This window comes from Emiliania huxleyi (assembly GCF_000372725.1).
Source record: "Emiliania huxleyi CCMP1516 unplaced genomic scaffold EMIHUscaffold_57, whole genome shotgun sequence".
Taxonomy (NCBI): Eukaryota; Haptophyta; order Isochrysidales; family Noelaerhabdaceae; genus Emiliania; species Emiliania huxleyi.
The window spans coordinates 211,964-276,631 of NW_005197722.1; the positions used below are offsets into that span (position 1 = coordinate 211,964).

Here is a 64,668-nt window from a genome sequence, read left to right on the forward strand (position 1 = left end):
CGCAGGCGTCGTACCGAGCGCGTCGAGACCGTGTCCTGATGTGATCTGCACGGGTGAGTCACGTCGGCGTCAAAGGAGCGACGTGCGACCTGTCAGAGCTTGATCTCCAATCTCAGCTGCCTCTGTGCGTCCTGGGGAGGGACAAAATTGTCGCCGCCGGAGACGACTCGACGCCGCTGAGATTGGAGATCAAGCTCTGACAGGTCGCACGTCGCTCCTTTGACGCCGACGTGACTCACCCGTGCAGATCACATCAGGACACGGTCTCGACGCGCTCGGTACGACGCCTGCGACCCGTCTCGGGTCAGGTGGCACGACGCTCATCGCGCCTACCAGCGCTGCCGTACAGGTTGCCACGACGAGGTCGAGCACGCTTCTATACGCTCGCCGAGCCTTCCTTTCCATCCCATTAGGCAGCCTGGGAACGGTGGCGGTCAGAGGCAAAGCCTACGAGGGGTGGTGGAACCACATGTCACGGCTACTGCCGGCTCGACCCCACGATAGCCTCCGAAGGCTGACTTTGCGGCACCATCATCGGACGATGTCGACGAGTTGGGTCGCTCTCGCGGTAGCCAGATGACCTCTCTTTCTAGGAGCATCGGCCATGGCCGCAGGGAGCGCGGGGGAGGGCGCTGGAAGCAACACGGAGCTCCGTTGGAGACGTTTTCAAGATTATCGTGTCAGAGTGAAATGGCACTAGCCGAGCCAGCTGAAGCTCGAGACTCCTCGGTATCACGAATTGTGGGGGTCACGGAGATAAGCGGCGGACGACGGGGGAGCCATATATCTTTACGCAGTGCACTGCGGTGAGGCTGCGCAGCGGGGGCTCACCCCCTGCACCGCGCTCAGCGGCGCAGGGGAGGGCGGTCGGTGGCGGCGGCGGCGAGGCGCGAGGCGGTGGCGGCGGTGGTGCGGGCGGCGGGATGACAGGGGAGGCGGCGGGATTGACAGGGGACGCGGCGGCCACGAGCGGAGCGGCGCGAGAAGGGGGGGGGGCGGCGGCGAGGCGCCGGTGAGCGAGGCGCCCGCGCCATCAGAGGGACGCGCCGCTGCGAGATGGAGGGCGGCGGTGACGGAGGCGAGGCGCGAGGCGGCGGCGGCGGCGGCGGCGGCGGCGGCGGCGGCGGCGGCGGCGGCGGCGGCGGCGGCGGCGGCGGCGGCGAACGGCGGCACCGAGTCTCGGTGAGCGTCGGCGGGAGGAGGAGCAGCGGCGGCGCTCGCTCGCTGTTGACGGGAGCGCTTTTGAGCCTGGGAGCCCAAGCATGCCACTGCGACCGGCGTGCCCGGGAACGGAGATCGCGCGCGCGCCGCCACTCACGACGCGCGCGCGATCTTCGCCAGTCGGGTCCCAGAGGGAAGCGGTCTTCTCGGCCGACGTCCAGCGGCGCGCAAGGAAGCAGGCGCAGCGGAGGCGGCCTAGCACCGGCTCGGCGCCGGGCGGTTGCGCTGCCCGCGAGCCGCGTCCTGAGCCTCGGCAGCGCGCTGCGCGCGGCGCGGCGCTCGCGCTGCTGCGGTGCCGAGAGCGGCATGATGGTTCGCCAGCTGCCAAGCTCGAGACTCCTCGGAATCGGACAAGCCGGCTTACAGCTGGCGCACCGCGTCCGCCCCGGGCCGCCCCGGGCCCCCTGCGGCGCGCGGGATGGCGGCAATCGGCGCGCTGATCGCCTCGCACCGTCGCTGCACCTCGCGAGCCTGGGGATGTGCCGCGCGCCGCGACCTCGGGATGCGCCGCAGCGTCCCGCCTGCCCGGCGGCAGCAGCTCCCTGGAGGAGACAGACGCGTGGGCGTTTGCAAACAGCAAACGCGTCAGAACGATGCTGCGTGGGCTTGACCTGGCTGGACCGTCGGTATGCGGAGTCGCAATGCGTTGAGGATGACGAGGAGGAGGAAGGCGACGAGGAGGAGGAGGAAAAGGACGAGGAGGAAGAGGACGAGGAGGAAGAAGACGAGGAGGAGGGAGAAGACGAGGAGGAGGAAGAAGACGAGGAGGAGGAGGGCGAGGACCAATGCGAGGTGGAGGACAGCGAGGAGGAGGACGGACACTGTGCCGACGCTGCCTTTGCAATGAGTTGCACTCCCAGCCACCGCACAACTCGCTCCCTGTGCGTATGCAGCTAATCGGCCGCTTCCCCCACGCGCAGGTCAATGGACCTACATTGGGGCGCGCTCGAGACATCAGCAGAGCAGTTCAAATGGACTTGCTCGCCCATCGGCGGAAAAACACAGCAAGAGCTACGATGGCCCACAGAAAGAGTTCTTCAAGTGGAGCAAAGCCAAGGCAGGCGAAGTCGTCAACGGCGTGATGCCGGATTCAAAGAGGTCGTATCTCACCACGGTGGCAGTCAACCTAGACGGCTCAGAGGCCTCTCAGACAGACATTGAGAACCCGTCAATAGACACGCGGAGCGTGGAGGTTGCCTTTGTGACGCCGGAGGCATTTGACGAATATCAAACACAGTACCTATTCCATCGACCTCAACTGACCACAGGGAAGGGTCGAAAACAAGGACCCCTTGCGACGGCTGAGTACAAGGCTCCCAGACCTAAAGAGGGGACGAACGTGAACCACGGTACGGCTGTACAACATCGCAAGGCGATGGCCGACTTGTACAAACAGCAGTCAAGAGTTGTATCCGCGTCACATGGATGGAGTTCAGGCCCCAAACACCAGCCCGAATTGGGCAGCGATCCTTGCAACCTTTCAGAAGCAAACGGCGGGGAGGCGACGCGAGAAATATTCTGCGCGTGGGTTGCAGCTTCTGGGAGAAAAAAAATTGCTTTAGCTAAAAGAACGGGCACGAGGTTTTCTTCAAGTCTCGCTCCGCGAGGCGGAGAACTCCTCCCTGCCTTCGGGCCCCTTCTCAATGTCGCGCAGCGAGCCGGCGGTGCTACACACACTATGCCTGGATTCGTTTTCTCTCCAAAGGAGTGTTTTCTTTTGAACTTTTCTTTTATGCATTATGGCAGACGACAGTAAAAAGTGCGGCAGGGGTTTCGGTGTGGAGCCTTTCCGGTATATTTTGTATCTGGACAACACTCAGCAGGAATGTTTGTCTCCCCATCATGTTTTTCTTTTTGGGCAGTAAGCGAGCACACACACACAGGGGCGCAACAGCGTACACTTACCAACAGTCGAATACGGGGCTGCGTGCAGCAGGCGCGGGCTCGGTCGTTCTTCGACTCACATCGCTGCGGTGTGTGCCCGGGGAGGCGCGGCGGCGGGGTGGATTGAGAAGGTCTCAGAGAGACTGCAGGCGTGCAGAGGCGCGCGCTGCAGTGTCTCTGACTGGGCTGCTGGCGGAGTGTGCGCGAGACGGCGTGGTGAGGCGAGGGGCAGGCTGTTGTTGCGGGGTGCGGGCTGCATCGTTGAGCGCAGTGCGTGCACATGGTGCTGTATGCTGTGTGTGCAGGCAGGCTGTCAGGCTGTGCAGCAGACTGAGCAGATGAGCGCGCGCGGGTGCGGGCGTGCGTGCGTGCCTTGCGTGGTGCAGAATCTGCGTCGTACGCGGCGCGTCCTGGTACAGCCGCTTGTGAGATGCCAGAAGCAGTGTGCAGAGCCTGCACAGGGCGCAAAAAGGCGAGGTAGTGCTGGTGAGGTGTGCTGCGGCGCGCGCGTCGCGGCGTGAGTGGATATGCGGCTGGCTCTGGTGGTGCGAGGGGCGCGTGGCTGGTGCGGGCGGCGCGGGACGGCCATGGGGCGCCAGCACAGGGCTTGCGCACATGACACAGGCTTCTGGGCGCTGCTCGTGTGTTTGCGTGCGCGCGGGGACGTACGCGCAGTTTTTGCGCAGCGGCGCCGCCAAGCGCCCGCCCCGGCGGTGAGCGACGCGTAGCGAGCGAATCGCCGGGGCGGGCGCCTGGCGGCTCCGCGGAGCTCCTTTGGCTCGGCGCGGGCGGGGGCGAGTAAAAAGAAATTTACCCCCTGGCGGGTCGCGATTTCTTTTTACTCGGCGCGGGCGGGGGCGAGTAAAAGCTGTGGCCGCGATTTCAGCCGGTCTCGTGACCGCCCCGCCTCAGCAGGTACGCGTTTGAGCGAGGCCATCCCGCAGCGCACACCGAGACGGGGCCGGTCGCGGGCAGCGCCACGCTGCAGGCGTCTGCCGGAGGCCCGCCGGAGGCCGTACGCGGCGGCCACTTCCCGTCAGTCTTTCGCCGCGCTCCGGCCGCTCCTTTGCTCCTGGCCGTCACTTCCCAGCGGCTTTGCATTCCCCCAGCGCGCTGTCGAGGCTGGCAAAGGGGAGGACGCGCGCAGCGCTGCGCCGCAGGCGCTCCGCCGGTCAGCGCCCGGCCGCAGCGCGCAGCGCAAGGCTGGGCGCTGGCCGGCGGATACCCCGTAGGGCCGCCGGAGGCTCTTTGGGCCGACACAGTCATGCCGCCTTTTGCCCGCAGGGCTCTCCGGCCTGCGGACAACAGCGCGCTCTCGCCGGCGCGCTCTCGGCCATACGCGAGCAGGCCCCCTCGCTCTCGCTCCCCCCTCGCCATCGCACGCAGGTGAAGCTCGGACGGCGGCATGGGAGGGGCGAGGCAGTGCCGTTCCACTCTGACGGCAGACGGGCTGCGCGAGAGCGACTACCGGGAGCGCGCTTCGGCTCCTCCCCGCCCCCGCCCCCTCCGCCCCCCTGCCCTCCCCCCCGCAGCTCTGCTAAGTCGTCGTGCTCCCGCTCCGGAGTGGCTATGATGACGGTGTTTGTTTGTTGTGCAGCTTCAGTCTGTGTGCGCGTAGCGTGTGCGGGAGCCCGCGTGACCGCCTTAATCTTGTGGCACGACCGCGGTAGTGATACGAAGTGACAGCCTGTGCGTGTTAAACTTAAAACGCCAAGCTAGGGCTGGGTCGAGGACAGACACGTCCACACCTGTCGTTCACGGCATTCACGGCGAATTTCTTTGGGCGTCATGGTCGGACGGAGCCTGAGCGAGGACGAGCGCTCGGCGGAGCTGCTGGCTGTTGTGCGCGGGCTACAAGCGTTCTTCTCGTCGCACGGCCGCGAGGCGGTCTTCCCCGACCTCTCCGATAAGGTCGGGTACGGCGATTACAACGTCGCGGGCGCGCGCGGACACCAGCTGCTCGAGACAGTCACCGCGGAGATCAACGCGTGCGCGCACATCAAGTCGGGCTCCTGGCCGTGCAAACAGGTCGAGTCGGTCCGCAGGCACTACGTCGGCAAGATCAGGGCCGATGTCGGGCGCGAGGACGAGGCCGCGTTCGAGGCATACGCCCGGGCGCTCGAGCAGACGCGGCCCGAGGCGGCGAGCGGCTCCGCCCCGCTCATGCAGCGCCCGGCGGAGGAGGCAGCGGATATGGTGGTCGACGCCAGCCCTGCTCCGCTCGGGGAGCGCCCTGCGACCGTGCACAACGCGGGCGCGAGCGCGGCGAGCGCTGAGGCGGGCTGCACTTCGGCCGGCTGCGAGGAGGAAGCGGCGGCTGCAGAGGCGGACGCGGCGCAATCGGGCGAGAGAGGGTACGAGGGCGAGAGTTCAACACGCTGCGCCCCCCCGGTGAGTACGAGGGGCGCGGCGTCGAGCGGTTCGCCAGCGGCGACGTCTACGAGGGTGAGTACAAGGCGGGTAAGAAGGAGGGGCGCGGCGTCTACCGGTGGGCCAACGGCAACCTCTACGAGGGCGAGTTCAAGGCGGGCAAGAAGGAGGGGCGCGGCGTCTTCCGGTGGGCCGATGGACGCGTCTACGAGGGCGAGTGGAAGGCGTACAACGTCTACAACGGCGAGTGGAAGGCGGACAAGCAGGAGGGGCGCGGCGTCATGCGGTACGCCAACGGCAACGTCTACGACGGCGAGTGGAAGGCGGGTCAGAGGGAGGGGCGCGGCGTCTGGCGGTGCACCAACGGCGACGTCTACGAGGGCGAGTACAAGGCGGGTCTGGCGGAGGGGCGCGGCGTCCTCCGGCTCGCCAACGGCGACGTCTACGAAAGCGAGTACAAGGCGGGTAAGTTCGAGGGGCGCGGCATCTACCGGTACGCCAGCGGCGAGGTGGAGTCGGGCTTCTACAAGCAGGATGCCCCCGTCGGCGAGGGCGTCATGTGGCTGGCGGACGGGCGGCGGGCGAAGCGGCTGCGTGACGGGGAGTGGGAGGAGGAGATCTCGCCGGAGGAGGCGCGGCAGACCGCCGAGCGGCTCGGGCTCCCAATCCCGTCCCCGCTGCCCGGCGCGTCCGAGGGAGAAGAGAGATACTAGTGGCGACTGCACGTGCAGACAGTATTTCTCTTCACAATGTTGCAAAAACAAACTTTGGCGAGCCAACGCAGCTTTTACACATCGCGGCAGTCGAGGCTCGAGCTCGTAGTCTTCCGTAGCCCGCAGCGCGACCCGGGTGAACTCGGAGCCTAGCGCAGCGCGAACTCACCGTCTGAGCCTAGCGCAGCGCGAACTCGCCGTCTGAGCCTAGCGCAGCGCGAACTCGCTCCTGTTCATAGCTGCGCAACCCTAGCCTAGCTCCATTTTCACGCGGTGTGCGTGGAGAAGGGCATGAGGGGCGCCGGCTGCGCGTGTATTGGCGCGTGAGAGTGTGGTGCCCGAAGGCGAGAAGGCGCCCGAAGGCAGGAGGACTGGTCGTCCAGCATCTCCGCAATCTGGGCAAAGACTACCGGGAGAGGGATATGCTGGCCGAGGCCTCACTCATCCTCGAGTTCTCGTCTGGACTGGGCGACAAGCAGTTCTTCACCTACATCGAGCGATTTTTCCGCAAGTACCCGGGGCGCGGCCTGCCGGAGCTGCCGCTCGACCGGATCCTTCGCGACGACGTCTACCGCGAGCATGAGAGGTCAGTCGAGTCGTTCAAGAAGGAGCTGGCCGAGCTCGCCAAGCGCGTCACCAAGGCGGAGGCGGCTGCGGCGGAGGCCCAGCGGGCGGCCGAGGAGGCGAAGCGGTCGGGCAAGTCGGGCGCCAAGACCTGCTTCTGGTGCGGCGAGGAGGGGCACGTCAAGCCTGACTGCCCCGTCTTCAAAGCCGATTTGCCGAAGGTCAAGAAGGGCAACTGACGCCCGCGGGACCTAGCCCCACCGCCTTGCCCCGCTCGCTCCGCGTGACCCTCACGCGCCGCGGGCAGGGCTCGGGACGGTGAGGCGCCCCACCGCGCCGTTGCAGCCCGGGCTCATGAAGGGAGAGCCGACGCCCTTAACAGGGTGGCTCCTTCTCTGATCCCCGCCCGGGCAGCCCGGCGTTTTTCTGTGTTTCCACCTCACAGAGGTGGTGGCGCCTCTCCTCCCCCACACCAGGGCGAGGCAGGCGTCTCCTCCCCTGGTGGTGGTCGTGTGTTTGGTGCGTCGTATGTGGTAGTCGTTCGTCCCAGTGACAGAGTTTTGGAGTCAGCGCTGAGTTCAGTTGTCTCAACTCGTACTGTGGGCGATGGTCCGGCCCCGGCGGAAACCGAGGGCGAGGAGGAGAATCGGCGGGCGAATATCGACTGGGCGGGCTGCCCAGCCATCGCCGACTCGGCCCCGCCGGAACGGCCAGCCCTCTCTCGGCTCGTTTTGGGATGCAGCCAGCTCCACGCACCTCGAGGCGTCGCGAGCCGGCCACCGGCCACGCCGCCCCCCAGCGGTGTGGCGGGCATCTCAGCCACGAGTGTCGAGCGGGCAGACGACGACCGACGCGCCGCTCGGACGATGCTCGACGAGCTGGGCACCACAGCAGCGCCGCCACCGACGAGAAGAGCACGCACGCGTCGAGCGGCGAGGCGGCGCTCGCTCGCTGCAGGCCCCAGCCGCCGACCGCCTTGGGAGCGTACACGCGCCGGAAGGCCTGCGCCGTCTGGGAGCGGAGCAGGCCGTCTGCTAGCACGCCCGCCGCGTGCCACGCGCCAGCGAGCCGCTCGCCATCATCGCCGCCAGCAGACGCCCATGCAACCAAGCGCCGCACGTCCGCCTCCTCGGCCGCATCGCAAGCCGCAGCCCGCACCGCGCAGCCAGCCAGCGAGGCGAGGCGAGCGCTCTCTGCCGGCGCCACCCGCCCGCCCCGAGAGGCGAGGACCAAGCCCGCCGCCCCTCGACCGCCGAGCCACTTGGCGACGAGCAGGCCGACGCCGCCCGTGCCGCCCGTCAGCAGCTGGAGGCCGCCCACGCCGCTCGAGCCCTCTGGCGGCGCGTCGAGGCGGCTCAGCCGCGGCACCCTCGCCCCGCCGTAGCTGGCCACGGCCTCCGGCTCGGTCGGTGGCAGCGCCGAGGCCACCGCCACCAGCTCCGCCGCCGAGAGTCCGGCGCCGTCGACGTGCGAGAGGCTGCTGCCCGGCGCCTCGGCTCTCGCCGTGCGGGCGAGGCCGAGCAGGCCGGCGTGCGAGGGGCACACACGTGCGGCGGCGCTACAAGGCTGCGATCCGCCACTGCTGAGCAGCCACGTAGGGAGAGGCTGCGAGGCAGGCTGCGAGAGCACGAAGCGGAGGCCCGCCTCGACCGCCGGCAGCGCCGAGGCCTTGGAGGCGGTGGCGAGCGCGACGGCGCTGGCGGCGGCCTCGAGCGGGAGAGGCGCGGTTGGGAGTGAGATGACCGGCCTGGCGCGGGCGCCGAGGACGAGCGTGGGCAGTGCAGCAGCCGGAGCAGCGACGGGCGGGACGAACTCGATGACGTAGCTGTGAGAGCTAGCAGCAGCCTCTACACTCGCAGCAGCCGCCTCGGCGCTTGGAGCAGCCTCGCGCCACGCGAAGCGGCGTCGCTTGTAGCGAAGGGGCGTCGTCGCGGCACCGCTGGTGCTACTGAGAGAAGGCGGCGCCGCCTCGAGCACGGCGTGGGCGATGGTGCCGCTGTACCCAAACGAGCTCACGCCGCCCCTCCCGCCCGCCGCGGCATCCCGCCCCCGGGCCAGCTGCGTCGGCAGCGCGCACGCAGCGCCCTCCACCGCAGAGCCGACGTGCGGGTTGATGCGGCGCAGCTGCGCGTTCGGCGGCGCCTGCGCCTCGAGCAGCCCCGCCGCCAGCCGAAGCAGCCCCGCCAGCCCCGCCGCAGGCTCGGCGTGGCCGCAGTTCGCCTTGAGGCTGCCCACGCAGAGCGGCGGCGACGGCGCGCGCGCAGCCAGCACCGCCGCCGCAAGCGAGCGCACCTCGATCGGGTCGCCGAGCGGCGTGCCGGTGCCGTGCGCCTCGTAGGCCGAGAGGGCGGCGGGCTCGACGCCTCCGTCGGCGAGGGCGGCCCGCAGCAGCGCCTGCTGCGCCTGCCCGTTGGGCGCGGTGAGGCTCGCGCTCTTGCCGTCTTGCCGCACGCAGCTGCCGAGGAGGGAGAGCCCCGCCGGCCTGATGCCATCTCCGCTTGGCTGCAGCACTGCGGCGTGGCAGCCCTCGCCGCGGCCGTAGCCGTCGGCGCGGCTGTCAAACGAGTGCGAGCGGCCGCGGGAAGAGGTCATGCCGGCCATGGCGGTGGCGACTGCAGCTGCCTGACTGAAAATCATGTTGACGCCGAGGGCGAGGGCAGCGGGGCACTCGTGCTTCTGCAGCGCACGCATGCCACCGTGCGACGCGACGAGGCCGCTCGAGCAAGCCGTGTCGATCGAGGAGCAAGGCCCCTGCATGCCGAGCACGAACGAGAGGCGCCCCGCCGCCACCGAGCAGGTGGCCGCAGTCGCCGAGTAGGCGCTCGACGCGAGAGAGGGCGAGCGAGCCACCACCTCGCCAAACTCGGGGTTCCAGATGCCGAGGAAGACGCCCGTCACGCTGCCCAGCAGCTCCGCCTTGCGCATGCCCGCGCCGTGCAGCGCCTCGTAGCCGCACTCGAGCAGCCTCCGCTGCTGCGGGTCCATCGAAGCCGCCTCGGCCGGCGAGACGCCAAAGAAGCCGTTGTCAAAGAGCTCCGCGTCGGCAAGGAAGGAGGCGCAGCGCTGTCGAGCGGCGACGGGCTCAGATACAGCCGCGAAGCGAGAGAGGTCGGCTGTGTCCCAGCGGCTCGCTGGCACCTCGCTGGCCGCATCGTGGCCTGCCGCAGCCATTCGCCACAGGCCGCGGATACCGTCGCCCTGCGCGCCGTCGGGAGCAACGGCACACATCGAAACAAGCTCCACCCGGCGTTCATCTGCGGTGTGGATTGTGGCCGCTGCTGCGCCGGCCGGAGCGGCGCCGCCGAGCGAGCCGAGGTGGGTGGCGAGCTGTCGCACTGTCGGGTGCTCAAAGACGAGCGTGCTCGGCAGGCTCGCTCCCGACGCCCTCTGCAGCTGATTGCGCAGCTCGACGGCGCCGAGCGAGTCGAGGCCCGCCTCCATCAGCGGCGCGTCGGCGTCCACCTCTGCCCCCGCCGTCTGCTTCACCATCTCCAGCACATCCTCGACGCCGACGGCAGAGGCTCTCGCGCGAGAGGCAACGGCCTCGGTCGATGCCGACGCCACGGCGGGCGCCACGGCCGTGAAGAAGGCAGGCGCGTCCCTTGCGCCGCTGAGGAAGCGGCGCCAGTCCACGATGATGGCCGCCACGACCGGCGAGCCCACAAGAAGCAGCGACGCGCCGAGCGCCATGAGCCCCTGCGCGGGCGAGAGGAGCCCGATGCCGCCCGCCTGCAGCCGCGCGTTCACCCCCTGCCCCGCCGCCATGCCGACGTCTGCCCACGGCCCCCACTGCACGCTCGTCGCCGCAGAGCCGCGAACGTGCCGCGAGGCGGCGAGCGCGTCGAGGCAGCAGTTGGCGGCGGAGTAGTTCGCCTGGCCGCCCCCGCCCAGCAGCGCCGCCACCGACGAGAAGAGCGCGCACACATCGAGCGGCGAGGCGGCGCATGCTCGGTGCAGGCCCCGAGCACCGTGCGCCTTGGGAGCGTACACGCGCTGCAGCGCCGCCGCCGTCTGGGAGGCGAGCACGGCGTCCGCCAGCACGCCCGCCGCGTGCCACGCGCCACTCAGCGGCGCCGCATCGCCATCTCCGCTCGCCGCGCAGCACAGAAGCCGCGCAACGCTTGACGGCTGGGCGGCGTCGCACGCGGCGGCGAGGACGGTGCAGCGTGGCGGCAGCCGGCCAGACGCTCCGCTCGGGGCCGCGGCGCCGCTGCGAGACGCGAGGATGAGCCGACCAGCGCCGCTCTCTGCGAGCCACCTGGCTGTGACGAGGCCCAGCCCGCCCAGCCCGCCGGTGAGGAGGTGCGAGCCGAGGGTGGGCACGTCGGTCTCGGTGGAGGGCGGCTGGGTGCAGGGCTGCAGGCGAGGCGCGAGAAGCAGCCACTTGCGAAGGAGGAGATCGGGCTCGTCGAGCGGTAGAGCGCTGGCAACGGCGAGATCGTGCGCTGCACTCGCCGTCGACAGGTCGAGCTGGTGCACGTCTTTGACGCCCTCTGCTCGCGCCGCGCGGGCGAGGCCGAGCGAGCCGGCGTGGTGAGAGCCGGTCGCGGCGCTGGCTCCGTGAGCGTGCGCGCCAGCGGTGAGCAGGACGAGGCGGGGAGGGGCCGTTGAAGCCAGCCGCACGCGCAGCAGCGACAGGGCTGCTTCGAGAGCAGTCAGTGGCGCCGAGGCTGCCCGGCCCACCGCAGCCGGTGCTGCGAAGGAGAGGCCGCCCAGGCGCTCGGTGTCGCCTGCTGGGCTCGGTGATGCCTCATCGAAGCCTCTCTCTCCTCGCCTCGAGCCCAGGACGAGGAGCGAAGCCGTGGCAGTGACAGGCGTCTCGCTCCTCTCCCACTCGGTGACGTATAGATGCCGCACGCGCTGCGCGGACGCGTCGAGCGACGCCTTGAGCGCACGCGACTCGAAGCCGGCGAGGCGCACCCCCGCCGAGGCGGCGCCGCTGGCGACGACCACCCCGACCGCCCCGCCGCCCTCCCGCTCCGCCACCGGCCACGCCGTGCCGCTCGCATCCGCCAGCGCCGCCTCGCCCACAGAGAAGGGCAGCCGCGTCTCGCCCTCCCCTGCCGTCAAGGCGAGCAGCGAGGACAGGTGCAGCGAGCCGTCGAGGTCGGCCGGGTGGACGCGAGTGCCCTCCTTGCGCGAGCGGCGGCACAGCCGGCTGACGGCGGTACCAGTAGCGCTCGAGACGGCCGCCACCTCGAGCGTGCGGTACCGAGGGCCGTACTCGAGGCCGACCAAGCGGAGCAGCGAGTAGAGCGAGGCGGCGTTGACCGCCTCGCCGCACGAGGCGCGAGCCGCGGCGAGCGAGAGGCCAGGGAGCGGGCCCGACGCGGCCGACGCGTCGCCGGCGCAGTGAGCCGTCGACGCCTCGCCGCCTCCCTCGGAGGTCACCTCGAACCGGCCCTCGACCACGCCCACCCTCACCCGCGCCTCGCTCAGGTCGCCGTCCAGCACGAGCGGCTGCAGGAAGTAGACGCGCCGCAGCGACGCGCCTCCGCCGCCGCCAGAGAGGGCGACACACGCCGCGCGAGCCATCTCGAGGTAGGCGGCGGCGGGGAAGACGACGCGGCCCCGCACGACGTGGTCGGCGACGATGGCGAGGAGGGGCCCGCCGGCCGGCGAGGAGAAGGCGTCGGCCTGCCGCCGATCGGCGTCCGCCTCTCGCCGCTGGAGGAGCGGGTGGGGCGCCTCGCGCCACGCGTAGTGGCGGCGGGCAAAAACGAGCGGCGGCGGGCTGCACGTGGAGAGCGAGGGCGGCGCCGCCTCGAGCACGGCGTGGGCGATGGTGCCGCTGTACCCAAACGAGCTCACCCCGACCACGCCCTCCCCTCCCCCCGCCCGCCGTGCGAGCCCCTGCGTCGGCAGCGCCGTCGGCCGCGCCGCCGCGCCGAGCCGCTCGCCCACGAGCGGGTTGAGCGACCGCAGCTGCGCGTTGCCCAGCCACGTCGAGCAGCCCACCGCCGCCGCCGCCTTGGCCAGCCCAAGCAGCCCCGACACCGGCTCGGCGTGGCCCGCATTCGCCTTGTGCGTCCCGAGGCAGAGAGCCCCGCCGCCCGCGCCTCCCAGCGCCGCGGCGAGGGAGCCCGCCTCGGTGGGGTCGCCGAGCGGCGTGCCGGTGCCGTGCGCCTCGACGCCACCCACCGCCGCCGCCTCGCTCGCCGCCTTGCCGAGCGCCGCGAGGAGCAGGGCGCGCTGCGCCGACCCGTTGGGCGCCGTCAGGCTCGCGCTGCGCCCGTCCTGCCGCACCGCGCTCCCGCGCATCGCGAGCCCGGCCTGGCTCGCCGCCGCGCCTCGCAGCACGAGCGCGGCGGCCGCCTCGGAGCGGACGTACCCGTTGGCTCGCGCGTCGAACGTCTTGCACCGCCCGTCGACAGAGAGCATCCCCGCGGCGGCGGTGCCAAAGAAGGGCAGCGGGGACAGCTTGAGGCTGACCGCGCCGGCGAGCGACAGGCCGCACTCGCCGCCAGCCGCCGCCAGCGCCGCACTGTGCAGCGCCACGAGGCCCGACGCGCAGGCCGCATCGACGCTCATGCAAGGCCCCTGCAGCCCGAGCGCAAAGGAGACGCGGCCGCAGGCGATGGAGATGGTGTCTCCGGTGACGGCATAGGCGGAGGTTGAGGCGCCCGCCGGCCTGAGGGAGGCGAGCAGCGCCCAGTCGGGCCGCTCGATGCCGAGGAAGACGCCCGCGTCGCCGCCGAGCAGGCTCGCGCGCCGCTCGCCCGCGCCGTGCAGCGCCGCGTAGCCCACCTCGAGGAAGAGCCGCTGCTGCGGGTCCATCGCCGCAGCCTCGGCGGGCGAGACGCCAAAGGAGCGGTTGTCAAAGTGCTTGACGCGGCAGAGGAAGCCGCCGTGCGAGGCGGCCGCGCGCTGCGTCTCGCTCACGCCCTCGTGCTCCTCGACCGACCAGCGAGACGCGGGCGGTGCGCCGATGGCGTCGGCCAACGCGCTCAGCCCTGCCCACAGGGCGCCGCGCCCACCGCTCGACGCGGGCCAGCGAGCCACGAGGCCTTGCACGGTGAGAGCCAGCTGGGCCGACGCCGCAGTCGAGGGGGCGGCCGCGGCTACCTCAGTCCCAGAGAGCCGCCCCACCACGTGCGCCGCGATGGCGCGCGCCGACGGCTCATCAAAGATGAGCGTCGGTGCGAGGGCGGCGCCCGTGGCCTCTCGGAGGCGGCTCACGGCCTCTGTAGCTCCGAGCGAGTCGATGCCCGCCTCCATGAGCGGCGTGTCGGCGGTGAGGCCGCCTGCGCCGGTGAGGTCCTCCAGCACCGACAGCACGACCGCCTCGACGTGCGGCTGGCGCGCCGCGGGAGGCAGCCGCGAGAGCGCCCTGCCCATCTCGCTCTCCACTACTGGCACGGCGGCGGCGGCGTCGGCTGCGTGCGACGGCGCAAAGGCGGAGAGCGCCTTTGGCACGACCGGGAGCACGCCGAGGAAGCGGGGCCAGTCGACGAGGAGCAGCATCTGCACCGCGGGGCCAGCGGCGCCGAGGGACGCCGCCAGGGCGGGGGCAGCCTCGGCCATGGTGATCAGTCCAAAGCCGGACGCCTGTATCCGCGCATTGATTGACCCCTCCGCCGCCATGCCGACCTCGCCCCACGGGCCCCACTGCACCGACGAGGAGGCGAGGCCGACGGCACGCCGCAGCGCGCTCGTGGCGTCGAGGCAGCAGTTGGCAGCCGCGTAGTTGGCCTGGCCAGCGCTGCCGAGCAGGGCCGCCACCGACGAGAAGAGCACGCACACGTCGAGTGGCGAGGCGGCGCTCGCTCGCTGCAGGCCCCAGCCGCCGACCGCCTTGGGAGCATACACGCGCCGGAAGGCATGCGCCGTCTGGGAGCGGAGCAGGCCGTCTGCTAGCACGCCCGCCGCGTGCCACACGCCAGCGAGCCGCGCGCCACCATCGCCGCCAGCAGACGCCCGAGCAGCCAGGCGCCGCACGTCCGCCTCCTCGGCCGCGTCGCACGCCGCAGCCCGCACCGCGCAGCCAGCCAGCGAGGCGAGGCGAGCGCCCTCTGTTGGCACCACCCGCCCGCCCCGAGAGGCGAGGACCAAGCCCGCCGCCCCTCGATCGCCGAGCCACTTGGCGACGAGCAGGCCGACGCCGCCTGTGCCGCCCGTCAGCAGCTGGAGGCCACCCACGCCGCTCGAGCCCTCTGGCGGCGCGTCGAGGCGGCTCAGCCGCGGCACCCTCGCCCCGCCATTGCCAGCCACGGCCTCCGGCTCGGTCGGCGGCAGCGCCGAGGCCGCCGCCACCAGCTTTGCCGCCGAGAGTCCGGCGCCGTCGACGTGCGAGAGGCTGCTGCCCGGCGCCTCGGCTCTCGCCGTGCGGGCGAGGCCGAGGAGGCCGGCGTGCGAGGGGCGCACGCGTGCGGCGGGGCTGCAGGGCTGCGATCCGCCACTGCTGAGCAGCCACGCAGGGAGAGGCTGCGAGGCGGGCTGCGAGAGCACGAAGCGGAGGCCCGCCTCGACCGCCGGCAGCGCCGAGGCCTTGGAGGCGGTGGCGAGCGCGACGGCGGCGGCGGCGGCCTCGAGCGGCAGAGGCGCGGTTGGGAATGAGATGACCGGCCTGGCGCGGGCGCCGAGGACGAGCGTGGGCAGTGTAGCAGCCGGGGCAGCGATGAGCGGGACGAACTTGATGACGTAGCTGTGAGAGCTAGCAGCAGCCTCTACACTCGCAGCAGCCGCCTCGGCGCTTGGAGCAGCCTCGCGCCACGCGAAGCGGCGTCGCTTGTAGCAGAGTGGCGCCGGCGCGGCACCGCTCGCGCTTCTGATGGGGGGCCGCCCCTCGAGCACGGCGTGGGCGATGGTGCCGCTGTACCCAAACGAGCTCACCCCGACCACGCCCTCCCCTCCCCCCGCCCGCCGTGCCAGCCCCTGCGTCGGCAGCGCCGTCGGCCGCGCCGCCGCGCCGAGCCGCTCGCCCACGAGCGGGTTGAGCGACCGCAGCTGCGCGTTGCCCAGCCACGTCGAGCAGCCCACCGCCGCCGCCGCCTTGGCCAGCCCAAGCAGCCCCGACACCGGCTCGGCGTGGCCCGCATTCGCCTTGTGCGTCCCGAGGCAGAGAGCCGCGCCGCCCGCGCCTCCCAGCGCCGCGGCGAGGGAGCCCGCCTCGGTGGGGTCGCCGAGCGGCGTGCCGGTGCCGTGCGCCTCGACGCCAGACACCGCCGCCGCCTCGCTCGCCGCCTTGCCCAGCGCCGCGAGGAGCAGGGCGCGCTGCGCCGACCCGTTGGGCGCCGTCAGGCTCGCGCTGCGCCCGTCCTGCCGCACCGCGCTCCCGCTCATCGCGAGCCCGGCCTGGCTCGCCGCCGCGCCTCGCAGCACGAGCGCGGCGGCCGCCTCGGAGCGGACGTACCCGTTGGCTCGCGCGTCGAACGTCTTGCACCGCCCGTCGACAGAGAGCATCCCCGCGGCGGCGGCGCCAAAGAAGGGCAGCGGGGACAGATTGAGGCGGACCGCGCCGGCGAGCGACAGGCCGCACTCGCCGCCACCCGCCGCCAGCGCCGCACTGTGCAGCGCCACGAGGCCTGATGCGCAGGCCGCATCGACGCTCATGCAAGGCCCCTGCAGCCCGAGCGCAAAGGAGACGCGGCCGCAGGCGATGGAGATGGTGTCTCCGGTGACGGCATAGGCAGAGGTAGCGGCGCCAGCTGGCCTGAGGGAGGCGAGCAGCGCCCAGTCGGGCCGATCGATGCCGAGAAAGACGCCTGCGTCACCGCCGAGCAGGCTCGCGCGCCGCTCGCCCGCGCCGTGCAGCGCCGCGTAGCCCACCTCGAGGAAGAGCCGCTGCTGCGGGTCCATCGCCGCCGCCTCGACGGGTGAGACGCCAAAGGAGCGGTTGTCAAAGTGCTCGACGCGGCAGAGGAAGCCGCCGTGCGAGGCGGCCGCGCGCTGCGTCTCGCTCACGCCCTCGTGCTCCTCGACCGACCAGCGAGACGCGGGCGGCGCGCCGATGGCGTCGGCCAACGCGCTCAGCCCTGCCCATAGGGCGCCGCGCCCGCCGCTCGACGCGGGCCAGCGAGCCACGAGGCCTTGCACGGTGAGAGCCAGCTGGGCCGAAGCCACGGTCGAGGGAGCGGCAGCGGCTGCCTCAGTCCCAAAGAGCCGCCACACCACGTGCGCCGCGATGGCGCGCGCCGACGGCTCGTCAAAGATGAGCGTCGGCGCGAGGGCGGCGCCCGTGGCCTCTCGGAGGCGGCTCACGGCCTCTGTGGCTCCGAGCGAGTCGATGCCCGCCTCCATGAGCGGCGTGTCGGCGGTGAGGCCGCCTGCGCCGGTGAGGTCCTCCAGCACCGACAGCACGGCCGCCTCGACGTGCGGCTGGCGCGCCGCGGGAGGCAGCCGCGAGAGCGCCCTGCCCATCTCGCTCTCCACCGCTGGCACGGCGGCGGCGGCGGCGGCTACGTGCGCCGGCGCAAAGGCGGAGAGCGCCTTTGGCACGACCGGGAGCAGGCCGAGGAAGCGGCTCCAGTCGACGAGGAGCAGCATCTGCACCGCGGGGCCAGCGGCGCCGAGGGAAGCCGCCAGAGCGGGGGCAGCCTCAGCCATGGTGATCAGTCCAAAGCCGGACGCCTGTATCCGCGCTTTGAGCGACTCCTCCGCCGACATGCCAACCTCGCCCCACGGGCCCCACTGCACCGACGAGGAGGCGAGGCCAACGGCACGCCGAAGCGAACTCGTGGCGTCGAGGCAGCAGTTGGCAGCCGCGTAGTTGGCCTGGCCAGGTGCGCCAAGGAGAGCGACATTCGAAGAGAAGAGCACGCACGCGTCGAGCGGCGAGGCGGCGCTCGCTCGCTGCAGGCCCCAGCCGCCGACCGCCTTGGGAGCATACACGCGCCGGAAGGCCTGCGCCGTCTGGGAGTTCAGACGGCCGGCGCTCTCCACCCTCGCCGCATGCCACATGCCAGCGAGCCGCGCGCCACCATCGCCGCAAGCAGACGCCCAAGCAACCAGGCACCGCACCTCCGCCTCCTCGGCCGCATCGCACGCCGCAGCCCGCACCGCGTAGCCAGCCAGCGAGGCGAGGCGAGCGCTCTCTGTCGGCGCCACCCGCCCGCCCCGAGAGGCGAGGACCAAGCCCACCGCCCCTCGATCGCCGAGCCACTCGGCGACGAGCAGGCCGACGCCGCCCGTGCCGCCCGTCAGCAGCTGGAGGCCGCCCACGCCGCTCGAGCCCTCTGGCGGCGCGTCGAGGCGGCTCAGCCGCGGCACCTTCGCCCCGCCATTGCCAGCCACGGCCTCCGGCTCGGTCGGCGGCAGCGCCGAGGCCACCGCCACCAGCTCCGCCGTCGAGAGTCCGGCGCCGTCGACATGCGAGAGGCTGCTGCCCGGCGCCTCGGCTCTCGCCGTGCGGGCGAGGCCGAGGAGGCCGGCGTGCGAGGGGCACACGCGTGCGGCGGGGCTGCAGGGCTGCGATCCGCCGCTGCTGAGCAGCCACGCAGGGAGAGGCTGCGAGGCGGGCTGCGAGAGCACGAAGCGGAGGCCCGCCTCGACCGCCGGCAGCGCTGAGGCCTTGGAGGCGGTGGCGAGCGCGACGGCGGCGGCGGCGGCCTCGAGCGGCAGAGGCGCGGTTGGAAGCGAGATGACCGGCCTGGCGTGGGCGCCGAGGACGAGCGTGGGCAGTGTAGCAGCCGGGGCAGCGATGAGCGGGACGAACTCGGTGACGTAGCTGTGAGAGCTAGCAGCAGCCTCTACACTCGCAGCAGCCGCCCCGGCGCTTGGAGCAGCCTCGCGCCACGCGAAGCGGCGTCGCTTGTAGCGGAGGAGCGCCGTCTCGGCACCGCTATGGCTGCTGAGAGGGGCCCGCCCCTCGAGCACGGCGTGGGCGATGGTGCCGCTGTACCCAAACGAGCTCACGCCGCCCCTCCCGCCCGCCGCGGCATCCAGCCCTCGAGCCAGCTGCGTCGGCAGCGCGCAGGCCGCGCCCTCCACCGCAGAGCCGACGTGCGGGTTGATGCGGCGCAGCTGCGCGTTCGGCGGCGCCTGCGCCTCGAGCAGCCCCGCCGCCAGCCGAAGCAGCCCCGCCAGCCCTGCCGCAGACTCGGCGTGGCCGCAGTTCGCCTTGAGGCTGCCCACGCAGAGCGGCGGCGACGGCGCGCGCGCAGCCAGCACCGCCGCCGCCAGCGAACGCACCTCGATCGGGTCGCCGAGCGGCGTGCCGGTGCCGTGCGCCTCGTAGGCCGAGAGGGCGGCGGGCTCGACGCCTCCGTCGGCGAGGGCGGCCCGCAGCAGCGCCTGCTGCGCCTGCCCGTTGGGCGCGGTGAGGCTGGCGCTCTTGCCGTCCTGCCGCACGCAGCTGCCACGCAAGACGAGTCCAGCGCCCCGATGTGGTACAGAAGCTGGCCCGCGCTCGCTAGGTGAAACCAAGACCGCAACCGCGCACCCCTCGCTTCGCGCAAAGCCGTCGGCGCGGCTGTCAAAGGTGTGGGAGCGGCCGGTGGCCGAGCTCATTCCGGCAGCGGCAATCGAGAGTGTGGTGGCCTGCAAAAGCATCGCGTTGACTCCCGCTGCGAGGTGCTGCTCGCACTCTCCATGCTGGAGCGCGCGCAGTGCAGAGTGGCAGCCGACTAGGGAGGCGGAGCAAGCCGTCTCAAAAGCCGCACACGGCCCTTGCAGGCCGAGCACGAAGGACAGGCGGCCACTCGCGATAGAGAGAGTCGAGCTGGTGGCCGTGTAGACGCTGCGCTGGAGCGGGCCAGCTGCCAGCACCTGGCTAAATTCGGTTTGTGTAATGCCCACCGCAACTCCGACCCCGATTCCCATCAACGAAGCCCTCTCGAAGCCGGTGGCGTGCAGTGCGGCATAGCCGTGCTCGAGCAGCAGCCGCTGCTGCGGGTCCATTGCTGCCGCCTCCGCCGGAGAGACGTTGAATCGAGCGTTGTCAAAGAGCTCGGCGCCCTGCATAAAGCCGCCGTGGCGAGCTCGCCGAAGCACCTCAGCACCGTATCCGGGAGGAGAGTGATCGACGTCCCAGCGTGTGGCTGGCACCTCATTGACCAGATCGCAACCAGTCGCGGACGTGGCCACCAGCCCCTCATAGGAAGCGATGCCGCCCGCAAGAGCACAGCTTGTCCATGTGACAGTGATTTGCTGGAATGACAGCTGATTCTGATATGAGTGAGATGCGCTAGAGGCCTGTCCCATCAACTGAGCGAGCAGGGCTGCGCCATTAGGGTGTTGAGTAGCAGCAGTCGGCGTCACTCTCGCCGACAGGTGCGCCTCGAGCTGCCGCAGCGTCGGGAAGTCGAAGACCAGCGTCTCGGGCAGGGAGGCGTCGCCAAGCTTCGACGCCAGCCGCGTGCGCAGCTCGACGGCGCCGAGCGAGTCGAGGCCCGCCTCCATCAGCGGCGCGTCGGCGTCCACCTCGCCGCCCGCCACCTCGCTCGCCACCGATACCACCACAGCCGCCACGTTGACCGAGGGGGCGGCGGTGGCGGCGGGGGCCTGCGTGTCGCCGCCGGCGAGGGAGGCGAGCAGCTGCTGAAGCGCGGCGGAGCCGTCTCCAAGCTGCGGCCCTGCAGCCGCCGGGGCCACCCTCACCGACAGGTGCGCCTCGAGCTGCCGCAGCGTCGGGAAGTCGAAGACCAGCGTCTCGGGCAGGGAGGCGTCGCCGAGCTTCGACGCCAGCCGCGTGCGGAGCTCGACGGCGCCGAGCGAGTCGAGGCCCGCCTCCATCAGCGGCGCGTCGGCGTCCACCTCGCCGCCCGCCACCTCGCTCGCCACCGACGCCACCACAGCCGCCACGTCGACCACGGGGGCGGCGGTGGCGGCAGGGCCCTGCGTGCCGCCGGCGAGGGAGGCGAGGAGCTGCAGCAGCGCAGGTGATGAGGCCGATGCAGCTTGCATGACGCTCTCTGTCGCTTGAGTAGCAGCCACGTCAGGCGCCCTCAGCTGCACCTCGTCAAACAGCACGTACTCGTACTCCCGCCGCCCCAGCACGCCCACCGCCTTGATGCGGTAGCTGCGCGCCGGCGACACGCCCCGCACGCGAGGCGTCCAGTCGAAGCGGCCGTACGTCGCCGAGAAGCGGTCGCACACCGCCACAAAGTCGGACGGAGGCAGTTGCTCCCGCGCGTCGAGCATGCCTACCAGCGCCGCCGCGTCGACGCGCGCCTCGCCGCGCACGCGCAGGGCGTACATCGTCGACGCGGCGCCCGAGCCGTACGAGAAGACGCCGATGCGAGAGCCGACCGGCGGCGACGCGTGCAGCAGGAGCGAGGCGAGGTTGACGTAGGTGGCGGCAGTGTGCATCGGCCCGATGCGCGAGGCGAGGCGGAGCGACGGAGCCACCAGCCGCTCGAACATCGCCTCCACCTCCTCCTCGCCGACAGAGCCCTCGCCGTGCGCCGCGGCGACGGCGCTCTCAAAAGCGTGCCGCACAAACTTGGGCCCGCCGCCGAGGTGGAAGACGAGGAAGTCGTGCGCGTCCACAAAGGTGCCGCCGCCCCGCGCCTCGGCCTCGCGCTGGCAGGCGGCGAGGCACGAGAAGTACACCTCCAACGAGCCGGGGCCGTCGATGATCGGGCCCATCGTCGGCCAGCCCACCGGCTTGTAGAAGTCCCACTCGTGCACGATGTGGCTCACGCGGCCGGCCTCGAGCGCGAGGGGCGCGTCCGGCCCGACCAGCATCGCCACGCACGCCGCGCCGTTCATGAAGGGGTACTGCTTGGGCGCGTCGCTCACGTCGGTGCACACGGCGATCGCCCACCGCCCGTCCCACGCCGAGCTCTCCACCCAGTTGGTGCACGCGAGCAGCGCCGCCGTGCCGCCGTAGCAGGCGTGGTAGCAGTCGACGCCCTCGACATTGGCGCAGCCGTGCGGCGCAAAGAGCGCCATCAGGTGGCTCTTCACGCTCTTGGACCGGTCGAGCAGCGACTCGGTCCCCACCTGCAGCATGCCCACGTCCTCGTACCGCAGGCCCTGCGCCTCGACCAGCCGCCGCACCGCCGTGAGCGCCATCGAGACGACGTCCTCGTCCTCGTCGCACGCGGCCCACTCGGCCATCCGCAGCCCGACCGTGTACTTGCCCGGCACGCCATGCGCGGTCTCGAGCTCGGCCGCAGAGACGGCGTGGCGAGGCACGTACACCTCGAGCGCGTGCAGGCCGGCGTGGCGGGAGGCGGTCTCAGAGGGAGGGTGCGGGCTCGGTAGGAGGGCGGGTGCTGGGGCTGGCGGCGGAGAGGATAGCTTCCGGCGGGCGGCTGCCGCGGTCAGCAGGCGCTCGCTTGGCGGCTGCAGGGCTCGGAGACGGAGCCCCTCCCGCTTGGCGGTGGGTAAAGCCTGGGGCCGACTGCTCAGCCCTTCAAGAAGCAGCGCCTCGTTGCTGCGCCTGGCCTCTTGCGCCGCCTCGTCAGCTGCCGGGCGACAGGTGAGCCGCAGCATGTGCCGCACGCCGACCGCCGAGTGCTGCACGAGCCAATGCGCAAACTGCAGCGCTCGCTCACCAGCGCCCTCGACCCGCTCGCTCGCAAGGCCCAGCTCTAGAGCTCGAGCCGAGCTCACGGCCCCTTCCTGCAGAAGGCATTCCGCGTCGTCGGCTTGGAGCAAGTGGAAGGCCACCGCTCGAGTGCACTCACTCTCGCCGTCGAAGGAAAACGCTGCCCCTGCCTGCACGATGCGGTAGTGCGCTCCGAGGCATGCATGCAGCAGCAGGCCCGCAGCCTGCCCTCGCACACAGCAAACGACGACGACGCCCGCCTCGCTGAGCCTGCTCATCGCGGCGTCGAGGCGGTGGCACGCCTCGAGAGATAGGCTGGCCGACGGCCCACCCTGCCCCTCCACGCAGAGGACGAGCACTCGCAGGGACGGCGAGAGCTGGTCCAGAACCAGCATCGCATCGCGCCACAGGCCTCCAACCGACGCGGCAGTCACCTCGAGTCGCGCCACCCGCGAGTCCGCGTCCGCCTCAATCGTCACCTCGGAGGCTGGCAAGGGCGATGGCGCGCGCAGCCTCGGCGCTGACGAGAGGAAGTGGCGCTCCAGCCGCGCCACCTTGGCATCGAGCTCCTCCCAGCTCCCCACAAAGTCGACCAGCCCGAGCCGCTTCGCGGTGGCGGCGTCGATGGCGTCGCCCGTGCAGAAGAGCCACTCGCACGCCGCGGGGCTCAGCCGCCGCCTCGCCGCGACGCTGACCACGCCGGGCAAGGCGCCGCGCCGGATCTCGGGGAAGGCAAAGGTGGCGTCCGAGTGCGCGAGCACCGCCGTGCCGAGGCAGGGGAAGAGCATCCCTCCTCCGCGAGTGGCGCCGTGGCAAACCACCACCTTTGGCATCGGCGCGTCGCGAAGCCGCTCGAGCAGCTGGCCAAAGGCGGGCAAGCCGTCGAGAAAGCTGCCGCTCTCGAGGTTGGCTTGCGACGGGTCGCCGCCGAGGCAGAAGTGCTCAGCGCCCTCCACGCCGCGGAAGATGAGAAGCGCGTTGTCGGGCCAATCTGGCTCCAGGCCGCCAAGAGAAGCGGGAACGAAAACGGTGTGGACGGTGTACTCGGGCGAGGTGGCGATGGTGGGTGGCTCGAGAAGGAATGGCGTCAGATCGAGCGGCGGTGCAGCGTAGGAGTCAGCAACAACAGGAGCCTCGGCAAAAGCACCGCCGTTGGCGAGTCGGCATTCGGCGTGGCCGACAGCCTCTGCGGCCCGGTGCGCCACGTCGGCTGCGACTCGAGACTGCAGGAGGGCCTGCGCGGCATCTCCTCGAACTATCTCACACGCGACGTCGAAGGCGCGACGCTGCGTAGCCTCTACTCCCTCGGCACACACCTCGTTGGCAAGCCGCGCCTCGTGTGCTGCGGTAGCGTCGAGCGTGTCGTTGGTGAGGTAGATGGAGAGCGCCCGTGCTCGCCCCACCGCGTTTGGAAGGGTCTCCGTGAGCATGCCAAGGCAGCAGACGCCGCGCACGAGGTTTCCGTGCTCGAACGTGGCCTTTGAGTCGGCCACAATGTAGTCTGCGTGCAGGCAGGCGGCGATGCCGCCGCCAATTAGCTTGCCGTGCACCGCAGCAACCAATGGCACGCCGAGCTTGTACAGGGCGCCAAAGCCGTCGAACGCCGCCCGGCACCCGAGCGCAACAGCAGCAAGTGGCGCAGCCACCTTCTCCCTTTGAAAGGGGTTGCCGCCGACCGAGAAGTGCGGGCCCGCGCCCTGGAGCACGATCGCCTTGACGAGCGGGTCACGGCCGATGCTCGCCGCCGCCCCCGCCACGTCCTCGGCGAGCTCCGCCGAGAAGCTGTTCATGCGCGACGGGTCGTTCAGCTCCACCACCGCCACCTTCGACTCGCCATCGACGTAGAGCCGCACCAGCCGCCTGCCGATGGAGCGTGGCGGATGGGGAAAGAGCGAGCCCATCGCAACGAGTGCGGCGTCGACAGTCGGCGCGGGCAGGAGCAAGCGGCAGGTCTTCAAGAGCGGAGCGGGAAGAGAGGAGAGGCGCTGGACGAGGCGGCGAGACTCGGCGGCCGCAGTGGCGGGCGAGAGAGCCGAGTCCACCAGGCCAGCTTGTGCTGCGCCGGACGCCGACAGCGTTGTGGCTATCACTCTGCCCGCAGGCCGCCTCTTGAGGCGCACAGAGCCCTCTGGCTGCACGGAGAGGGTGAAGGTGGTGTCGGCGACGACTACCGTGGCGGCGTCGAGGAGGAGGAGCGCGCCCGCGCCGCCCACCGGCCCTCGGCAGAGGAGCACGAGAGGCTCTCGTCGGGCCCGGAGCCATTCACTCAGCTCCTCGCTCGCGTTGAGGGCGAGGCTTTGCAGCTGGACGAGCGCAGCTGCGTCGGGCAGGCGGCGGAGGCGGCGCAGGGCAGAGGAGGCTCGCATGCTGCCAGCCAGTCTGCAGCTCGGTGGCAGCCCCTTGCCCTTTGCCTCGTACCAGGGAAAGGCGCGGCGCTTGTACACGAGAGGAGGCAGAGAGAGAGGTAGGGCCGATGCTGCAGGCGCCGCCTCGAGCACGGCGTGGGCGATGGTGCCGCTGTACCCAAACGAGCTCACCCCGACCACGCCCTCCCCTCCCGCCCGCCGTGCCAGCCCCTGCGTAGGCAGCGCCGTCGGCCGCGCCGCCGCGCCGAGCCGCTCGCCCACGAGCGGGTTGAGCGACCGCAGCTGCGCGTTGCCCAGCCACGTCGAGCAGCCCACCGCCGCCGCCGCCTTGGCCAGCCCAAGCAGCCCCGACACCGGCTCGGCGTGGCCCGCATTCGCCTTGTGCGTCCCGAGGCAGAGAGCCGCGCCGCCCGCGCCTCCCAGCGCCGCGGCGAGGGAGCCCGCCTCGGTGGGGTCGCCGAGCGGCGTGCCGGTGCCGTGCGCCTCGACGCCAGATACGGCCGCCGCCTCGCTCGCCGCCTTGCCCAGCGCCGCGAGGAGCAGTAGAGGGGGCGTTCTGCTGCTAAGGGAAACCTGGAGCGCGGAGCTAACCCTCGGAGACCCGTGTTTACTTTAAGGCCCTTGCCCTGCGAATGCGCACCCCCCCTAGCTAGGGGTCAGGGCTCTCTAGCCCGTAGCCCGATGCCGATCATCCGGCCCGCTGGGTGCGCTTCTCAGCTCCCCGGCCCTGGATGTGAGGTTAATGACTGCACTCCAAGTGCTCCAAGTTCTCGTTTTTCATGCACACCCGGACACAGCCGAGCCTCGGGCGTCCAAATCGGGGGCTGTGGGGTAGACACGGCCCCGGAGGCTTGGTCCGGGGGCGAAGTGAGGGGCGGCGAGGGCGATCGCGAGCACCAAGGCGACTTGCGGGAATCACCCAAGCTGCAGAACATGTGCGAACCAGTGCCTATGACGCTCAAGGAGTAGGCGCGGAGCGCCGCGCGCGGAGCGCGCCCCGAAGAAAATTTTGAGGGTTGTGGAGGGCTAGATGCGATTTCTATTAAGAGTTTGACTCACACGCAGGAACCAATCGGCCCACCCACAGGCCCAATCTCGAGTGGCGGCGCTCCGCGCCTACCCATGCAGCGGCGCGCTCCGCGCGTGTTCTGCAGCGGCGCGCTCCGCGCGTGTGTGTCTAGCTAGCGCGCTCCGCGCGTGCGGTGTCCAGCTAGCGCGCTCCGCGCGTGTCCGGGTAGAGCACCGGCGCGCTCCGCGCGCATGAGAATCCAGTGCTTATGCTCATAAGCACTAAAAGCTCGTTTCTGCAGCTTGGGGAATCACTGCTGCACACCACTGGCGCCCAGTCCGACGGCCTGACGGCGACTCATGGACTTTTCACGGGGGGGGAGGCTGCCCACGTGTTGCGTATGACCTATGCGCGTGTAGCGGTTGCCGGATCGCCAGTGTTGAAGTGAATGTTGAAGTTATCTTTCGCTGGGGGCAGCCCGGCAAGGCTAAACCTGTGTCACCCGAACGAAATCCATAGTGTCAGTGTTATGGTTTCTTTTTGCATGCGCCTCAAGCAGCCCCGCCGCCAGCCGAAGCAGCCCCGCCAGCCCCGCCGCAGGCTCGGCGTGGCCGCAGTTCGCCTTGAGGCTGCCCACGCAGAGCGGCGGCGACGGCTCACGCACAGCCAGCACCGCCGCCGCGAGCGAGCGCACCTCGATCGGGTCGCCGAGCGGCGTGCCGGTTCCGTGCGCCTCGTAGGCCGAGAGGGCGGCGGGCTCGACGCCTCCGTCGGCGAGGGCGGCCCGCAGCAGCGCCTGCTGCGCCTGCCCGTTGGGCGCGGTGAGGCTAGCGCTCTTGCCGTCCTGCCGCACGCAGCTGCCGAGGAGGGAGAGACTCGAGCCGCTGCTCTCTCTGTCCATCGCTAGCACCGCCGCGCAGCACGCCTCGCCTCGAACATACCCGTCCGCCGCAGCGTCAAAGGTGTGGCAGCGGCCGGTCGGCGACGTCATGCCGGCAACCGCAAATGAGAAGCCGGCTCCGGGCAGCAGCATTAGGTTCACGCCGACCGAGAGGGCGGGGGAGCACTCGTCCAGCTGCAGGGCTCGCAGCGCGGCGTGGTTGGCGACCAGCGCCGCCGAGCAGGCGGTGTCGTACGAGACGCACGGGCCCTGCAGCCCGAGCGCAAACGAGAGGCGGCCTGCCGCGATCGACATCGACCCGCCGGTGGCGGCGTACACGCTCCTGCCGATGGGAGACTGCGCCGCGACGCTCTGCCAGTCGTTGGCGGCGATGCCGAGAAAGACGCCCGCCAGGCTGCCGCCCAGCGCCGCCTTGTCCATGCCCGCGCCGTGCAAGGCCTCGTAGCCTCGCTCGAGGAGCATCCGCTGCTGCGGGTCGACGGCGGCCGCCTCGGCGGGCGAGACGCCGAAGCGAGTATTGTCGAAGAGGTCGGCGCCGCTCAGGAAACCGCCGTAACGAGTACGTTGCTCGACGCCGCTTGCATCTGGTCGGACCACGCCGACATGCCAGCGCGAGGGGGGGACCTCTGTGACCGCGTTCGACGAGGTCTCCGTCAGGCTTACGATAAGTGAGCGTGAGGAGGCACGAGGAACGTTCACGCTTAGGCTAGCCAAAGCAACCCATCGTCCCATCCCGCGCTCGCCCATAAAACCACCCGGCTGTGCCACATGTCGAGCTATTGCAACCTTAGGAACGCTTGGAAGAAGGACAACGAATCTCCCAATGTTATCTCCCATCCGCAGCGCCGAGAATGCGTTTACAAGGTCCCGCTCGGAGCAGTCAAAGAGTGTAAGCGGAAGTGGACTGACCAAGCCCCGTCCGAGCGCGGACGCCAGGCTTTCAAGTTTCGCCGCCCACCAGGCCTTTGGCATGTAGTCAGCAGCCACCAGCCGGAAGCGGCCTGCTGGGCCCGCAGCATCCATTAGCATTTGACTCCACACCTTGTTTTTGCCGATCTCTAAGAAGCGAGCACCCTCCTTGAGTAGCGCCAAGGAGGTGGGGGTGAGATCCCCAGCTAGCGAGGCATCGCTCACGTCGCCGTCCAGCACGAGCGGCTGCAGGAAGTAGACGCGCCGCAGCGACGCGCCTCGTCCGCCGCCGCCGGAGAGGGCGACGCACGCCGCGCGAGCCATCTCGAGGTAGGCGGCGGCGGGGAAGACGACGCGGCCCCGCACGACGTGGTCGGCGACGAGGGCGAGGAGGGGCCCGCCGGTCGGCGAGGAGAAGGCGTCGGCCTGAGAGCTAGCAGCAGCCTCTACACCCTCAGCAGCCACCCCGGCGCTTGGAGCAGCCTCGCGCCACGCGAAGCGGCGTCGCTTGTAGCGGAGGGGCGCCGCCGCTGCACCGCTAGTGCTACTGAGACGGGGCAGCAGCGAGAGGTCCCAACGCTCGTGTCAAGGAGGCAGCAGCCGACGCTCGGCGATGCTCACGGCCAGCAGCAGCGCAATGGTGGACTCGCAGAAGTGCTGCCGACAGGTTGACAAGGTCGTCATTGGTGACAACATGAGGCCTGGTCGTCGAGTGCAGGCGGTTGGCAAGCAGGCGGCATGGGAGAAATAGGAGGAAGACTCACAGATATGGGGCTGCACTGAGGAAGCTGGAGAGTGAAAATTCGGGCGGCTTGGCGGCGGCGGAATCGGATGAGAGGATGCCAGACAAGCATTGAGGCCACGCCGCCTCCCGGCGGCGAGGTGGGCATCTCGATCACGAGTGTCGAGCGGGCGGGCGAAGAGGAGATCGGCGACGGCGGGAGCGCGCTGGCCGGGATCGGCCTCGCCGCCGACGAGAGAGCCGTGGCGGCTGCTGGGCTCATTATTTTGTCGCGGTGGCGGCGCTCGGTGACGCTCCGGACGGAGCGTGTTGATGCGCTCCGGACGGGGCGTGGGGGAGCCGGACGGCTCTTGGATCGGGCGGCCGGACGGCTGCCAGGTGACTGCGCACGGGCCGGGGTTGGCCTCGCCGCCGACGAGAGAGCCGTGGCAGCTGCTGGGCTCATTTTGTCGCGGTGGCGGCGCTCGGTGACGCTCCGGACGGAGCGTGTTGATGCGCTCCGGGCGGAGCGTGGGGGAGCCGGACGGCTCTTGGATCGGGCGGCCGGACGGCTGCCAGGTGACTGCGCACGGGCCGGGGTTGGCCTCGCCGCCGACGAGAGAGCCGTGGCAGCTGCTGGGCTCATTTTGTCGCGGTGGCGGCGCTCGGTGACGCTCCGGACGGAGCGTGTTGATGCGCTCCGGACGGGGCGTGGGGGAGTCGGACGGCTCCCGGATCGGGCAGCCGGACGGCTGCCAGGTGACTGCGCACGGGCCGGGTTCGGCCTCGCCGCCGACGAGAGAGTCCCGAGAGTCCCTGGCTGGCTCGACGAGCTGCTGCCGAACCGACGTCTCGATCGGCTCGAGGCGGGCGCTCTCACCGGGCACAACACGTACCTTGACGTGCCCGGCCCGGAGCTAGAGGCGGCGTGGCCGGCCATCGAGGCCGCGCTGGCCGCCCCCGCCAACATCGGTCGTGGTGAGGGTCGACCGCGACGTCGCCGAGCGATGGCGAGAGCGGGGCTTCTCTCTCCCCGACGTGCCGGCGAGTTACTGGCGAGGGGGCGCTCCCTCGCCGGGTCTGGCGAGGCGTCGTGCTCCCCCGCTACAGTGTCGAGTCGATGCTGGAGTTCATCACTTTGGCTCGCGAAGGACTTTGGCCGCGCGCGCTCGTTCGAGGGGAAAAGTGTGGTTTTGCCCAAAATGCGTGTGGTTTTTGCCCATGCATTGCATTTTTTGCATTCGCCTGCATCGCCTGCATCACAACTGCATTACAACTGCATTCGCTGATTGCATTTCGTTGCATATAGAACCACAACACACCCTGAAGTCGAGACGATCCTGAGGGCGGCGGGCGGAGTCATCGCCAAGACCACCGCCAACGGCCTGATGTCCGACCGACGAGTGAAGGCGCTCCGCGCGAGGATGGTCGACCTGATCGGCGCTACCAACACAGTCATCGACTGCTCTTTAGTTGGAACGAGCAGGAGCGAGCGAGGTCGATGCAGCAGCACTACGCCGGCCTCGATCTCGCCTCGCGCATCGAGAGGCTCGCGCGGGTGACTATGATGGTGTAGTGGCTGGGGGGCTGGGGGAGTGCTCGAGATCATGTTCTACGATGGATGGCGATGGGGGTTGGTCCTGCAACGGCGTCTCGTGCGGAGCAGTGGTGTGCTGTCGCGCGAGGGTTGCAGGCGGGGGTCGAGGGACCTTTCCCCCCTTTGCAATTAACAATGCTTTGGAATCTATGAACATGACCTCGAGTTGAGCCCCAGTCCTCGACAGGCTCATGACGATCGGCCGTCGATCCCGAAGGGTCGTCGGTTGAGCTAGGGAGCCTGGCGATGGACGCCACCGCGACCCCTCGTGGCATCTCTCTCGCCGTCGGCGAGCTAGGGGCTCGCGGACGGCCGATTAAACAGTGTACAGCCGTGAGAATTAGTTCAACTGTGAACGGGGACATGTGCGGGACGTGTCTGCCTTCTGCTCTCAATGTCTGCCCTTGCGAGAGACGCCCGCAACCCACGGCTCTTGTTTCCCCACCCTCCCTCCCTATGTGTGCGCTGTCGCGTTTGTCCGCTGTCGCGTTTGGGGTTGGTCCTGCAACGGCGTCTCGTGCGGAGCAGTGGTGTGCTGTCGCGCGAGGGTTGCAGGCGGGGGTCGAGGGACCTTTCCCCCCTTTGCAATGAACAATGCTTTGGAATCTATGTGTGGACATGACCTCGAGTGGAGCCCCAGTCCTCGACAGGCTCAATCCGAGCAAACTCTAGGGTTGCGAGCAGCTTAGCTCACAATCCTAGCAACATGCCTCCGATTGCGAGCAGGAGCGCTCGCAATCCTACCTACATCTTGTAGGACTATGAGCGGCTGCGCTCACAATCGTACCAAAGATCCAAGGATTGCTAGCACGTAGCAGGCGCACAGAGGGCACTCCCAATCGCTCCAGCCGCGAGCGCTTGTGAGTGAGCGCGCCGGGAGGGTCTCCTCACAATCCAAACAGTAATCGCACCGATTGCGAGGGGACCCGCTCGCAATCCTAGAAGTCGTAGGACTGTGGGCGGTGTCGCTCGCAATCGGCGAAAGTTCTAGGATGGCGAGCGCTACTGCTCGCAATCGGAGGCTTGTTGCTAGGATTGTGAGCTAAGCTGCTCGCAACCCTAAGAGTTTGCTCGGATTGTGAGCGCGCTGGTAGTAGTCGTAGGCGTCCCCAGTCACATTGTGAGCGGAGCTGCTCATAGTCCTAGAAGATGTAGGATTGCGAGCGAGCGTGGGTGGGGAGAGAGTGTGAGTGTTAGAGTTGTTTGGGTGGGTGCTCACAAAGTCACAATCGCACAGAGATGCTACGATTGCGAGGAGTGCTGCTCACAATCCTTCGGCTTCTAGGATTGAGAGCGAGGCTGCTCTCAATCCTAGCCTGGTAGAAAAGAAGGTTCAGCGGGAATGGGCGCGGGGTGCCAATCCCTCTGAGCTCTGTTCTGGGTATTGCTAAAAATGTGTATCTCTGACGATTCATGAAGTGGCAGCAAAGGGAGTTAGTTGGTTGGCTCAAAAAAACGTAAGAGAAGAAAGGTGAAAAAGAAGAAAGTCTGTGAGCCCGAGAGCGATATGCCATGTCCGCCTTTTTGTTTTCATAACATCGAAGGCAAAGCTCAAAAGAAGAAAACAAAGGCCCAGGTGTGGCCTAGGGCATCAGAAGGGACCAAGAGGAGTCCAGTCTGAGCCATAGAGCCCATGTCTTCGCCCCCGAAGGTCGCGTTCAAATGCCCGGAACGGACGTTACAGTGGTGTCCGGCCGGCGCGATCACCGAGCTCAGGGAAGCCTGATGAGGTACTGGTTTCTTTGCCCAGGCCTGGCCTACGACCCATGCTGGATCAGCTGAGCAAGGTTTGGGGAGAATCCCCCGGACAGATCTTCAGATATTTTGACGGATGACCGAAAATGGGCAAAAACGGGGTGATTTTGGTCATCCGTCAAAATATCTGAAGATCCCAATATAGGATTCTCCCCAAACGCGCGCCCCTCAGGAGCTTAGGTAGAGTGGAGCGCCCTAGACGCCTCGGTGCCTCCCACCGGCGTGAAGACCATCCGGATCAGCCCAGTACGCCCTCCGGGCGAACGGTCCCCGCGATGGCCCACGGTCCTCCGTCGCCTGGTCGAGCCCCCTGCCTCCCGGTTGACCCCCCAGTCCTCGTACTCGACCATTAAATAAACTCAAAGGTCCACCACAGCCACCACCCTCCACCTCCACCGTCGAGCCGCGATCGCTGCCGCCCGCGACGCCGCCCGCCGCGTCATATGCCCGCGACGCCCGCGGCGAGTCGAGTCGGAGAGCCGAGCCGCACCAGCAGCAGCATCTGCACCAGCAGCAGCACCAGCAGCAGCAGCAGCAGCAGCAGAGAGAGGCGCCATTTTTGAGGTTGCCCGAGACAGCCTGGAGATGGTCCCGCGTTGTAGCCCCGGTGCCGGCGCGTCACATCTCAGCATCCAGGGCCCGGTTCCGCCCCAAGCTGCAGAAACGAGCTTTTAGTGCTTATGAGCATAAGCACTGGATTCTCATGCGCGCGGAGCGCGCCGGTGCTCTACCCGGACACGCGCGGAGCGCGCTAGCTGGACACCGCACGCGCGGAGCGCGCTAGCTAGACACACACGCGCGGAGCGCGCCGCTGCAGAACACGCGCGGAGCGCGCCGCTGCATGGGTAGGCGCGGAGCGCCGCCACTCGAGATTGGGCCTGTGGGTGGGCCGATTGGTTCCTGCGTGTGAGTCAAACTCTTAATAGAAATCGCATCTAGCCCTCCACAACCCTCAAAATTTTCTTCGGGGCGCGCTCCGCGCGCGGCGCTCCGCGCCTACTCCTTGAGCGTCATAGGCACTGGTTCGCACATGTTCTGCAGCTTGGGTTCCGCCGCGCAGTCGAGCAGCAGGATCTCGGGCACAGCTTTATCGACAACGAGCTTGATCAAAATTTCGCCGAAGAAGCGTCACCGGCGGCACGCCGGGATGAATCCGGTCCGATCACATTGTTCGGCACCGCGACGGCGAGCCGCCGCGGGCCCACAGGAGGGCTCGGAGCCGCGGCACCGGTCCACGCCGCCAGCGGGGCGAGAGCACCAGCCTACAACCTGCCGACATGGCAGTTGCGACGGCGCTTTCACACACACACACACACACGCACACACACACACACACACACACACACACACACACAGGTAGGTAGGTTGGTACACACACTTTACTAAGCTCGAGTAAAAAGAAGAAAACAAACTCCTCCTTGCCGAGCGCGGCGCGCAGCGGCTGGGCGGAATGCCCGCCCTTTGCTGGAGACGCGGCTCCGGCGGCACCGACCGCGGCGGACGCCGCCTCGTCCACTTCAACTCGTCGCGGGTCGACGAGAATGCCGACTTTGGCGGCAACCGGATCACCACCTCCCTGTGCGCGCCCGGCCTTCTGCCGCCGTCCCTCCGCTCCCCCCTCGCGCCATTCCGCCCGTCCCGCGTCCCGACCGTCGTTGCCCGTTGCCCCTACCTCCCCCTCCCCGCCCGAGCAGCTACACGTGGTGGTCCGGCCCGCTGAAGCTGCCCTGGGAGGAGCTGTTTCTCAAGCGATCGAACTTTTACTTTTTGGCGCGCTCCCGCCCGCCGACCCCGGCAGTTTTACGCTGGCGAGAGCCAGCCGCGCCCGCGCGCCTCGCGCAGGTCGTCTCGGCGCTGCAGTGCTGGCCCGAGGTCTCGAGCACCGGCGGCATGCCCACCTCCCTCTTCGGCCTGATTCCGGTGGTGCTCATGGGCATGGCGATCAAGATCCAAGAGGATCGGCTGCGGCACCAGTCCGACTACCGCGCAAACACCGCCCGCTGCCGTCGGCTCGTCGACGGCGTCTTTGTGGACGCGCGCTGGACGGACGTCCAGGTTGGGGACCTCCTCAAGGTTTGCAATCGCGAGGGCATCCCGGCCGACTTGCTGCTCGTCGCGGCGTCCGAGCCGGACCCCGACACGTTGCGCGGCGCGTGCCACGTCGAGACGATGCAGCTCGACGGCGAGACGAACCTCAAGGGAAAAAGCCCCCCGGGGGCCCTGCCCGGGGATTTTGGCCCCCCCGTGGAGAGGCACCTCCCTTTTTGGGCCCCCCTAAAGGGGGCCCCCCACCAATTTGGGGGCCGGGGTTCCCCCTTCCCATTTGGGGCCCCCCGTTTCCAAAAAAACCCGGGTTTAGGGGGAAAGAAAACGGGCCCCCGGGGGGTTTTTTTGACCGGGGGGGGTTTGCCCCCCCCCCCCCCCCCCCCCCCGCGGGAGGCGCGCGGCGCGCGCTCGTCCCCAGTGCGCGGCCCTCGTCGCCACAGGTCGATCGACTCGGAGGCGCCCGACGGCTCGCCAAACACCTACAACGGCACGCTGCACATCGAGGGGCGGCCCGCGGTGCCGCTCACAGTCGTCAACATGCTGCTGCGCGGCTCCACGCTGCGCAACTCGGAGTACGTGCTCGGGATCGTCGTCAACACTGGCCACGACACAAAGGTCATCCAGGGCTTGCGCGCGCCCTCGCACAAGCAGTCGACCCTGCTGTCCAGCATCAACCAGATGATCGTCTGGATCGTGCTCCTGCTGCTGGTGCTGTGCCTCATCGCCGGCGCCGCCGAGCTGGCCTTGTATCACGAGCTCGACTTGGTGGACCACTGGTACATGAACACGCAAAAGGAGGAGGACGGCGTCGCCGCCACCTTCTTGGTCAACACAGTCTACTTCTTTCTCTTGCTGTCGGCCTTTGTCTCCGTGACGCTCTACGTCAACATCCTGCTCTCGCAAAAGCTGATCCAGTACTTCATGCAGTGGTCGCTCTCAATGTACGACCCCGAGTCGGACACGCCGATGCGGGTGCGCAACTCCCAGCTGGTTGACGAGCTCGGCGTCATCTCGCACGTCTTTTCCGACAAGACGGGCACGCTCACCCAAAACGTGATGCAGTTCCGCAAGGCGTCGATCGGCGGGATCGCCTATGGCCGCGGCACCTCTGAGATCGCGGTCGCAAGGATGAAGCGGCTGGGCGAGCTCCCGGCCGGCGAGGACGTCGAGGCGGGCGCCACCGAGGGCGCCGCCGCGCACAGCCCGCCCGGAGGCAGCGTGATCAGCCGGCACGTCAACTTCGACGATCCCGCGCTCGTGGAGGCGCTGGGCGGTGCCAAGAGTTGCGCGGCGCCAGCAAGCCAGCGGCGCTCCGTCGTCCCAGCGGCAGAGTCTCGTGTTTGTAGGCAGCGACGAGCAGGGGAAGCGCTGCCGCGAGTTCTTCCTCCACCTCGCGCTGTGCCACACCGTCGTGACCGAGGTGGTCTACGGCGAGCGTTCGCTCTCGGCCTCTTCGCCCGACGAGACCGCGCTGGTTGCGGGCGCCGAACGCTTCGGGTACCGATTCATCGAGCGCCATCACGACACGGTCGAGTTGCAGGGCCCAGACGGTGAGTGTCGATGCTGCAGCGCGAGGCGCGCCGGACCGAGACGTCAAAGGCGCGCACAAGCGTCGCGTGTAGGCGAGCCGCTGCAGTACGAGGTGCTCGACGTGCTCGAGTTCAGCTCTGCGCGGCGGCGCATGTCGATCGTGGTGCGTAATTCGCAGACGCGCGCCATTTCGTTGCTCAGCAAGGGCGCCGACACGGTGCGAGGGGCGGCGCCGCCGCGGAGGGGGGGGGGGGGGGAGAGTGGGTGGGGGTCGCCCTAGTCGCGCCGGCCCACCGACTGACCACTCGCTCGCAGGTGATGCTGCCGCTACTGGCTTCGGGGCAGGAGGAGCTGGTGGCCCAGACCGAGGCCCACATGCACGACCACTCCAACGACGGGCTGCGCACGCTCGTGATCGCCTCCAAGGAGCTGAGCGAGGAGGAGTACCTCTCGTGGAGTGAGCGGTACCGCCGCGCCGCCTCGGATCTGGACGAGGTCGAGAAGAAGTCGCGCGAGGAGCCAAACGCGATTGACGACCAGTGCGACGCGATGGAGTCGCGCATGCGGCTGCTCGGCTCGACTGCGCTCGAGGACAAGCTGCAGGAGGGGGTTCCCGCCTGCATCGCCGACCTCGTCAAGGCGGGCATCGCGACGTGGATGCTCACCGGCGACAAGGAGGAGACCGCCATCAACATCGCCTACGCGTGCGAGCTGCTCGACAGCACCACCACCGTCGTGGTGGTAGGGCTCAAAACCCACCCGAACGTGGAGGACATCACGCGCGCGCTCAGGGAGGCGACGGCCGCTGCCGAGGAGAGCATGGAGCTATCGGCCAACGCGCAGCGTGGGCGCCGCGCCCTCGTCATCGACGGCGGCGCACTCGGCCTCCTGTTTGGAGCCGCGCCCGAAGCGCCCGCCTGCCAGCTCGAGTTCCTGAGGTTCACGCAGACGTGCGCCACGGTGGTTGCGTGCCGCTGCGCGCCGGCGCAAAAGGCGAAGCTCGTGCGCCTTGTGCGGCGCAACGTGCGCGGCGTGAGCGCCCTGGCCATCGGCGACGGCGCCAACGACGTGGCCATGATCCAGACGGCGCACGTGGGCGTCGGCATCTCGGGCAAGGAGGGCATGCTCGCGGTCAACGCGGCGGACTTTGCCATCGCGCAGTTCCGCTTCCTGCGCGAGATGCTGCTCGTGCAGGGACGCCACAACTACCGCCGCATCGCCGTGACGGTCTACTACGTCTTTTACAAGAACATCATGTTCACCCTCGTCATCTTTTGGGCGCAGTTCTTCGCCGCCTTCTCGGGCACCAAGTGGAACCTCGAGGCGGGCAACCAGTTGTACAACGTCCTCCTCACCATGTTCCCCATCCTCTGGTTCAGCGTCTTCGACAAGGACGTTTCGGACGAGACGTCGCTCGCCCTGCCGCAGCTCTACCACCTCGGGCCCGGCAACCACTTCTATTTCAACTGGCGCGCCACGCTGCGCTGGATCTTCCAGGCCATCTACGAGTCGCTCGCGATCGCTCTCCTCTGCGTCTTCAGCCTCGACGGCCTGTCGCCCGACGGAGAGAGCCCGGGCCTCTACCTGATCGGCGCGTGCACCATCACGCTCGCCATCGTCGTGCCGAACCTCAAGCTGATCCTCTGGTTCTTTTCGTGGAACATTTGGAGCTTCGTCCTCATCGGGTTCGAGGTTGTTCTCTGGTGGGGGGTGGGGGGCGTGGTCGCCTCGGAGATCAAGCCCGAGAACCGGGGCACGAGCGGCGAGTTCATCGCGCAGTTTGTGCTCGGCTGGTACAAGCTGTGGGGCAACGTGAACGAACTGGGCACCTTTTGGCTACTCATGCTGCTCGTGCCGGCCGTGGTGCTGTTGCCGCAGGTCTTCTACTCCTTCTACATGCGCCGCTTCCACCCGCAGTTCCGCGACCTCGCCATGGAGTGCGAGTACCACGGGCTGCCCATCGATGCGCTCAAAGCGTGGCAGATCCCGGCCGGCCAGCGGCAGCGCCGGCTGGTCAAGGGCGCGCCCCGCCCGCTCTATCAGGCCAGCCGCTTCCAGAGGCTGTGCGCCTCCCTCTGCGGCTCGAAGGCCAAATCGGAATCCGCGCGAAGCACGGCGACACGAGCGTGAGGGGAGGCATCAGCGGAGTCGCCCGCACCCGCCTCCCGCCACGTTCGCCCTCGCGCGGGCTCGCCTCGCCGCCACACCACTCAGCGAGCGTCCCCACCAGACATATGCACATACACTCTCGAACACTCCTCAGCCGGCACATGCCCGGACTCACCAATATTTGTGCCCACACAGAGCGTGCACCCCTTCCCGCACTCCTTTTATCTTGAGTTCAAAGAAGGGAAGAAAGAACAAACCTAACACAGATATATATAATATAATACCTTAGGTGTGTGAACACCGGTCACCGCGCACACACGCACCTTCTCGAGGGCAAAGACCATCCACCGCGGCGGGCCTCACTACATGAGCGCTCGGGCGCGCGACGATGGCCAGGGCGGCGCTCGATGCCAAGCCGCACGTGCAGGCATGGAACAACGGCTCGAGGGACGCCGTTTCCTCCGCGATCCGCGTGCTGCGGCCAGGCTGCGCTCGTTTGGCACCGATCCGTGCGCAGCCTCGTTGTCGGGGCCTACGCGGAGGCGTCGGACGACCTGCACCAGCTGTTCGACTGTGTGGTGGAGTCGGCATCCAAGCAGCACTGGAGGCGGATCGGCGCGCGTAGCCAGCGCGAAGGAGGCGCGGTCCTACTTCGCTACGACGCTGCGGCGGGCGTGGGGCGTGCACTTTGCGCGCGAGTTCGCGCGGCACCGCATCCGACGCGTGGTGTTCGTGGGGGCCCCGCGGCGACAGCCGGGCAGGCCTCTCGCGACGGCCGATGGCGACTGGCCGGCGCTCTCGGCGGGCGAGTTTGCGGCGCACGCGCTGCGCGTAGGCGGCGCGTGGGCAGGTGGCCCGCCCGGCCGTCGGTGAGCACCGGACGCGAGGGTCGGTCGGTCGGCTCCTAACTCGCTGCATATATATAGTAGCGATGAGCTCACTAGCTAGAGCTCACACTAGAGGCCGTCATCGCATTCGTTCGCCCTGGGACCAAGCGCTGACTTCTGACTGTCGTTGCTGTCGATCCCTTTCTCGACTGTCTGAGCCATTGGAGCGATTCTAAGATCAGGTCTGGCACCTCCCCACTGGAAACGAACATCTGAGTTTCAAATCTCGAATAAATCTCGAAACACACTTGAATGCTCACTTGGCAGGTAACATATGCGCCACGCGCCCCAACCGCTCCTCTGGTCGCCGCCGGCCTCCGCGGCGGCGGCGATGTCCCAGCGCCACCCATCGGCCAGCCCTCAGATCGATCGATCGGCGCTCAAAGTCGGCTTCAGATCCGAGAACGCTGCTGGCGCCGCCGCCGATCCCAGCGGCGACGCCAGCAGCTTCCTCTGCTCTCCAATGCGCCGAGAAGCGACGCGGGGGTGCTCGGCCCGCCATGGACGACGAAGGATCCGCCGGGCGCGCGTCGGCCGGTCCGGTGGCACCCTCTGCGCGCGGCACCTGCCGGCGCCCCGACGACAGCCGTCGCGCCACCGCTGATGGAGGGGCGGTCGGCGCCGCTGCCGCCGCGCCGCCGGTGGGAGGGGCACTGGTGGTGGCCTGGGCGGCCCTCCGCCGCCGCTCGGGGCGCCCGGGCAGCGGTGGCAGCCTGCCGCCGCACCACTTCGAACCCGCTGACCACTTCGAAATGCCCACTCCGGCGGCCCGCGGTCCGCGCTATTCTTTTTTCTACTAGCAAAATTCTAGCCCATAGAGGAAACTCTAGCGGGCAGGCTGGAAGCACTGAGGGACGGCCGATGTTCGCCCAGTGCCAGACCTGATTTTAGAATCGCTCCTTAGGTGCGTCTTGGGTTTGTTTTTTGTGTGAACTCTCACAGACCAGCGCATAGCACCATACGAGGTAGGATTCCTATGTTCTTCTCAATAGAGGCCTCAGCTGCGCGAAAAAGACTGCCGCGCAACGCTGCTGACGCCCAGGATGACAGAATTGGCCTTCGCCAGACTGAGGACTATTGTGCGCCTTGGCGAGGCGGTCCCGGTGGTATTTTTTTAGAGCTGGTTCGGCATGCACGAGCGCGTGGGTGTGTGTGAGCACCGCGGGTCTTTTTTGCGATCCCGGGTCTTGTGCTTGTGCGTGATGCTGTGTGGCATGTGGTCGTCTGCAGTCAGTATAGACATGATAGGGGTGGACTATAGGTCCAGTAGGTCAATTGATCTCGCTTAGTCGCATCGTGGGGAGCTCATCCCGGGCCGTCGCAGGCCGCCGCGCATCGGGTTTTTTTTGCGAAGCTGAGGCCTCTGACAAGGCTGTGAACACACACGTTGTGCTACACACTGTTTATATGGCCTCCCGCGCCTCACGCGCCTTCTCCTTCGTGGAGAACACCTCGCTCCGCGGGCTCGCGGGCTCGTGCGCGCTGGCCGGCGCGGGCGTGGTCGTATCGGGCCTCGTGATGCGCCAGCGCATGCTCCGCGAGCACCCAATCTGCCAAACGGCATGCGACCAGCTCGAGCGGTCGGAGGAGGTGCGCCGCTGGCTCGGCGCGGGCGAGGTCTCGACGGGTGGCGTCGTCGGAGGCTACGTGGACATTCAGGAGGGCACCGCCGCCTTCCGCATCCCGCTCGGGAGGTCGGCGGACGGGGGCGCTGCCTACGCGCGGGTGGAGGCCGAGGCCGAGTGGCTCCGGGTGCCCGGCGCAGCCTCGGCCAGCGGGCCGCCAGTCGAGGAGCGGGCCTCGGCGCGATGGCTGCTGCGCCATCTGGAGCTCGAGCCACCGCAGGGCGGCGGCGGCGGCCACGGCGGCCAGCCGCCGCTGGTCCTGTACAGCCTCGAGGCGTCGGTTCCTGAGTCGAAGTGGGCGCCGAGCCGCGAGCCGTCGGCGATACCGAGCGCGGTTCGGAATCTGCTTCCAAACACGCAGGCCCTGCTGGGCGATTCGGAGGCGCACCGCTTCGTCCTGACGCTCGCCACCGCGGTGATGGCCAACGCCGTCGCCTTCACCTACCTGCACCGGCGCGCACGCGGGCTCGAACGGGTCGGCCGGGCGCGCAGCTTCCTAGCTCAGAACCAGTCACAGATGCGCCACCAAACACGAGCAGCAGTCACGGGTGCGCTCCCCGCCCGCCCTCCGGCTGCGCGCGCAGGTGCTCGAGTTGCTGCGGCTGCCAGTCGACCGCCCCGCCGCCAAGTTGCGCGCGGCCGCGATGCGCGTCGCCGAGCGCTCCATCGAAGCGCGCGCTTTGCAGCCCAAGCAGGAGGGCGGGGGGCTCTACGGCTGGCAGGCGGCGGACACGCTCTATGCGCTCGCCCCCGTCGTCTCGCCGGCGGCGGCGTACGACCTGCTGCTGGCTGCACGGCGCGACGGCAACGGCGAGCGGCGGCCACGCTCAAATTGGTCCGAGAGGGAGCGCGCCTCCCGAAGGTGTGTGGCCGTGTGCACCCTAGGCGAGTGGGAGCTCACGCACGTTTCCCTCGCCGAGCCGGCCGAGACGCAGGTGCGACTCACGCGCGGCGGCCTCGCGACCGGGGATTCGCTCGCTATCGCGCAGGCGGCGGTCGCAGAGATGATTGGCGCGGCAGAGAGTTTGCCGCTCGCGCCGTCAACGCGCGGGGCGGGCCGAGGCGGGGAGAGGAGGAGGGCGTAGTAGTAGGGCCGGGGTGGGCCCCGCTGGCCACCAGAAGTCCCGCCCAGCCTTTGGACCGTTTGAAATAAATAAACAAATGCTGTAGAGGGTGTGGATGCTGAGTTGACGGAAAGGGGGGACGCGACCCACCTCGCCACAGACGGTCCCGCGCCTCGCCGCTATGACGGCGACACGGCCGCGGCTCGTGTGCGTGTCGCCGTCATAGCGGATTCGCCGATTTCGCCGCGCTCGGCGAACCTCGACAGCGCCTTCGGTGGCATGCAGCTCTTTGCGACTGAAGCCTGGAGAGCAGCTCCTCTGCTGCTCACACGCTCTGCACAGATGGCACAGCCTACTGTGCGGCTGCCACAGCTGTCACAGCGATGGGCTCGCCCTCACTGGCCCTCCGTCACTTGTGCTGCGGCTTGTGTGAGCGACACTGCTCGGCGACTGCCGGCACACAATGTGAGGCCATGGGTGTGAGGTAAAACCACGCTACCACCGCTTGGTCACATCGGCCCTGAGGTCAGATCCATCTACTCTGTTGATGACAACACTTGTCTACTCGCTGGAGCCGAGCAGGAGGGCCCGGCGCACAACCCCTGCTAGTGGGGGAAATGGTGATTTTTAAATGAACGCCTCGCGCAAAACCACCGCTACCATGCTCCAGAAGACCCTTGTGGGCTATCATAAACACCCAAGATCACGCACTAACTCTAAAGTGGGCCCGAGATATGCCCGTCAAGCCACGGATTTTTTCTGCCCGCGCGGGAGCCTGGGCCCGGCGGCGCACCAGCGCTCGTAGATGCGCTGCCGAGCTTCGCGGTAAAGGTACCCGCTTCCGAGCTCCGCGGAGATAGAGCCCATGCCCCACGCCCTGCGCCAAAGCAACATGACCTCGCGGAACGGTCGGCACTCCGGGCCGCGGCAATAGGACTAGTCGACGCAATTGATGTCAAGCGCCCACGGCCATCGTGGGGCGCCTGGGCTGCAGACGCACCGCCGCACCACGGGATCGGGCGTCGGCAGCTCCGGGAAGGCCGCCTTGAGCCGGTGGATCGCGAGCCTATAGCTGGCTCTAGCCGCCAGCCCCCTCGCCTCGGCCTCTTCTGCCTCCGTCAGGTCGTCGTACTCCTCGGAGAGATCGGGAACTACCCAGTCGCCTACTCTTCCTCGGCCGACAATCGTCCCACCTCTCACGCACTCCTCGAAATCGCGGGCCGCCACCACGGCTTCCGCCGCGAGCGTGGAGCGAATATGCCCTCGGGCCGCGTGTCGCCGACCAACAAGCAGTAGTCGTCCACCTCCTGCGCGACGATCACCATCTCCTCCTTGGTCTCGCTCTCGAAGGTTTCGGAGTCGTCATCGATAAGCTGATGCAGCCAACAGCGACCGCCCTGCTCGAGCAACCGCCGCGCCACCGCCGCCTCGTGCTCTGCCGTCATGAGCAGGAGGCGGTTCGCCGTCTGATCTGGCGCTGCCGGCTCGACCTCCATTTCCGACTCGCTGTGGGGCTCGGCGGGCGGCTCCGGCGCCTCGGTGGCGACCGTGGGCTCGGAGGTCGCCTCGGGCTGCCTGTGGATGTTGTCGTTGGCTGAGTTCTTCTGCTTCTTGCCCGTTCGGCCGAGGCCTCGGTTGCGAGGCATCTCGGTACACGCGACGGCAGCACGACGTACGCGACGAGGCCGGCTCCTTGATGGCGACCTGCAGCAGGACGGTGCGCATGTTAAGAGCGTGGTAGCGGGCGCATCGGGCCTAGCCCGGGGCCGTGGCGTGTACCGAGAGGCTTGTCTACCGAACACTTTTGGTATGCATACCTGCCCAGAGAGCGGTCCAGAAAAATTTTATACCCAGGCTGAGCCATTTCCCCCACTACCCCTGCGCTCAACTCACCCTCCACACCCCGTAGAGCTCTAGCCAGAAGAAAGCAAAGAGCAGCCCTGCGCACGCACGACTCCGCAGGAGAAGCCCCTCCCCAGACAAAACACAAGGGAGAGGTGGGTGGGTCACAGAAAACTGCGGCCGCCAGCGACAGAGCGTCTCGCTGGCGGACGACGAGAGGAACACAAAGGGACGTCCGGACGTCCATCCACTGGGATGAGAATACTGGAGATCTAAGGTCGAATCTGCCGATTCCACAGCCGCCCACAGGAGCGCCGCCTCAACGCGGGGTCTCGGCTCTACCGAGCCATGCTAGCTCCAGCCGCAGCCCCACCCGGCCGCCCAAGGGTGTTCCCGCATGCAGAGAAGACCAATCCTGGGGGAAGTAACCTTCTCTGGTAGGACGGGAACGGGATGATAGTAGGGAGTAGAAGAAAGCAAAGAGGAGCCCTGCGCACGCACGACTCCGCACAGCTGGTGCTGCAGCTTACTGCGCGGGTGCTGCCACGTCCCGTAAAACGGCTTCTTGTAGAACGTGGACAGCGCGGCAAGGTCGTGCAGCTCCATGAACGAGCGCAAGCGGCGCCCAGAGTCATTGAGAAAGTTGATACCATGAGGGCCGACCGCACCGTGTCCAACATTCAGACCGCCAAGGCAGCCGCGGCCGATGCTTGCGTTAGTGTCCGCACAGATAATCACAATGTCGCCGGACTGCCGGCGCGAGAGCACACAGGCGAGAGCGGTCTCGTATTCGTCCTTTTCGGTGTCCGGTGCTGTCGAGATAGGCGCATACGACGCCACCTGAAACAGTCCCTGCTTCCTGCCAGACGAATCTTCAACCTCCATACGCACTGCGATAACCCGCGGTCCCACGTCGTTGTACACAACGGCTCCAGCTGCTCGCCACGCAGCGACAGCCAGTGGCGAGAGCAGGATGCCGACTCCTTTTGAGCCGCGTCCGTTCTGTACAGCGGGTGCAGCGCCGAGGAAGACGAAGCCGTCTTCCTCGATCTCCTCCAGGCCGGTTCTCCACGTCTCGTGCAGCCCGGCAGAGAAACCTGAGCGGCGTCGGAGAGCGTCGATAGCCTCGGTGAGAGCGCTGTCGGTCTTCAGCCCGCGTGCGTTCTGCGAAAAGATTACGTGAGTGGGGATCTTCCACCGCTGCACCCTCTGTGCACGCCCGTGGTGGATGCCAGGTGCCCGGCCGCAGCCGGGCTGGAGACGAGGCCCTCGCTTTCCAGACGAGCGACACTCGTGGGGTGTAGTGGCGTTGCTGAAGCGCACGGGGCCGTCAGACGGCCTCAAGCGCGCTTGCATCTGGCAGCGCCACCCCCGCCAACGCGCTAACAGCGCGCGGCCTCCATGCCGCTCCTTGCAGCGAGCCGGTTCTTTACCAGGTTGCAACACCTGTTCCGCACTGTGCTGTGAATCGAGCGGCAACCAACAGCTCTCAGGACCCCCCGGTGCTGGGGTGCTGCCAGCAACCAACCAACTCACCGGCGAGCGGAGCGAGCCGAAGGCGGGGGCCGAATTGGCGCTGTGACGTCGTTTTGAACCGATGTTTCGGGCGGGCACGTCGCACTACGTGGCGGGCCGCCAGGGGCCGGCAGCAGGGCAACCCCGCGCGGATGCCGACGAGGATCACGGTGCGCTATCTGGGCTCGGAGGTCGGCAAAAAGGTCGCGCGACCCGACACCAAGGGGGAGGTGCTCGAGCTGGCCGCCAAGAGGCTCAACTTATCTACGCCGGCCTCGCGCATCTTTGCGGCCTCCCCTACGAGCGGCCTGTATTGCACCATAGGTCGTCGGCTTTGCCGACCGACGGGCGACGTGGACGGGACACAGCGACTCGAAGGGACGTGCGAGCCACGTACCCGAACAAGCACTGAGAACGGGGCATTCCACCCGCACTGTTGCACTGGTGGGATAGGGTCGATTCCGCATGGTACGGGACCCCTCGATCGTCTCGCCCTCCCTCACTGGTGTGTTCATTGGGGGGAGCAATACGAGTAGGGACGGGCGAGGGAGGGCGGGCGCTACCCACGGGCAACTACACGCCGGAGGTTCGACGACGACTACTCGCCGCCCGGGTCGTTTGGGGCGCGCGGCTCCGTCGAGGACCGGGCGCGCCCCTTACCCGGCGCGGCGTAGGTCCCACTCTGACGTAAAGAGGGGAGGCACGGACGACAGCCCATCCATCCCCTGGCGCTTAGCCCCGTGCAACGGCGGTCCGGCAGGCAGCCCCCAAGGCCCCCCGGGCCGCTGCGGGTTTGGGAGTTATGCTTAGGCACAGCTTCGGCGATGGCAGCCCCTTCCTGGGGTGTTGCATAGGCGGGGAGTCTCCCCCGCTGGTCTCCTCCTTCCCATTTTTTCGTTTCTTTTGAGAGCAGGACGCCGGGCTTGTCTTTCTTGTATGTGCGTGTCGGGCCTGGGTGTGTGCGCGGGGCAGAGAGGGGCAGGGGCGTGCGGGGCGGAGGCCCAACGTCGGACGGCTTGTCGGGGCCGGAGAATTCGAGGGGGGGAAGAGGAGGGGGGAATGGGCAGTCGGCGTTGGGGTAGCAGCGCCAGGGCGTACGGGGTAGCCGTCACTCTCCTGCCTCGAAAGGGCGGGGCTGTCCCGGAAAGTGAGAAACGCCGGGCAGCGTGGCGCACAACTGAAACCTCCCATACGTGTTTGGTGTTCCTCCTTTGCTGTCCCATCTCCTCATCTCTTTCCCGCCTGGGCGGGGCAGCGGGCGGGCGCGCGGTGCGGTGTGGCGTGTGCATGTGTGCGACTGCGACGGAGGACCGCTCGCAAGGGACCATTGGGTGTAATATTAACAACGAAGGCGCTCTCAAATAAAAAGACGATGATGATTTCAGCGTGATCGAGCGTGAACGCCAATTCCCCCGCCATTGAATTATCGCGAGCGTACCCGGGTATGCTCGTTGCGCCTCCCGTCTGGACGGCGCGTGGCCTCGCCGCTCTCTCCTCTCCGCGGCTGGCCCAATCGGCGGCTGTGCTCCACCTCTGCGGCAGTCGCCTCCTCGTGAACGGCGCGGTGGCCCTGCTACGGGCGGCCTCCTCGCGGCCGGCAGCAGGTCTGCCGCTACTTTGGGCAATGAAGCAGACCGCGTTTCGGCACTTCACGGCCGGTGAATCACTCGCTGACGTGCGAGCCGCGGCCGCGACGCTTGCGCCTGCCGGGGTGCGGATGATTGTCGACCACAGCACGGAGGAGTCGGAGGCTGCGGATGCGCGGCAAGCCAATCTGCGTGCCAAGGTCGCGCTCCTGGGCAAGCTTCGGGCGGAGCTGGCGGGCGAGTGCGTCTTTGTGCCGATCAAGCTGACCGCCCTCGCCTCGCCCACGCTGCTCGAGCGACTCACCGTGGGCGCCGGCCGGCTCGGCGGCGGCGGCGGCGGCTGCGGCGGTGGATGCCCAGAGGCTCTGCGCGCGGCGGCCGAGGCGGCCACGCTCACGGCCGCCGAGGAGGGCGAGCTCGAGGAGGGCCTCGCCCTGCTGCGCGCCCTGGCTGCGGCTGCGCGCGAGGAGGGCATCTCGCTGCTGCTCGACGCGGAGCAGACTCACCGACAACCTGGCATCACGCTTCTAGCGCGGCTGCTCGCCTCCGAGTTCAACGCGCCCGGCGCGGAGCGGCCGGTGGTGTACCACACGGTGCAGGCGTACTTACGCAGCGCGGAGTACGAAGTGGAGGCGGAGCTTGAGGCCGCGCGCGGGGGCGGCTACTCGTTCGCGGCCAAGCTTGTGCGCGGCGCGTACCGCCACACGGAGCTGTCGCGTGCGCCCGCGGCGCTGCAGCCGAGCAAGAGCCACACCGACGCCGCGTACGACACGTGTGCCAGGACGCTGCTCCGGGCGGTGGCCGAGGCGCCGCCGGCCAGCCCGAGTCGCCGGGCCGCGCTGCTGCTCGCGACACACAACCGCGCTTCTGCGCGCGCGGTGGCCGAGGAAGTGGACGCGCTCAAGCTGCCGCGCTCCGACCCGTGTGTGCACTTGGCGCAGATACAGGGCATGGCCGACGACCTCACCCTCACTCTCGGGCTAATGGGGTACAACGCGCTCAAGCTGATGCCGTACGGACACTTCGACGAGGTGCTGCCGTGGCTGCTGCGGCGGCTCGAGGAGAACCAGGACGCGCTCGGCGCGGCGGGCGAGGAGCGGCCCCTCCTAAAGAGAAATCGGAGTCTGGCGACGAGATCGATACGGCTTTAAAAGAAGTGCATCGTTTCCTCTGAGGTGCCTCAGAGGTGCACTACACCTCTGGAGGTGTACTTCAGAGGTGTACTTCAGAAGCAGAGCTGACGTCAGTCTGTGCGCGCTCCCTCTCTCCTCGTCGAATGCTGTTGACAAGCTGCCCCCAGCAGGCGTCTTGACGGGTATCAAAATTCTTCGTCCCTACAAAAGAGGCCAACGGACCCGAGAACGACCCTATCCAGTGCTCAAGTGCTCAAGATATGGTTGATCAAAGTTGTAACACCGTCACAAAAGTGATGCACGTATTGGGAGCGCGACTGGGGGGCCGAAGCCACTACTTACTTGGCGCCACCCGAGCGCTCACATGGCCACTAGTTTATCTGGGCTTCTCCACCTGACCCAAGCATCTGCACCGTGAGGTGTGATACATTGGCGCGTAAAGGGTCAGTCTGGAGTCGCGTGCCTCCACAACGGAAGAGCTACGCAGTACCTGACATCCCCTGGGGTCTTGCCACTAAAGGCGGAGGGTTGGGACTCAAACAGCTTGGACGAACTGCAGGTCCGGAGGTAACCGCAAACGTCCTGCAGCCGGCCGCGGCGCCGTAAGGGTTCGCACCTCAGACCAAGTAGAGAGAGAGGTGGAGCTCACCACACGTGGAGCACCTACCGCCGCGTAAACGACGCGGGAGTCTCCCCCGCATAAAGAGGGGGGGAGAGGTAAGAAGGGCCGACGACAGGACCCATTACGCGAGCAGAGGCTGGAGCTGACATCGCCGTGAGAGCCACGGTGAATCCCATGCTAGCGTGAGAGCTTAGCATGCCACCAAGGAGAGGGTGGGTGGGAACCAAAGAGAGATGGCGCAGCCGGAGGGCTGGCGCCGTCAGAGAGGATGGAGCGGCCACAGAGGTGGCGCGGCATCAGGTCCCATGAGCAGGGAGAGAGCGCAGCGAGAGCGCCGCGCATGAGGAGCGAGGGCCAAGCGCGCTCGCGAAAGTAGGCGGCGAAAGCGCGCACCAGCTGAAGTGCAAGTTTGGTGTTCACAGCAGCGGAGGCTGAGTGAAGACCGCATGCGATGTGCGCGAGGGCACACGAGAGGGACTCAGGAGAGGTATCCGTGAGTATCCTACGATAAACTAGTGGCCTGCCACGAGTTGGGGCCCCACCCCAATCGTTATCGGCGGACTAGTTTATCTCGGCTTCTCCACATGACCCAAGCATCTGCACCGTGAGGTGTGATACATTGGCGCGTAAAGGGTCAGTCTGGAGTCGCGTGCCTCCACAACGGAAGAGCTACGCAGTACCTGACATCCCAACGCAGAGTGGAGGGAGCGGGTGCAGACGGACCTCGCATCCCAATGAAGCCAGAAGAGGGGCAGATGCGCTCGTGACGAGGAGCGACCCCAGCGCCCGCCACGCCACGCCACGCCGCCCGCCACGCCACGCCGCCCACGAGGCGGCACACGAGGCGAGGCTCGAGCGACAAAGAGCGAGACGAGGCTCACTCGAGGCGGCGGCAGAGACGGCCGCCCACCACGCCACGCCACCCACGAGGCGGCACACGAGACGAGGCTCGAGTAGACGAAGAGCGAGACGAGGCTCACACGAGGCGGCGGCAGAGACAGCCGCCCACCACGCCACGCCGCCCACGAGGCGGCACACGAGACGAGGCTCGAGTAGACGAAGAGCGAGACGAGGCTCACACGAGGCGGCGGCAGAGACAGCCGCCCGCCACGCCACGCCGCCCACGAGGCGGCACACGAGGCGAGGCTCGAGCGACAAAGAGCGAGACGAGGCTCACTCGAGGCGGTGATAGAGACAGCCGCCCGCCCGCCACGCCGCCCATGAGGGCGAACGAGGCGAGGCTTGAGCAGACAAAGAGAGCGAGACGAGGCTCACTCGAAGAGCAGCAAGCGCCGCTGCACGGGCGGAGCAAGTGCCGGAGTGTTGCCTTGGATAGAGATGTCCCAGAGCAGCCCACTCTTGGTGCTGCTGTTGCATCACGTCTCGTGGCGTGCTTCTCCTTTCTCTCTGGACCCGCCGGCGATAAGCTCTGCTGTCATGTTGCCGTCGTGGCAGAGCCGAGGCGACCACGAGAGCGCCACAAGCGCGGCAGACGAGGCCGCCGCCCATCGTGTACTGCTGCCCAGAACAGTCGCCAGCGACAGCAAGAATGGCGCAGACACAGATTCTGTGCCAACCAAAGAGAGATGGCGCAGCCGGAGGGCTGGCGCCGTCAGAGAGGATGGAGCGGCCACAGAGGTGGCGCGGCATCAGGTCCCATGAGCAGGGAGAGAGCGCAGCGAGAGCGCCGCGCATGAGGAGCGAGGGCCAAGCGCGCTCGCGAAAGTAGGCGGCGAAAGCGCGCACCAGCGAAGTGCAAGTTTGGTGTTCACAGCAGCGGAGGCTGAGTGTGTGTGTGTGTGTGTGTGTGTGTGTGTGTGTGTGTGTGTGTGTGTGTGTGTGTGTGTGTGTGTGTGTGTGTGTGTGTGTGTGTGTGTGTGTGTGTGTGTGTGTGTGTGTGTGTATGTGTGTGTGTGTGTGTGTGTGTGTGTGTGTGTGTGTGTGTGTGTGTGTCTCACGTCACTGCATCCTCCGCCGGTTCCTCACTCACTCACACGGAGGCTGAGTGAAGACCGCCATGCGATGTGCGCGAGGGCACACGAGAGGGACTCAGGAGAGGTATCCGTGAGTATCCTACGATAAACTCGCCCTCGGCGTCAACATGATTTTCAGTCAGGCAGCTGCAGTGGCCACCGCCATGGCTGGCATGACCTCTTCCCGAGGTCGGTCGCACTCGTTTGACAGCCGGGCCGACGGCTACGGCCGCGGCGAGGGCTGCCACGCTGCAGTGTTGCAGCCAAGCGGCGATGGCGACACGCCGGGGCTCTCCCTCCTCGGCAGCTGCGTGCGGCAGGACGGCAAGAGCGCGAGCCTCACCGCGCCCAACGGGCAGGCGCAGCAGGCGCTGCTGCGGGCCGCCCTCGCCGACGGAGGCGTCGAGCCCGCCGCCCTCTCGTGCTACGAGGCGCACGGCACCGGCACGCCGCTCGGCGACCCGATCGAGGTGCGCTCGCTGGCGGCGGCGGTGCTGGCTGCGCGCGCGCCGTCGCCGCCGCTCTGCGTGGGCAGCCTCAAGGCGAACTGCGGCCACGCCGAGCCTGCGGCGGGGCTGGCGGGGCTGCTTCGGCTGGCGGCGGGGCTGCTCGAGGCAAAGGCGCCGCCCAACGCGCAGCTGCGGCGCATCAACCCGCACGTCGGCTCTGCGGTGGAGGGCGAGGCGTGCGCTCTGCCGACGCAGCTGGCTCGAGGGCTGGATGCCGCGGCGGGCGGGAGGGGCGGCGTGAGCTCGTTTGGGTACAGCGGCACCATCGCTCACGCCGTGCTCGAGGCGGCGCCTGCAGTATCGGCCCTACCTCTGTCCCTGCCTCCTCTCGTGTACAAGCGCCGCGCGTTCCCCTGGTACGAGGCAAAGGACAAGGGGCCGGCACCGAGCTGCAGACTGGCTGGCAGCATGCGAGCATCCTCTGCCCTCCGCCGCCTCCGCCGCCTGCCCGATGCGGCTGTGCTCGTCCAGCTGCAAAGCCTTGCCCTCGACGCGAGCGAGGAGCTGAGTGAATGGCTCCGGGCCCGACGAGAGCCTCTCGTGCTCCTCTGCCGAGGGCCGGTGGGCGGCGCGGGCGCGCTCCTCCTCCTCGACGATGCTACGGTGGTCGTCGCAGACACCACCTTCACCCTCTCCGTCCAGCCAGAGGGCTCTGTGCGCCTCAAGAGGCGGCCTGCGGGGATAGCGACAGCCACAACGCTTTCGGCGTCCGGCGCAGCACGAGCTGGCCTGGTGGACTCGACCCTCTCGCCCGCCACTGCGGCCGCCGAGTCTCGCCGCCTCGTGCAACGCCTCTCCTCTCTTCCTGCTCCGCTCTTGAAGACGTGCCGCTCACTCCTTCCTGCGCCGACTGTCGACGCCGCACTCGTTGCGATGGGCTCGCTCTTTCCCCATCCGCCACGCTCCATCGGCAGGCGGCTGGTGCGGCTCTACGTCGATGGCGAGTCGAAGGTGGCGGTGGTGGAGCTGAACGACCCGTCGCGCATGAACAGCTTCTCGACGGAGCTCGCCGAGGACGTGGCGGAGGCGGCGGCGAGCATCGGCCGTGACCCGCTCGTCAAGGCGATCGTAGACGCTGGTCTTCGACTTCCCGACGCTGCGGCAGCTCGAGGCGCACCTGTCGGCGAGGGTGGCGTCGGCGGCTGCAGGTCCGCAGCTTGGAGACGGCTCCGCCGCGCTTCAGCAGCTGCTCGCCTCCCTCGCCGGCGGCGACACGCAGGCCCCCGCCGCCACCGCCGCCCCCTCGGTCAACGTGGCGGCTGTGGTGGTATCGGTGGCGAGCGAGGTGGCGGGCGGCGAGGTGGACGCCGACGCGCCGCTGATGGAGGCGGGCCTCGACTCGCTCGGCGCCGTCGAGCTGCGCACGCGGCTGGCGTCAGAGCTTGGCGACGCCTCCCTGCCCGAGACGCTGGTCTTCGACTTCCCGACGCTGCGGCAGCTCGAGGCGCACCTGTCGGCGAGGGTGGCGTCGACCGCTGCTACTCAATGCCCTGATGGCGCAGCCCTGCTCGCTCAGCTGATGGGACAGGCCTCTGGCGCATCTCACTCAAATCAGAATCAGCTGACACTCCAGCAGATAACTGTCACAGGGACAAGCTGTGCTCTTGCGGGCGGCATCGCTTCCTATGAGGGGCTGGTAGCCACGACAGCGACTGGTTGCGATCTGGTCAATGAGGTGCCAGCCACACGCTGGGACGTCGATTACTCTCCTCCCGGATACGGTGCTGAGGTCCTTGGGCGAGCTCGCCATGGCGGCTTCATGCAGGGCGCAGAGCTCTTTGACAACGCTCGATTCAACGTCTCTCCGGCGGAGGCGGCAGCAATGGACCCGCAGCAGCGGCTGCTCCTCGAGCACGGCTATGCAGCGCTGCACGCCTCGGGCTTCGAGAGGGCCTCGTTGATGTGGCGAGGGCGAGTGAGGACGAGGCGCTCGGATACCGGCAGCCGTGCGAGCTAAAAGAGCAAGAGCCGCCGAGCGGAGTACTCCCTTAATGTGGGTAAACCATAAAAGTAGGTTTGAATTCGTCCACGTAAGGCTTGGTGAGTGGTTGGGGTGGCCTCAGGCATCCCCCAAGGGAGCCTCTGCGGTGCCACATAAGCAGCTTAGTGATTGTCGAGACTTTAAAGTATTCGTGGGAAGAAACGCAAACAAGACAGACGGTATTATGGTCACCAGTAAACCATAATTCGACTTTGAGGGATCATATCTCAAAAAGCCGGGAGATAGCATAGCCTTATTGTTGCATATTATGCCACATAAGGTCAAACTTGACCCCACAAGCATCAAGAACCCGATGCTCCGGCTCGACTGTGCCGGCACACTGCCTCCTCGCGCCAGCTGCTCGCAGGCCGTCGCGGCCCGTGGTGCACCAGAGAGAGAGGTCGACACGTTGCCCCCGCCAGTCCGCGCGGCTCAGGCCGGCCAGAAGGTGTGTGGTGGCGGCACCGTGGCAGGATTGCGGAGAAGAGCTCGCCGAACGCGAGCAGCAGATGGCCAAAGTGTGCCAGCGCGAGAGCCTCGCGAGCGGGCGCAGAAGGAGCTCGCCGTGACACGATGCCGGGCGGTGGTGGTGCTCTGGCGGCTGTGCACAGTGGGCAAGGTCAGGCTGCAGCAGGGCAGCACGATGGTAGTGCCCTGCTGCAGCCTGGCCTGACATGCACAGGGCGAACAGAGGCGGTACTATCGTCTGGCGCTCGTCACCGAACCTGGGCGAACTTCGACCGCCGCCACAGCTCACCACGAGCACGCAGCGACAAAATGTTGACTGTACGGAAGTTGAGGCTGGTCGAGAGGAAGAGGCTGCCGTGCGAGCCGGCAGCTGGCTGGCTCGCAGCGTGTGTTTTCGGCTTCTTCATTCACTAGCAGGTTGGCTCGCTAGTCGCTCGCCGGGCCCGCGGCACGCGGCCTATTTTTGCGGTTGATAAGGTGGCACCTTCGACATTGCGTTTCTTTTCTTTATAGGCTGTGTGTGTGTGTGTGTGTGACTCACACTTTATAGGCTGTCCTCTATTTAGGATTCCTAAGCTTAAAGGCCCGCTAAACGCGCGAGGCGGTGGCGGCGGTGGGGGGGATTGACAGGGGAGGCGGCGGGATTGACAGGGGATGGGGCGGCCACGAGCGGAGCGGCGGCGAGAGGGGGGGCGGCGGCGAGGCGCCAACGAGCGAGGAGCCCGCGCCATCAGAGGGACGCGCCGCTGCGAGATGGAGGGCGGCGGTGACGGAGGCAAGGCGCGAGGCGGCGGCGGCGGCGGCGGCGGCGGCGGAGGCGGCGGCGGCGGCGGCGGCGGCGAGAACGGCGGCACCGAGTTGTCTCGGTGAGCGGAGCGGCGGCAGAAGGAGTAGCAGCTCGCTGTTGAGCGCTTTTGTGCCTTGGAGCCCATGTCACTGCGACCGGCGTGCCCGGGAACAGAGATCGCGCGCGCGCCGCCACTCACGACGCGCGCGCGATCTTCGCGGAGTCGGGTCCCCAGAGGGAAGCGGTCTTCTCGGCCGACGTCCAGCGGCGCGCAAGGAAGCAGGCGCAGCGGTGCACCGCGGCGCGTTGATTCGCGACCACCGTCGGCCGCGGACGGCGGCGGCGTGGCGGCCGCGGGCGCTCGCGAGACGCGCCGCTCTGCTCTGGTACGGTTCGTTCGACACGTTGTGCCGCCAAAAGCGCAACAGATGCGTGGCGAGCCGCGGCACGTCGTTGCTGGCGCTGGTGGTTTGAGGTAGGCATAGTCCAGAGCAAGGTGGACGAGTCGAGAGCTTCAGCTGGCCGAGGGTGCCTCCTTTGTGCTCTTTGTGCACGAAATGGGAAATATAAATATATCTCTTCGATCTCTTAAGTGCCGGCCCGAAGATCCGCCCGAGGATCTTCGGCGCAGGGCGCCGTCACCGGCCCCATGAGCCGCCTGCGAGGCCATTCAGTGCTCATGTGGCACGGCCTGAGCAGGCCTAGCAATGCCTCGGGCCGACCGGCGCCCAGAATTGTTGGTGCTGGCCAGCAACGTGGCCGGCGAGTGCCGTCGTTGCATTGGTGGCGACCACCGCAGAAGCGGTCAGCAGGTGGGAAGGCATCGCTCTCTTTGTAAGGATATTGTCCGTATTCATTGTCTGGTCAATACTTCTGCCTGGATGGCACCTGTGTGCCCAACATGGCGACCCTCGGCCTCCCTCGTGAGTCCACCTCACGCTGATCATTCTCGAGAGAGATTTTTAGCAATACCAAACAACTCTAACACTCACACGTAATTTGGGGCCTGGAGCCCTGTTTGTCATTCTCGTGCTAGCTCAAAAGCCGAGAAGTGGTCCACCGACACCAGGAGGAGCGCAACCATCATGGCTGCAGCCTCAGACTGACCGGGTTAGGTCATATTCCCGGCGTGGTGGCCCAGAAGCGCGACATTTGCTGCCCGCAGAGCGCTAGCAGCCCACTCTCCGGCACGTCTGTGCGTCGTGCGGGGCTGAACTTCAGGCACGCTGCACGCGGCTTATCGTCGAGAAGAGCTCAACCCCGGCCAGTGAGTGATGGATCTGATCATAATCAATCCCTAGTGTGCTGGGGGGCTCACAGATCAGCCGTTCAGAGCTCTGATATTGGTTCCCGGCAGAAGATCCTCCAGAGGATCTTCTGCCGTCGGCCAAAAACCGTGTTCAAACGAGACACAATGACCCAACAATGACCCCCACGGCCAGCCTGGACATGCAGCCGACCCGGCCTGGCCAGCTGGGCCATCGGGGCGGCCGCCATCGGCCGTAGGACCGCGCTGCGGTGCCGAAAGGGGCTGGAAGATCCGCCAGCGCCTCTTCGGCACTTAAGAGATAGTAGCCGACTTTCGTTTACCCACACTAAGCGAGTAGCCGACTCGCTCACGAAGGTTGGAGATGGGCTTCTTCTGTTCATAGTACCGTATACGGTACTATGGTTTACCCACATTAAGGGAGTAGCGAGACCGCAACTTGCGACACGCGATGAGGTGGGAGGGGTAGTGCCGGGGCTAGGAGAGATGGAGGGCTCACCCCCGAGGCACGGCGCGTGGGTAAGAGACGCCGAACTCCAGGAGGATCCGCTTACGCGCTTCCTACTGCGGTGGGACGAATTTGAGGTCGAGACACGGGCGCTGTCCGACAGAAACGGGACGCAGGTCATGATGTTCTCGAGGTTCTCGAGGTGGATATCCTTTGGCCGCGTTGGGTAGCGAGGATTGGTGTAACCCGAGCCACGGAGGCGTGTTTTCTGACGGCCGACCGTCAGTGCACGGAGTTGCCCCTTCTCCGACTGCCCCGGCTAGTTCACGAGTTTCGCGGGAGTGACCCCATGCATGCGTCAAACCGGAGACCTAGCGCGGGTGGGTTAGAGGGGGGGTCGCTGCAGGGAAGGCCTGTGTAAGAAGCCGATCCCCGTACTTCGCCCCGCTCCTCCCCATCGGGCCGCGTGAGCGGCCACGCCTCGCAGATTCATGATGATAAACAAACTTTAGTTTGTGCTAGTGAACTGAGGAGAAGCGGGTCGAGCCTCGGCGCAGAGGGCAGCGCCCGCCGCTGCCCGCCGCTTTGTGCGCGGGACATCCGAGCGCCACGAGGCTCCTGACACAGCTCCCGACTAGCGTCGGCTCCTGCTCAGACAGGCGCCAACCTATCAGTTCTCAAAGCGAGATGGTCTTCCAGCTGCCAACCATCGCGGGCGCGACGCCCCAGGACGCCGCGCGCGCCGCCGGCGAGCTAGCCAACGTGGACCCGAGCGATTTCCATACGAACCTCGAGACCGGTGACATCCTCATCCTGGAAAGGAACTCCGCCAAGAGCATCGCCTTCATCACCAGCTTCAGCGCTGGGGGGGAGGCCAAGATCGGCCTCAGCAGCCGGGCACCCCCCACCGCGGGGCAGACAAGCGCACGGCTTTGCAGGGTCGTCGAGAAAGGGACAGTGGGCCTCCTCCGGCAGCCCGTCGGCAAGTGGCGCAGCTCGCCCACGACGGGCGCACGCGCGAAGATCACCTCCTTCGGCACCGGCGAGGACGGCGTCACCACCGTCAAGCTCGCCGTCATCGTCACGGAGGGGGACAACGAGGCGGCAATCGAGATGCCGATATCCGAGTTCCTCTCCTCCTACCCCGCGGGCGCCGGCGCCGAAGGCGGCGCCGCTGACACCGGCGCAGGCGGCGCCGTGCCGACGTACGCCGCCCTCCGCGCACTGCTCGACGCCACGCTCGGCTTCTCCGCCTCCGACGCCGCCGACGAGGCCGGGGAGGAGGAGCTAGACGCCTTCCGAAACGAGCTGTACAAGGCCAAGGAGCTGCGCGACCACCCCTCGTCCACCGACCGCAAGGAGCGGCTCGTCGCGGCGGACGAGGCGGTCGCCGCTGCGCGGGCGCGCGCGGGAGCCGACGCCGCGCTCCGCCCCCTCGCCGAGCTCGCGCAGCAGCTGCGCACCCACAGTTCGGCACCCACCATCAAGATGGCTGGCACCTTGGGCATGAGGTTCCTCGACAACGTGGGAACCGCGGCCGCCGCCCCGGCATCGGCCCCCGCGGCGGCGCAGGCGCAAGACGGCCCGGCGCCCGAGCGCCAGCCAACCGACGTCGTCGAGCCCGCCTTCCTCCGCGGCGGCGCCGGTGCGCCCACCCCGAGACGAGCCTGTCCACCCAACCCGAGACGAGCCTGTCCACCCAACCCGAGACGAGCCCGAGGGCGATCCCCCGCCGAGGGCGGTCCCTCGCTCCCCCCCCCCCTCCCCCCTTGGCGGGGGGACACAAGGGAGCCCCCGGCCGAGCGGCGGACGTGGCCCTCGAGGGCGATCCCTCCGAGGGCCGAGGGGGAATCCCTCCGTCACCCGGGTGACAAATTGAGACACGGCGATCCGTGTGAGGGGGAACCCCTCGCCGAGGGGGATCCTTTGCCCCCCCCCCCCCCCCTCGGCCGGCGGGCACAGCGGCGCCACCGGCCGAGCGGCGAACATGGCCCTCGAGGGCGATCCCTCCGAGGGCCGAGGGCGATCCCTCCGTCACACGGCTGACGTACGATACGAAACCGAGGGCGATCCCTCGGCCGACCCCGAGGCCCCGCCGAGCAGCGCCCCGAGCGTCTCCCCCCCCCCCGCCCGCTCTCCTCGCGCTCCTCACCCGCGGAACGCCCGCCGGCTGAGAGGCACCGGAGCCCGCGCCGCGTACGAATCGCGGCGGCGTCCATACCCACAAATGTCACACGGCTGACACGATCCGTGGTTGGGAAGCGGCCCGTCGACACGGGACCCACTCCCCCCCTTCCCCCTGCCTCCGGCAGGAGCCGCCCCCCTGCCTCCGGCGAGGCAAGAGCCGCCGCGACCGGCCGGGGCGACCCTCTCCATGGCCTCGATGGCGCCGCCTTAGAGGCACGCCTCTCCTCGCCCTCCGTCCGTTCCCACGACTGTCACACGGCTGACACGATCCGAGGCGGGAAGCGGCCCGTCGACACGGGACCCACTCCCCCCCCTCCTACCCCGCCACGGGCAGGAGCCCGCGCGGCCGAGGCGAGCCAGGCTGCTCGCCTCGACATGGCTCGGGGCGGCGCCAACGTGGCCGCCGCCATCGCCATCGTTCCGTCTTTCGCGCCGTCTCACGATTCGCCCACCGACACGCCGCTCGCGCGTCGTCGTGCGTGGCGTCGAGCGGGCGCCCTCGCCGGCCGCCACGCTCCCCCCTAGCGCTGCCTCGCAGGCAGCGCCGAGCCTCGCGGGCACGTCTCCCTGCTCGGCGCTCTCGGCACTGCCTCCGCCGTCGCCCCGACTCGTACCGTCTGTTAGGCAGCGCCAGCCAACGCGCAGGCGCTGCCCTCGCGCCCTCGGCACGGCGGCTCGACGCCCCTCCGCCGGGCCTCGGGCACGCGAACGCAGCCTCGCGGCTGCGGCGGCGGCAGCCAAGCTGCTCGCCTCGACATGGTTGGGGCCGGCGCCAACGTGGCCGCCGCCATCGCCATCGTCCCGTCTTTCTCCTACCGTCTCACGATTCGCCCACCGACACGCTGCTCGCGCGTCGTCGTGTGTGGCGTCGAGCGGGCGCCCTCGCCGGCCGCCACGCTCCCCGCTAGCGCTGCCTCGCAGGCAGCGCCGAGCCTCGCGGGCACGTCTCCCCGCTCGGCGCTCTCAGCACGGCCTCCGCCGTCGCCTCGACTCGTACCGTCTGTTAGGCAGCGCCAGCCAACGCGCAGGCGCTGCCCTCGCGCCCTCGGCACGGCGGCTCCACGCCGCCCCTGCCGGGCCTCGGGCACGCGAACGCAGCCTCGCGGCTGCGGCGGCGGCAGCCAAGCTGCTCGCCTCGACATGACTCGGGCCAGCACCAGCGTGGCCGCCGCCATCGCCACCGTTCCGTTTTCCACCTACCGTCTCACCCACCGACACGCTGCTCACGCGTCGTCGTGTGTGGCGTCGAGCGGGCGCCCTCGCCGGCCGCCGCGCTCCCCCCTATCGCTGCCTCGCAGGCAGCGCCGAGCCTCGCGGGCACGTCTCCCCGCTCGGCGCTCTCAGCACGGCCTCCGCCGTCGCCTCGACTCGTACCGTCTGTTAGGCAGCGCCAGCCAACGCGCAGGCGCTGCCCTCGCGCCCTCGGCACGGCGGCTCCACGCCGCCCCTGCCGGGCCTCGGGCACGCGAACGCAGCCTCGCGGCTGCGGCGGCGGCAGCCAAGCTGCTCGCCTCGACATGGCTGGGGCCAGCACCAGCGTGGCCGCCGCCATCGCCACTGTTCCGTCTTTCGCACGTCTCACGATTCGCCCGCCGACACGCCGCTCGCGCGTCGTCGTGTGTGGCGTCGAGCGGGCGCCCTCGCCGGCCGCCACGCTCCCCCCTAGCGCTGCCTCGCAGGCAGCGCCGAGCCTCGCGGGCACGTCTCCCCGCTCGGCGCTCTCGGCACGGCTTCCGCCGTCGCTTCGACTCGCACCGTCAGTTAGGCAGCGCCAGCCAACGCGCAGGCGCTGCCCTCGCGCCCTCGGCACGGCGGCTCGACGCCACCCCTGCCGGGCCTCGAGCACGCGAACGCAGCCTCGCGGCTGCAGCGGCGGCAGCCAAGCTGCTCGCCTCGACATGGCTGGGGCCGGCGCCAACGTGGCCGCCGCCATCGCCATCTTTCCGCCTTTCGCACCGTCTCACGATTCGCCCACCGACACGCCGCTCGCGCGTCGTCGTGCGTGGCGTCGAGCGGGCGCCCTCGCCGGCCGCCGCGCTCCCCCCTATCGCTGCCTCGCAGGCAGCGCCGAGACTCGCGGGCACGCAGCCACGCTCGGCGCTCTCGGCACGGCCTCCGCCGTCGCCTCGACTCGTACCGTCTGTTAGGCAGCGCCAGCCAACGCGCAGGCGCTGCCCTCGCGCCCTCGGCACGGCGGCTCGACGCCCCTCCGCCGGGCCTCGGGCACGCAAACGCAGCCTCGCGGCTGCGGCGGCGGCAGCCAGGCTGCTCGCCTCGACATGGCTGGGGCCGGCGTGGCCGCCGCCATCGCCATCGTCCCGTTTTCCACCTACCGTCTCACGATTCGCCCACCGACACGCTGCTCACGCGTCGTCGTGTGTGGCGTCGAGCGGGCGCCCTCGCCGGCCGCCACGCTCCCCCCTAGCGCTGCCTCGCAGGCAGCGCCGAGCCTCGCGGGCACGTCTCCCCGCTCGGCGCTCTCGGCACGGCCTCCGCCGTCGCCTCGACTCGTACCGTCTGTTAGGCAGCGCCAGCCAACGCGCAGGCGCTGCCCTCGCGCCCTCGGCACGGCGGCTCCACGCCGCCCCTGCCGGGCCTCGGGCACGCGAACGCAGCCTCGCGGCTGCGGCGGCGGCAGCCAAGCTGCTCGCCTCGACATGGCTCGGGCCGGCGCCAACGTGGCCGCCGCCATCGCCATCGTTCCGTCTTTCACCTGCCGTCTCACGATTCGCCCACCGACACGCCGCTCGCGCGTCGTCGTGTGTGGCGTCGAGCGGGCGCCCTCGCCGGCCGCCACGCTCCCCCCTAGCGCTGCCTCGCAGGCAGCGCCGAGCCTCGCGGGCACGTCTCCCCGCTCGGCGCTCTCGGCACGGCCTCCGCCGTCGCCTCGACTCGTACCGTCTGTTAGGCAGAGCCAGCCAACGCGCAGGCGCTGCCCTCGCGCCCTCGGCACGGCGGCTCCACGCCGCCCCTGCCGGGCCTCGGGCACGCGAACGCAGCCTCGCGGCTGCGGCGGCGGCAGCCAAGCTGCTCGCCTCGACATGGCTGGGGCCAGCACCAGCGTGGCCGCCGCCATCGCCACTGTTCCGTCTTTCGCACGTCTCACGATTCGCCCGCCGACACGCCGCTCGCGCGTCGTCGTGTGTGGCGTCGAGCGGGCGCCCTCGCCGGCCGCCACGCTCCCCCCTAGCGCTGCCTCGCAGGCAGCGCCGAGCCTCGCGGGCACGTCTCCCCGCTCGGCGCTCTCGGCACGGCCTCCGCCGTCGCCTCGACTCGTACCGTCTGTTAGGCAGAGCCAGCCAACGCGCAGGCGCTGCCCTCGCGCCCTCGGCACGGCGGCTCCACGCCGCCCCTGCCGGGCCTCGGGCACGCGAACGCAGCCTCGCGGCTGCGGCGGCGGCAGCCAAGCTGCTCGCCTCGACATGGCTGGGGCCAGCACCAGCGTGGCCGCCGCCATCGCCACTGTTCCGTCTTTCGCACGTCTCACGATTCGCCCGCCGACACGCCGCTCGCGCGTCGTCGTGTGTGGCGTCGAGCGGGCGCCCTCGCCGGCCGCCACGCTCCCCCCTAGCGCTGCCTCGCAGGCAGCGCCGAGCCTCGCGGGCACGTCTCCCCGCTCGGCGCTCTCGGCACGGCTTCCGCCGTCGCTTCGACTCGCACCGTCAGTTAGGCAGCGCCAGCCAACGCGCAGGCGCTGCCCTCGCGCCCTCGGCACGGCGGCTCGACGCCACCCCTGCCGGGCCTCGAGCACGCGAACGCAGCCTCGCGGCTGCAGCGGCGGCAGCCAAGCTGCTCGCCTCGACATGGCTGGGGCCGGCGCCAACGTGGCCGCCGCCATCGCCATCTTTCCGTCTTTCGCACCGTCTCACGATTCGCCCACCGACACGCCGCTCGCGCGTCGTCGTGCGTGGCGTCGAGCGGGCGCCCTCGCCGGCCGCCACGCTCCCCGCTAGCGCTGCCTCGCAGGCAGCGCCGAGACTCGCGGGCACGCAGCCACGCTCGGCGCTCTCGGCACGGCCTCCGCCGTCGCCTCGACTCGTACCGTCAATTAGGCAGCGCCAGCCAACGCGCAGGCGCTGCCCTCGCGCCCTCGGCACGGCGGCTCGACGCCCCTCCGCCGGGCCTCGGGCACGCAAACGCAGCCTCGCGGCTGCGGCGGCGGCAGCCAGGCTGCTCGCCTCGACATGGCTGGGGCCGGCGTGGCCGCCGCCATCGCCATCGTCCCGTTTTCCACCTACCGTCTCACGATTCGCCCACCGACACGCCGCTCGCGCGTCGTCGTGTGTGGCGTCGAGCGGGCGCCCTCGCCGGCCGCCACGCTCCCCCCTAGCGCTGCCTCGCAGGCAGCGCCGAGCCTCGCGGGCACGTCTCCCCGCTCGGCGCTCTCGGCACGGCCTCCGCCGTCGCCTCGACTCGTACCGTCTGTTAGGCAGCGCCAGCCAACGCGCAGGCGCTGCCCTCGCGCCCTCGGCACGGCGGCTCGACGCCCCTCCGCCGGGCCTCGGGCACGCGAACGCAGCCTCGCGGCTGCGGCGGCGGCAGCCAAGCTGCTCGCCTCGACATGGCTGGGGCCGGCGTGGCCGCCGCCATCGCCATCGTCCCGTTTTCCACCTACCGTCTCACGATTCGCCCACCGACACGCCGCTCGCGCGTCGTCGTGTGTGGCGTCGAGCGGGCGCCCTCGCCGGCCGCCACGCTCCCCCCTAGCGCTGCCTCGCAGGCAGCGCCGAGCCTCGCGGGCACGTCTCCCCGCTCGGCGCTCTCGGCACGGCCTCCGCCGTCGCCTCGACTCGTACCGTCTGTTAGGCAGCGCCAGCCAACGCGCAGGCGCTGCCCTCGCGCCCTCGGCACGGCGGCTCCACGCCGCCCCTGCCGGGCCTCGGGCACGCGAACGCAGCCTCGCGGCTGCGGCGGCGGCAGCCAAGCTGCTCGCCTCGACATGGCTGGGGCCAGCGCCAACGTGGCCGCCGCCATCGCCACTGTTCCGTCTTTCGCACGTCTCACGATTCGCCCGCCGACACGCCGCTCGCGCGTCGTCGTGTGTGGCGTCGAGCGGGCGCCCTCGCCGGCCGCCACGCTCCCCCCTAGCGCTGCCTCGCAGGCAGCGCCGAGCCTCGCGGGCACGTCTCCCCGCTCGGCGCTCTCGGCACGGCCTCCGCCGTCGCCTCGACTCGTACCGTCTGTTAGGCAGCGCCAGCCAACGCGCAGGCGCTGCCCTCGCGCCCTCGGCACGGCGGCTCGACGCCCCTCCGCCGGGCCTCGGGCACGCGAACGCAGCCTCGTGGCCGCGGCGGCGGCAGCCAAGCTGCTCGCCTCGACATGGCTCGGGCCGGCGCCGTTCCGTCTTTCGCGCCGTCTCACGATTCGCCCACCGACACGCCGCTCGCGCGTCGTCGTGCGTGGCGTCGAGCGGGCGCCCTCGCCGGCCGCCACGCTCCCCCTAGCGCTGCCTCGCAGGCAGCGCCGAGCCTCGCGGGCATTTAGCCCCGCTCGGCGCTCTCGGCACGGCTTCCTGCTGTAGCTCCTTGCTCGCCTGCGACGCCTGTGGAGTGCGCTCGTATCGGTAGAGGAGCGGCAGTGCGAGACCCGCCGCTCCTCTACCTCACGACATGAAAGAAGCACGAACCTTCACCTTGTGAGACCGGGAGTGGAGAGCCCCTCCCGCCTTCCCGATCTACGGGCCGCCAGTGGCGATAACGGCCGCCGCTCGGTCTCGACGGACAACCCGAGTGAAGGCGAAACGCCATATCGCCGCGACGCCGCCGACGGCACGAACCTATCCCCCACCGCGACCGGTAGTGTCGTATGGGGTGTACGAAGGGCCAGCCCGATTCGGGAGACCCGTCGAGGGATCTGGACAGCTCGAAGGCGGGGACGATGAGCTGCGGCTCGCGTTTGGGTAAGATGGCAACGGCGGAGGATGCGGCGGACAGGAGGTGCCTACGACATTATGCCGCAGCTGCACCGCTTCTCCTGGACAGCCATCGAGTACTCGATGGTCCAATCCGAGGGCGCGGTCAGCACCGCGCCGGATCTCTTCTGAGAGCCGGCGCGGATCGCGGATGCGACTCAAGGCTCTGCCGGCGGGTCTGTGGCCTGGCGCCTGCCAGACTGCGGGTCCAAATACCCCGGCGCTCGCGCGCGCCACCGCCCCCGGCGCGGGGTGGGATATCAGTTCGTGAGTTCTGTGTCCCCGTCCCTGTGCTCCACCTTCCAGTGCTGGCGATTTACTGGTAAATTAGTGGTATTTTGATTCACTAATTTACCACTCTTTTGATTCGCTCCTCGGGAGTGCGGGTATGGTATGAGCAGAGAGTGGTATGGTAAACTACGAAACTCCGTGGAATGATCAATTTTTCGGGATCTGAGCCGAGTCTGAGGCTGGTTTGCGGCCAAATTCAGCCAAAAGAAATTGGCAAAATACCCGGTATTTTGCGGGTATACCTGGGGAAACCCGGGTATACCTGGAGAATACCGTTGGCCTGCAGCATCGAATGAGCCGAAACGAGGCACGAGGGCGACGCACTTCGTACGCTACGAGGAGGTACAATTAGGCAAGGCAGCTGCGCAGGTGATGGTCCTGTTTGCAGAGAGAGGAGTCAAGGAAGGCCAAGAAATCACATGGTCATATGGGGACTCATACAGGAGCCACCGCAAGGAGATGGGATACAAGGCGGGGACGAAGGCGGATCCGAACGCAATAACACCCCAGCAAGCTCGGACGGCATTTGCGAGATACTGCAAAAAGATAGACGTGACGAAGGAGGAGCTAGCGTGGAACTTTGGATGCATATCGGCAAGCCAAAGTAACGAGCAGGAGGCTGTCCTGGTGCGTGAGCTAATCCTGAGCAACAATAAGCGACTGTACCTCGGAGCACAGAGCGCAGCAGACAGGACGGCGGCGACGGCGGACATGGCAGAGACGAGTGTGAGACAAAGGGCGGCGGGGATGGAGGGCGGGAGCGACGGGGATGGAGACGGTGACGGTGGCGAGGGAGAGGAAGGGGGTCCATTAACACCAGACAGCGAGAGGGGCAGGGAGGAAAGGGGGAGAGAGGAAGCCAACGGCGATGCCACCAGCAGCAGGGGACACGATGAACAGGTAGACAACGGCCAAGGCGATGGCGAGGACGAGGAGACACGGGACGATGGCAGGCGAGACGAGGAGGACGGAGGCGAGGGAAGAGGCAGCGCCACAGTCGACGGAGGCGACAACGATGGAGAAGGGGAGGGAACGACAACGCGCACAGAGGATGAGGATATAAACTGGGAGGACGCAGCGGAGGGGATAGACGAGGGAATCGAGGGACCGGAGGGCTTTCGCGACAGCGACGATGACGACGAAGGAAGGGGAGAAGACGGAGGGGCGACACGCAGGAAGAGCGAAATCGCGAACGGCCCGAGCAGAGAGGGCGACGGCAGGGCACGAGGGAACAACGGAGGCGCTACCGATGACGCGAACCGAGGCACGGGCGACGGCGGGGACGGGGAGGGCGACAGCGACGTCGAGGTTGACGCAACGGTATCGAGAGCGCCACCCAAAAGGATTCGGACAGCCATGGAGGTCAGAGCAGGCGCACATCGCTTCCAGGGAGGGGGGCGCCCTTCTACTCACACCACATGCTAGGGGGGGGGGGCGACCCCCC

The 64,668-nt window shown here is 68.7% G+C and overlaps 8 protein-coding genes across 8 annotated transcripts; 7 read left to right on the forward strand and 1 right to left on the reverse strand.

The window, feature by feature from the left end:
* Positions 1 to 5,543: 5,543 nt before the first annotated feature.
* Positions 5,544 to 5,972, forward strand: EMIHUDRAFT_43089 (hypothetical protein; the record flags this gene model as incomplete). Its single annotated transcript, XM_005764987.1, has 1 exon — positions 5,544 to 5,972. A coding segment is annotated over one exon (429 nt), but the record flags the coding sequence as incomplete, so codon positions are not given.
* A 26,897-nt stretch (positions 5,973 to 32,869) lies between these two features.
* On the forward strand, positions 32,870 to 37,379 carry EMIHUDRAFT_452148 (ATPase). Its single transcript, XM_005764988.1, has 6 exons — positions 32,870 to 33,021; positions 33,138 to 33,703; positions 33,929 to 34,762; positions 34,836 to 35,039; positions 35,112 to 35,236; positions 35,335 to 37,379. The coding sequence occupies exons 1-6, from the start codon at positions 32,894 to 32,896 to the stop codon at positions 37,147 to 37,149; spliced, it is 3,672 nt and encodes a 1,223-aa protein (XP_005765045.1). The 5' UTR covers positions 32,870 to 32,893; the 3' UTR covers positions 37,150 to 37,379.
* Positions 37,380 to 37,516: 137 nt separating this feature from the next.
* Positions 37,517 to 38,001, forward strand: EMIHUDRAFT_213345 (hypothetical protein; the record flags this gene model as incomplete). The annotated part of the gene is made up of 3 exons (XM_005764989.1): positions 37,517 to 37,549; positions 37,614 to 37,706; positions 37,765 to 38,001. The coding sequence occupies 3 exons, from the start codon at positions 37,517 to 37,519 to the stop codon at positions 37,999 to 38,001; spliced, it is 363 nt and encodes a 120-aa protein (XP_005765046.1).
* A 224-nt stretch (positions 38,002 to 38,225) lies between these two features.
* EMIHUDRAFT_357255 (hypothetical protein) lies at positions 38,226 to 38,783 on the forward strand (the record flags this gene model as incomplete). The annotated part of the gene is made up of 1 exon (XM_005764990.1): positions 38,226 to 38,783. A coding segment is annotated over exon 1 (324 nt), but the record flags the coding sequence as incomplete, so codon positions are not given.
* Positions 38,784 to 39,422: 639 nt separating this feature from the next.
* On the forward strand, positions 39,423 to 40,725 carry EMIHUDRAFT_104135 (hypothetical protein; the record flags this gene model as incomplete). The annotated part of the gene is made up of 2 exons (XM_005764991.1): positions 39,423 to 40,115; positions 40,225 to 40,725. The coding sequence occupies 2 exons, from the start codon at positions 39,423 to 39,425 to the stop codon at positions 40,723 to 40,725; spliced, it is 1,194 nt and encodes a 397-aa protein (XP_005765048.1).
* Positions 40,726 to 45,505: 4,780 nt separating this feature from the next.
* On the forward strand, positions 45,506 to 46,798 carry EMIHUDRAFT_104137 (proline dehydrogenase; the record flags this gene model as incomplete). The annotated part of the gene is made up of 1 exon (XM_005764992.1): positions 45,506 to 46,798. The coding sequence occupies one exon, from the start codon at positions 45,506 to 45,508 to the stop codon at positions 46,796 to 46,798; it is 1,293 nt and encodes a 430-aa protein (XP_005765049.1).
* Positions 46,799 to 52,133: 5,335 nt separating this feature from the next.
* Positions 52,134 to 52,538, forward strand: EMIHUDRAFT_311377 (hypothetical protein; the record flags this gene model as incomplete). Its single annotated transcript, XM_005764993.1, has 1 exon — positions 52,134 to 52,538. The coding sequence occupies one exon, from the start codon at positions 52,134 to 52,136 to the stop codon at positions 52,536 to 52,538; it is 405 nt and encodes a 134-aa protein (XP_005765050.1).
* A 365-nt stretch (positions 52,539 to 52,903) lies between these two features.
* On the reverse strand, positions 52,904 to 53,607 carry EMIHUDRAFT_357258 (hypothetical protein). Its single transcript, XM_005764994.1, is given in 3 exon segments — positions 52,904 to 53,139; positions 53,170 to 53,250; positions 53,252 to 53,607. 1 exon segment carries the CDS (start codon positions 53,601 to 53,603, stop codon positions 53,316 to 53,318), a length of 288 nt encoding a protein of 95 aa, XP_005765051.1. The 5' UTR covers positions 53,604 to 53,607; the 3' UTR covers positions 52,904 to 53,139; positions 53,170 to 53,250; positions 53,252 to 53,315.
* Positions 53,608 to 64,668: the final 11,061 nt, after the last annotated feature.

Coding starts and splice junctions, on each gene's coding strand:
- EMIHUDRAFT_357258 (XM_005764994.1), bottom strand. CDS start 53,603: ATGCCTACCTCAAACCACCAGCGCCAGCAACGACGTGCCGCGGCTCGC.
- EMIHUDRAFT_452148 (XM_005764988.1), top strand. CDS start 32,894: ATGCCCGCCCTTTGCTGGAGACGCGGCTCCGGCGGCACCGACCGCGGC. Junction 33,022..33,137: donor AACCGGATCACCACCTCCCT/GTGCGCGCCCGG, acceptor CCGCCCGAGCAG/CTACACGTGGTGGTCCGGCC. Junction 35,237..35,334: donor TCAGCAAGGGCGCCGACACG/GTGCGAGGGGCG, acceptor ACTCGCTCGCAG/GTGATGCTGCCGCTACTGGC.